We start from the raw sequence: 72,089 nt of genomic DNA, 5'->3' as shown, positions 1-72,089 counted from the left end.
CAACAAATGAATGCAAGTTTCACAGTCGCACAGTTTTCCCTGTGCTCTGTCAAAACATACGTTTTTAACGTTTTCAAGTTTTTCCGTGTGTAGACCGTCAAATCCTGCATGTGTCCAAGCAAATCTGAACATGTCCTGGAATTTTGGAGAGCGAAGCTGATCATGTCTGAGTGCATGAACTTTGATAATTGTCTGAAAATAAAAAATTAAAACTTTTCACTCGAGGAAGGATTGAACCAGGGACCTTCCATTCCATAGCTGCTCGCGGTAACCACGGGACCACGGTGCTCATCAGTGTACACGTACTTTGATGTGGCTTATCGTGCACACGGACTACTCAGTTTGTATATTTTGCTTATTTTTTTCATAGTTCCATACAACTTCTTCCTGTTTTCTCGATTGATCTGTGTTCAGTTTTTCATGGCCTATCCCTGTGCCAACTTATAACTAAATATGAGGGGGGTGCGATGGGGAGGTTCCCTTGTAATTGTTCCGCCAATAAAACGCAGTCTTTGGTTACTCTTCCCCACAACATTTTCTCTGAGTTCTTTCCAGTTTAAGCTGTTCGTAACTGTAATTCCTATGTTTTTCGTTGAATTTGCGGCCTTTAGGTTTGATTGATTTATCGTGTAACCGAAGTTTAACGGATTCCTTTTAGCACTCATGTCGATGAACCGACACTTTTCCTCATTATTTAGGGTCAATTCCCAATTTTCGCACCACACAGATATCTTTTCTTAAACAGTTTGCAATTTGTTTTGATCTTCTGCTGACTTTACTAGACGATAAACAACAGCGTCATCTGCAAACAACCTATGACGGCCGCTGATATTGTCTCCTAAATGATTTATATGGATCAGGAACAGCAGAGTTCCTACAACACTACCTGGGAAAACGCTAGAAATCACTTCTGTTTTAGTCGATGCCTTTCCGTCAGTCGCTACGGTCGCAGGTTTGAATCCTGCCTTGGGCATGGATGTGTGTGATGTCCTTAGGTTAGTTAGGTTTAATTAATTCTAAGTTCTAGGGGACTGATGACCTCAGATGTTAAGTCCCATAGTGCTCAGAGCCATTTGAACCATTTTTTTCCGTCAGTTACTACAAACTGTGACCTCTCTGATAGGAAATCACAAATCCACTCACGTAACTGAGACGATATTCCATAAGCACGTAATTTCACTACAAGCCGCTTGTGTAATGCAGTGTCGAAAGCCTTCCGGAAATCCAAAAAATTCGGAATCAATTTGAAATCCTTTGTTAATAGCACTCAATACTTCGTGTGAGTAAAGAGCTAGCTGTGTAGCTGCTCGGCCCCCTAGAACCGTATGTAGTTACCAAAACACGCGGACTGACAAAAAATAAGCCAAGTGCGAACAATACTCGCACACTGAGAGTTCCGTGCAAACGTAATTAATTGTATAGACCGTTCATCCATACTGGCAATCGATAATCTCAACGATTTTTGCCTGTTATCGATATCTGTACTGGAAAGATACTGATTCCGGGAATTCCAAGACCGTATCAAAATCTCTGCAGTAATTCTTCAGACTAGACCGGATATACAAGAAGAGGCTAGAGAGAGAGAGACAGAGAGACAGAGAGACAGAGAGAGAGAGAGAGAGAAGATTTGATAAAACGTTTACTAAAACGACTAAAACGCACATGCTATGTGTGCTTGCAGTGATGTTCGCCTACTATGCTTTTGGCGGATGATGAATGCAATGTATGTTCAAATGGCAAAATACATTTTTATGTGATATTACAGTTTCAGATTTTTATTTGCTTTCCTTGAACTGTGAAACCTTGCGTCTTGCCCTGTTTCACGATTCTAGGACAACGGAAAGTACCTTACAGGTTGAGATGATGAATTTTCGAGTGTTAAAATATGTGACATAAATGGCCGTATCTTTTGACTACATTGATTTTGAATCTCGATTGTTTTCGACCGCGAAGATACGAGGGTGGTTTGAAAAGTTCTCGGAACGGATTGGATAAAAAGTACTTACATTACTGAAAGTTTTTTTGTTTTTCAATGAAGTCTCCTTGTAGATTAATGCACTTGTTCCAGTGCCTTGATCCCATCTCGAAAATGAGTTTCCTACAGGCCTGCAAAATACACTGCTGGCCACCGTAAATGCAACACCAAGAAAGACAAGAGGTAGCACAACAAGATTTATTTTGTAGATAACATGTTGACCAAGTATCAACTTATTACGTTTACAGACGTCTGTGACATGTGGTTCCTGCCAGAATCAGTAGCCAGAGTAGCCGCCATTGTTGGGGATCACCGCTGCCACACGTCTCGGCATTGAGTCAAAGAGACGTTGGATGTGTTCCTGGGGTACAGCAGCCCAAGCAGCTTCCACACGTTGCCAAAGATCATCTGGTGTGGCAGCTGGGGATGTAATCTGGGTCACTCGTTGAGCAACCGTGGACCACATGTTTTCTATCGGCGAAAGATCCGGAGAGCGAGCCGGCCAGGGAAGCAATTCAATCTGGTTATTGACGAAGAACCTTTGGACAATGCGTGCCACGTGTGGTCGCGCATTATCCTGTTGAAATATGGCTGTGGCCGAGCCCTAAAGGTAAGGAAGGACAACTGGCTCCAGCACCTCGGATGTGTAGCGCCGGCTATTTAAAGTACCGGCAATGCGTACTAGAGGCGTGCGAGAGTAATATCCAATACCGCCCCATACCATAATACCCGGTGCAAGACCAGTGTGGCAGTGTATAATGCAGCTGTCCAGCATCCTTTCTCCACGGTGTCTCCACACTCGAATCCGACCATCGTGGTGCTGCAGACAGAAACGTGCCTCGTCAGTAAAGACAACGTCATTCCATTCTGCCGTCCACATCCGTCTGTTATCACACCATTGGCGACGGAGACTGTGGTTCTGCGTCAATGGTAGACGAAGCAATGGACGTCTTGCGGACAGACCACTCTGCTGTAAACGGCGTCGAATGGTACGCGCAGACACTGGATGATGCGTTACAGACGCAATGTGCTGTGCTACGGTTCGGGATGTCACTGAGTGATCCGTCACTGCCATGCGCACAATTTGCCTATCAGCACGTGCAGTGGTGCACCGAGGTGAATGCGATCGACCACGTCGGTCCGTCGTACCCTCCTGCATCCAACGGTCACATATCCGCATTACAGTTGTTTGGTTTCGTCCAACACGACTAGCGATTTCTCTGTATGATAATCCACAATCTCGGTAAGCCACTATCCTTCCTCTGTCGAACTCGGATACTTGATCAAAAGATGTTCGCTGTTGTCTACGAGGCATAACTGATCGTCTTGTGAAACAACCACAAGGTAAACACACGTGCCGAACATACACTCGTCGAAATCGCCAAGCCTTAAATAGCGCTATGAGTTGGCGCCACAGGCGCGCGTGATGTGCGTCTGCGCTGAAATTCTAATCAGTTGCATATCTCATCGCTGCAAACCCATGGTGTAAATTTCACTTGATTCGGATGCTTCCTTCAGGGTGTTGCATTTACGGTGTCCAGCAGTGTAGTTGTCAACTCCGGTTATCAATTTTCCGTTTAAAGTGAATCTTCGTCCGCCAAGAAAAATTTTAAGTTTTGGGAACAGATGGAAGTCTGACGGAGCCGTATCAGGTGAATAAGGCGGGTGTGTCAACAATTCATACCTTATTTCGTGTAATTTTGCCATGGCGACGGCATTGATGGAAGATGACTACCTTCCTTGCTAAACCTGGCCTTTTTTCGCGTACCTTTTGTCGGAATTTGTCCAGGAGCGTAGCATAGTGTTCTCCAGTAATTGTTTGCCCAGTTTTACGAACAGAATCTCCTTCGCATCCCAGAACACTGATACCATGACCTTTCCCGTCAAAATAGTTGTCTTTGTTTTCTTTGGTGGCGGAGAATCAACATGTTTCCACTGCTTTGACTGTTGTTTAGTCTCTGGGGTATAGTAGTGCACCCAAGTTTCATCTGTGGTCACAAACCGGCGCAAAAAATCTCATTCGTTTCTCCTAAAACGGGCCAACATTGTACCGATGTCCATTCCCGTGCGTTTTTGATCCAGCGTCAAGAGTCGTCGTACCCACCTTGCAGATAATTCTCTCATTTCCACACTACTAGCCATTAAAATTGCTACACCACGAAGATGACGTGCTACAGACGCGAAATTTAACCAACAGGATATGCAAATGATTAGCTTTTCAGAGCATTCACACAAGGTTGGCGCTGGTGGCGACACCTAACACGTGCTCACATGAGGAAAGTTTCCAACCGATTTCTTGTACACAAACAGCAGTTGACCGGGGGTGCCTGGTGAAACGTTGTTGTGATGCCTCGTGTAAGGAGGAGAAATGCTTACCATTACGTTTCCGACTTTGATAAAGGTAGGATTGTAGCCTTTAGCGATTGCGGTTTACCGTATCGCGACATTGCTGCTCGCGTTGGTCGAGATCCAATGACTGTTAGCAGAATATGGAATCGAGGGGTTCGGGAAGGTAATACGGAACGCCGTGGCGGATCCCAACGGCCTCGTATCACTAGCAGTCGAGATGAGAGGCATCTTATCCGCATGGCTGTAACGGATCGTGCAGCCACGTCTCGATCCCTGAGTGAACAGATGGGGACGTTTGCAAGACAACAACTGAAACGTCCCCTTAGAAAAATTATACATGACTGTGCTTAAACTGACACACAATATTTTTAGCGCAACGCAATCTGACTTTGAAAAATCCCTACAAAAGAATGGCCCTGACTAACATTAACCTATACCTTTCACAAATCACTTACCTCACCAAAAATCTTCGTTATTCGAACTACTGCAATACAGCGAGCGCCACTACTGCCAGCTAAATAAAAGATTCAAACTACTGAAGGCACTAACTACTGATAGGCATAGTTAGCAAATGAAAGATTTTAATAGAGAACAAACAATGTATTTACCTTAATAATCATAATATATATAGCAGTTCATGCCATCCAGTCTTACAAATTTCAAATCTCCGCCATCTCTCTCCCCACATCCACCACTGCTGGCGGCTCACCTCCAACTGCGCAACGCTACGCGCTCTTCACATCCAGCTGCCGCTGCCCAACACTGCAATGGCAGACAACAATGCAAACTAACCACAGACTGCACACAGCACAGCCAGTGATTTTCATACAGAGCGCTACGTAGCGTTACCAATAAGAAAACCTAAATAGCCTACTTACACAACCATCTGCACGAACAGTTCGACGACGTTTGCAGCAGCATGGACTATCAGCTCGGAGACCATGGCTACCTTGACGCTACATCACAGACAGGAGCGCCTGCGATGATTTCTCAGGATCTATACACCCAAATTGCGTGAAAATGTAATCACATGTCAGTTCTAGTATAATATATTTGTCCAACGAATAACCGTTTATCATCTGCATTTCTTCTTGGTGTAGCAATTTTAATGGCCAGTAGTGTAATTCTTCAGTTAAAATGAGATACACTCTTTCAGCTGACATCTGGCAAGCGTGAGCAATTTCACGCACTTTCAATCGGCGATCTTCCGCGACCATTTTGTGCACTTTTGCAATAATTTTTGGAGTAGTGACACATCTCGGCCGACCACTGCGCGGATCATCATCTAAGCTCTCCCGACCAAATTTAAATACATTTGTCCACTTGGCAGCAGTTGAATATGTAGGAGCAGAGTCCCCCAGTGTATTCTGGAAATCGAAATTAATGTCCTTTGCTTTCATACCTTTCTTTACGAAGTAATTAATCACTGCTCGAATGTCGATTTTTTCCATCTTCGCAAATCACTACGCGGGAACAGCAACAGAGCCACGTCACCGCCACAGCTCTCTTCCAAGAGCACTGACGTGGCACGTGTTTACAGGCAACAGTCCAATGAATATCACGTGAACAATTTGTTGCACTAGTGCTGACCTCTCGTGATGATTCCGACAATGTTCTACATTTACAAACATACTCCGCAATCCACCATACGGTGCGTGGCGGAGGGTACTTCGTACCACAACTGTGCCACTCCCAAACAGAACGAGGGAAAAATGACTGCCTATATGCCTCTGTACGAGCCCTAATCTCTCTTATCTTTGTGGTCTTTCCGCGAAGTATAAGTTGGGGGCAGTAAAATTATACTGCAGTCAGCCTCAAATGCTGGTTCTCTAAATTTCCTCAGTAGCGATTCACGAAAAGAACACCTCCTTTCCTCCAGAGACTCCAACCCGAGTTCCTGAAGCATTTCCGTAACACTCGCGTGATGATCAAACCTACCAGTAAGAAATCTAGCAGCCCACCTCTGAATTGCTTCTACGTTCTCCCTCAATTCGACCTGATAGGGATCCCAAACGCTCGAGCAGTACTCAAGAATAGGTCGTATTAGTGTTTTATAAGCGGTCTCCTTTACAGATAAACCACATCTTCCCAAAATTCTACCAATGAACCGAAGACGACTATCCGCCTTCCCCACAACTGCCATTACATGCTTGTCCCACTTCATATCGCCGTGCAATGTTACGCCCAAATATTTAATCGACGTGACTGTGTCAAGCGCTACACTACTAATGGAGTATTCAAACATTACGGCATTATTTTTCCTATTCATCTGCATCAATTTACATTTATCTATATTTAGAGTTAGCTGCCATTCTTTACACCAATCACTAATCCTGTCCAAGTCATCTTGTAGCCTCCTACAGTCACTCAACGACGACACCATCCCGTACACCACAGCATCATCAGCAAACAGTCGCACATTGCTATCAACCCTGTACAAAAGATCATTTCTGTAGATAGAAAACAACAGCGTACCTGGGGCATTCCAGATGATACCCTCATCTCCGATGAACATTCACCATCGAGGACAACTTACTGGGTTCTATTACTTAAGAAGTCTTCGAGCCACTCACATATTTGAGAACCAATCCCAATATGCTCGTACGTTAGGAGTCTGCAGTGGGGCACCGAGTCAAACGCTTTCCGGAAGTCAAGGAATATGGCATCCGTCTGATACCCTTCATCCATGTTTCGCAAGATATCATGTGAAAAAAGGGCGAGTTGCGTTTCACAGCAGCGATGGTTTCTAAAGCCGTGCTGATGCATGGACAGCAACTTCTCTGTCTCAAGGAAATTCATTATATTCGAACTGATAATATGTTCGAGAATCCTGCAACAAACCGATGTTAAGGATATTGGTCTGTAATTTTGAGGATCCGTCCTTCTACCCTTCTTATATACAGGTGTCACCTCCGCTTTTTTCCAGTCGCTCGGGGCTTAACGTTCGGCAAGAGATTCACGATAAATGCAAGCTAAGTAAGGAGCCAATGCCGTAGAGTACTCTCTGTAAAACCGAATTGGAATCCCATCAGGACCTGGCGATTTATTTATTTTCAACCCATTCAGTTGCTTCAGCTGTTCAAAACCACCCTCGCATCATAGACCTCAATATTTGACATAAATTTCAACTTGATATGTCCACCCATTTTTCAGAAAAAGGGTTTTTTAACATAGAGAGAGGGACAAACAGATGGGCAACAAAGTGATCCTATAAGATGCCGTTTCTAACAACAGAGGAGCGAAACCCAAAAAACTGAAGCGCCAAGAATCAGGGGAGGAAACGAAATCAAGGTTTATGGACTGAGAGGATATGTCATGGTATTTCAGTGGTCACAGAATGGTTCAAATGGCTCTGAGCACTATGGGACTTAACATCTGAGGTCATCAGTCCCCTATAACTTAGAACTACTTAAACCTAACTAACCTCAGGACATCACACACATCCATGCCCGAGGCAGGATTCGAACCTGCGACTGTAGCAGTCGCGCGGTTCCGGACTGAAGCGCCTAGAACTGCACGGCCACTGCAGCAGGCAGTGGTCACAGAATCAAACCAAATTTAAAAACGACTTGGAAATCTGAGCTCACTAATCAGTATGACAGAACTGCCCCTCTAGCCTGGATATGCATTCATGCTCCGATTCGAGTGGGAAGGCTGCCATAAAGCAGTGGTAACAACAGTTCTTGTCAGATCACCGAAGGTAAGCGGTGTCAGGCTCAGTTAGCACTTTAGCACTTGATGTGTCACCATCCGGGTCTGCCGAGTGTTGTAGGGGAGCAGGATGCATTCAGCACTTGTGAGGCCAGTTGAGGTAGCGGCACCAGTCACAGAAACTGACAACAACTGGGAGAGAAGTGTGCTGACCACATGCTTCGCTGTACCTGCTGTGACCTTCTCCACCAGACATCGTGGCGCGTAGAGTATCAGCAACCAAACTGACAGCCTGCACGCGCGGGTTGCCCGCCTCGCAGGCACACCGAAGCACTGCACAACCGGCAGGCAATATTGATGAACGGCCACAGCAACAACCACAACAACAACACCACAGCAAAGACACCAGCGGCCACCAGAGGCCACTACCGGCCCACATAAACATAAGGAAGAGGTCGCTGCAGATCCCGGAACTATTTTCACACGTCAAACCACGTCATAGAGAATAGTACCGAGGTACTCATCCGCCGAAGCGCTATAAAGACCGGCGCTTGGCCGCACATTGGCAGTTCATCGACCGCCAGCAGACGTGGATAGCTGCTGTCCTGGCAGCCTGGCTTGGATCTTCTCGCTGATCTCTGGATTAGGCTTGGAATATCGGAGAAGTCTCTGGCGGAGACTAGTAGGAAATTATTTGAATTGTTTTCTATCTTATTCTTGTATGTAGTTGTGATTCGAAGACGGATCACTGTTTTGTGTTGGTGTTATACTTGGAGAATTTGTTTTGGTTAATTGAACAGTTCAATACATTGTTTTCGGACTTTGATCATTAGTTTCTTCTGCTTATGCAGACATATCAGTACCCACATCCAGTGATGCGTAATGTCTGAGGGGGACACGGCGGTCGGTCGCTACCGTTGGGCCTCCAAGGCCTGTTCGGCTGGTGTTTGTTTGTTTTTGTTTTTATATCGTCTCTTGAGCCAAGCTGGCTCACAACTGTTGTAATTGGGCGTTGATATTCTCGATGCTGGAACCAGGTCTGAGGTGACGTCCTAGCTGGTAACCACACATGTTCCTGCAGATCTGGCGATCTTGTTGGTTGCGGTAGTACCTCAACATGATGCATGTAGTTCATAGAGACCTGTGTTATGAGTGCAAGACCATTGTCCTGTTGAAAATGGCAGTAGGAAACTGTCGCACGACAGGCAATACACGAGGATGCGAGATGTTTGTGACTAGGGCTCTTGACAAATTATTGATACATGGATATTTTTTTCAAAAATGTCTCTGTGTATGTCAGCGGTACTTTTTTCACCAATATATACCGGGTGATCAAAAAGTCAGTATAAATTTGAAAACTTAATAAACCACGGAATAATATAGATAGAGAGGTAAAAATTGACATACGTGCTTGGAATGACATGGGGTCATCGCCATACTGGCGTATTACCCGGCGTGATGGTATGGGGTGCCATTTGTTACACGTCTCGTTCACCTCTTGTTCGCATTGACAGAACAGTGGACGTTTCATTTCAGACGTGTCACGACCCGTGGCTCTACCCTTCATTCGAACCCTGCAGAACCCTACATTTCAGCAGGATAATGCACGACGGCATGTTGCAGGTCCTGTACGGATCTCTCACCAACTGAAAACGTTTGGTCAGTGGTGGCCGCCAGTCACTACTCTTGATGAACTGTGGTATCGTGTTGAAGCTGCATGGGCTGCTGTACCTGTACACGCCATCCAAGCTCTGTTTACTCAATGCCCAGGCGTGTCAAGGCCGTTATTACAACGAGACGTGGTTGTTCTGGGTACTGATTTCTCAAGAGCTATGCACCCAAATTGCGTGAAAATGTAATCACATGTCAGTTCTAGTATAATGTATTTGTCCAATGAATACCCGTTTTTCATCTGCATTTCTTCTTGGTGTAGCAATTTTAATGGCCAGTAATGTATATACGTAAGTCTACATGGAAACGACTGAATAATCACAAAGCCAGTAACAATTTCCTACTAGAAGCAACCAAAGTAAACTTCTAAGTTTCTCACAAGAGTACGTTGTACCACACATACACTTAATTCGAAGTCCTACTCCGATGACGAAGACGAAGTCTTCCGTGGAGACGTCCTTGAGATCGGTATTCGGCGTGAACTGACGTCTGGTGCTGTTTCTAGCCTTTAAATAGTATTGGCCAGCCAATCAGATGTTGGTGTAGTAATACTTCCTGCAGGCTATCTCGAACTCCCTCCGCAGGAAGTAGTATGCAGAATGTCTGTTTCCAAAACAGCCGATGTTTACCATTGCTTACGCCTTTGGGCATAGGCAACCCCGATCCTGTGTCATGTTTGATGTGTTGCTGGCCCGCAGGGGCTACCTTGCCAACGGCGTAACAACAGGGTGTTTCTGTAAGAGAGTGCAAAAGTCTAACAGGACACAGAGAATGTTCCACTGAACAATTTGGTATAGGGAACCTGGGGTGAGAGAAGCTAGCTGAAGGAGATACAGAAGTAAACTTGTCTAGTGTCCAGGAGATACAGCTTTGAGATGGGTGGGGACATCCACACTTATTTTAAAAAATATTTCACGTAAATACTCGGCTGAAGGCCATACACAAGGCATTGAACAACTCAGGGCTTAGGGCCTGGATAACAAGAATTTCAGATAGAGCAAATTTAAAAAGAAATGTGTTTTAAAAGAATCTTCTATTTTTAATTTAAGATGACCGAAGGCCTTATCCAAAAGTATTTCATGGAAAAGCTCGGCTGAAGGCCACACACTGGACGTTGAACAACTCAGGGCTTAAGGCCTGGATAACAACAATTTCAGATACAACAAACATTAAAAAATTTAGTTTTTAAGCAAATATTTAAATTTCAATTTAAGTCGGCTGAAGGCCTTGTTTTAAAATTAAAACAAACTAAATTAATAGACAGCTGAAGGCCTCGCACAGTACTTCAGACTAAAATGAAAATCACAGTGTGAAACCAAGAGAACAGTGGTGCTCAGAAGTGTTCCATGGGTCGGCCTGGGAGGTAGCTCTAAAGTAAGGTGAGGTGAGACAGGCAGCCAAGAGTAAGGTTAAATACTCAGATGGTAACCTTACCCAGGGACAGCTGAAGGACCGGCCAACAACCTAATCAATTCCCTTCTGCCCGACCAACGGCATGACAACAGAAAGTATCAGCCAAGGACGAAGATACCAGCAGCACTACGTCTTCAAAATTGGCATCTAAAAACAGCCAGGGGACAAAAACCACTGTAAGAAAAAAATATGAAAGAACAACAAAAAAGACTGTCGAATTACATGTCGTGCTGGACAGCATCAACACAGTGAGGAAAACTGTGCTAACGACCAGGGCAGGTAACTGGGGCCTTAAGGCAGAAAGTACCGCTGGTGCACTTCACTGATAAGTAACAACCAATCTAATACACTCCTGGAAATGGAAAAAAGAACACATTGACACCGGTGTGTCAGACCCACCATACTTGCTCCGGACACTGCGAGAGGGCTGTACAAGCAATGATCACACGCACGGCACAGCGGACACACCAGGAACCGCGGTGTTGGTCGTCGAATGGCGCTAGCTGCGCAGCATTTGTGCACCGCCGCCGTCAGTGTCAGCCAGTTTGCCGTGGCATACGGAGCTCCATCGCAGTCTTTAACACTGGTAGCATGCCGCGACAGCGTGGACGTGAACCGTATGTGCAGTTGACGGACTTTGAGCGAGGGCGTATAGTGGGCATGCGGGAGGCCGGGTGGACGTACCGCCGAATTGCTCAACACGTGGGGCGTGAGGTCTCCACAGTACATCGATGTTGTCGCCAGTGGTCGGCGGAAGGTGCACGTGCCCGTCGACCTGGGACCGGACCGCAGCGACGCACGGATGCACGCCAAGACCGTAGGATCCTACGCAGTGCCGTAGGGGACCGCACCGCCACTTCCCAGCAAATTAGGGACACTGTTGCTCCTGGGGTCTCGGCGAGGACCATTCGCAACCGTCTCCATGAAGCTGGGCTACGGTCCCGCACACCGTTAGGCCGTCTTCCGCTCACGCCCCAACATCGTGCAGCCCGCCTCCAGTGGTGTCGCGACAGGCGTGAATCGAGGGACGAATGGAGACGTGTCGTCTTCAGCGATGAGAGTCGCTTCTGCCTTGGTGCCAATGATGGTCGTATGCGTGTTTGGCGCCGTGCAGGTGAGCGCCACAATCAGGACTGCATACGACCGAGGCACACAGGGCCAACACCCGGCATCATGGTGTGGGGAGCGATCTCCTACACTGGCCGTACACCACTGGTGATCGTCGAGGGGACACTGAATAGCGCACGGTACATCCAAACCGTCATCGAACCCATCGTTCTACCATTCCTAGACCGGCAAGGGAACCTGCTGTTCCAACAGGACAATGCACGTCCGCATGTATACCGTGCCACCCAACGTGCTCTAGAAGGTGTAAGTCAACTACCCTGGCCAGCAAGATCTCCGGATCTGTCCCCCATTGAGCATGTTTGGGACTGGATGAAGCGTCGTCTCACGCGGTCTGCACGTCCAGCACGAACGCTGGTCCAACTGAGGCGCCAGGTGGAAATGGCATGGCAAGCCGTTCCACAGGAGTACATCCAGCATCTCTACGATCGTCTCCATGGGAGAATAGCAGCCTGCATTGCTGCGAAAGGTGGATATACACTGTACTAGTGCCGACATTGTGCATGCTCTGTTGCCTGTGTCTATGTGCCTGTGGTTCTGTCAGTGTGATCATGTGATGTATCTGACCCCAGGAATGTGTCAATAAAGTTTCCCCTTCCTGGGACAATGAATTCACGGTGTTCTTATTTCAATTTCCAGGAGTGTAGTTAAACACCATACAGGAAGACGGTTGAAAAATTTCGCCGACTCCAAGACACCATACATTGCTGCTAGTGGGAACGGCCCAGGAGACAACAACCGGCAATGAACGAAGAGGTGTCACAGCAGTTGAGGTTTCATAACAGGTTAACCGATCACTCAACTTCAGCGTCCAGGTGCGGTGTGTAGCTCTCGCAGCTGGCGCCTCACAATCAGACCGCGCTTGAATGCCACCATTGGTCCCGGCCTGACCTCGCGCCGCAGAGAGTTCCTCGCTGCTCTGTCCCAACTGACCAACTACCACACTTGCAGACAGCCTTAAAATAGCTGCTTAGTCAAACCACACAAGCTACACACAGTTCCGCGAAACACTTCCACAAACAACTCGAACAATACTAAAACCAGTGACTGAGGAACAACAGTATCTGCTGTTTAATTCACAGTCACCACTACCACCACTAGACTTAGAGAAAGCTTTTGACAACGTTAACTGGAATACTCTCTTTCAAATTCTGAAGGTGGCAGGGGTAAAATACAGGGAGCGAAAGGCTATTTACAATTTGTACAGAAACCAGATGGCAGTTATAAGAGTCGAGGGGCATGAAAGGGAAGCAGTGGTTGGCAAAGGAGTGAGACAGGGTTGTAGCCTCTCCCCAATGTTATTCAATCTGTATATTGAGCAAGCAGTAAAGGAAACAAAAGAAAAATTCGGAGTAGGTATTAAAATTCATGGAGAAGAAGTAAAAACTTTGAGGTTCGCCGATGACATTGTAATTCTGTCAGAGACAGCAAAGGACTTGGAAGAGCAGTTGAACGGAATTTACAGTGTCTTGAAAGGAGAATATAAGATGAACATCAACAAAAGCAAAACGAGGATAATGGAATGTAGTCAAATTAAATCGGGTGATGCTGAGGGGATTAGATTAGGAAATGAGACACTTAAAGTAGTAAAGGAGTTTCGCTATTTAGGGAGCAAAATAACTGATGATGGTCGAAGTAGAGAGGATATAAAATGTAGACTGGCAATGGCAAGGAAATCGTTTCTGAAGAAGAGAAATTTGTTAACATCGAGTGTAGATTTAAGTGTGAGGAAGTCGTTTCTGAAAGTATTTGTATGGAGTGTAGCCATGTATGGAAGTGAAACGTGGACGATAAATAATTTGGACAAGAAGAGAATAGAAGCTTTCGAAATGTGGTGCTACACAAGAATGCTGAGGATAAGGTGGATAGACCACGTAACTAATGAGGAGGTATTGAATAGGATTGGGGAGAAGTTTGTGGCACAACTTGACTAGAAGAAGGGATCGGTTGGTAGGACATGTTTTGAGGCATCAAGGGATCACAAATTTAGCATTGGAGGGCAGCGTGGAGGGTAAAAATCGTAGAGGGAGACCAAGAAATGAATACACTAGGCAGATCCTGTAGTGGACTGACAAGGCAGCCAGTCCACAGTGACGGGTAGCCGAAAGGGCACACGTACACACACGCCGACTGGCGCGAAGTCTGGAACAGGATTCGTAATGAATGTGATAAAGAAAAGAACGTAGCTACTAGAACACTTAACTTTTATATCGTCCTTTGGTATACAGCATTCTTGATGATACAAGTGAGACTATCTTGAGATATGGTTAATGGTACAAATGGCGCCTTGCTAGGTCGTAGCCATTAACTTAGCTGAAGGCTATTCTAACTGTCTCTCGGCAAATGAGAGAAAGGCTTTGATCAGTGTTGTCGCTAGCAATGTCGTCGTACAACTGGGGCGAGTGCTAGTACGTCTCTCGAGACCTGCCTTGTGGTGGTGCTCGGTCTGCGATCCTGACAGTGGCGACACGCGGGTCCGACATGTACTAATGGACCGCGGCCGATCTAAGCTACCACCTAGCAAGTGTGGTGTCTGGCGGTGACACCACAGATCCAGAAGGATGTAGGTTGCAGTAGGTACTGGGAGATGAAGAAGCTTGCACAGGATAGAGTAGCATGGAGAGCTGCATCAAACCAGTCTCAGGACTGAAGACCACAACAACAACAACAACTACTACCACCACATCACGGCATTGTGCTCTTTCTAACACTGGTCGGAAAAGTGTTGGGAGTATTCGACCATGGTGTGGGTGAAGGCCATTGAACCGCACATTATGGCACCGCACAGGGTGCAGAATCGAGCTCTGAAACTCGTCTTGCACCTCCTGGGGCTGGATCCACTTGTGCGGGACAGAATCTGGCAGACTGCTCGTGGCTCCTACAAAAAGTTGAGTCAGTCCCACAATCTTCTTATCATGGAACTCGGCCACCAGCCATACGAGGTGCATACAAGTTCTAAGGCCTCCGATTTTTTTTCTAATTAACTACTCACCCGAAATCTATGAAACTGGCGTTACTTCTCGACGTAATCGCCTTGCATGCGTACACATTTTTCACAACGCTGACGCCATGATTCCATGGCAGCGGCGAAGGCTTCTTTAGGAGTCTGTTTTGACCACTGGAAAATCGCTGAGGCAATAGCAGCACGGCTGGTGAATGTGCGGCCACGGAGAGTGTCTTTCATTGTTGGAAAAAGCCAAAAGTCACTAGGAGCCAGGTCAGGTGAGTAGGGAGCACGAGGAATCACTTCAAAGTTGTTATCACGAAGAAACTGTTGCGTAACGTTAGCTCGATGTGCGGGTGCGTTGTCTCGGTGAAACAGCACACGCGCAGCCCTTCCCGGACGTTTTTGTTGCAGTGCAGGAAGGAATTTGTTCTTCAAAACATTTTCGTAGGATGCACCTGTTACCGTAGTGCCCTTTGGAACGCAATGGGTAAGGATTACGCCCTCGCTGTCCCAGAACATGGACACCATCATTTTTTCAGCACTGGCGGTTACCCGAAATTTTTTTGGTGGCGGTGAATCTGTGTGCTTCCATTGAGCTGACTGGCGCTTTGTTTCTGGATTGAAAAATGGCATCCACGTCTCATCCATTGTCACAACCGACGAAAAGAAAGTCCCATTCGTGCTGTCGTTGCGCGTCAACATTGCTCGGCAACATGCCACACGGGCAGCCGTGTGGTCGTCCGTCAACATTCGTGGCACCCACCTGGATGACACTTTTCGCATTTTCAGGTCGTCATGCAGGATTGTGTGCACAGAACTCACAGAAATGCCAACTCTGGAGGCGATCTGTTCAACAGTCATTCGGCGATCCCCCAAAACAATTGTCTCCACTTTCTCGATGATGTCGTCAGACCGGCTCGTGCGAGCCCGAGGTTGTTTCGGTTTGTTCTCACACGGTGTTCTGCCTTCATTAAACTGTCGCACCCACGAACGCACTTTCGACACATCCATAACTCCATCACCACATGTCTCCTTCAACTGTCGATGAATTTCAATTGGTTTCACACCACGCAAATTCAGGAAACGAATGATTGCACTCTGTTGAAGTAAGGAAAACGTCGCCATTTTAAGTATTTAAAACAGTTCCAGAGGCCAGTCTTGCTGTGAGAATAATTTTCTCTACAACAGCATGAGAACAATCACCTCCACATTGATGATGATGATGAGATCCCATACTCCGAGGAGCATAGGGGGACGATGCGGGAGAGCCGCACCAACGTACTAGGCAAAGTCCAAGCGGAGGTGGTTTGCCATTACCTTCCTCTGACTGTAATGGGAATGAATGATGATGATGAAGACCTCCACATTAGCTAAGGCCAATTCGACAAGTCAGGTAATACTTAACGTTGCACCAAGTTCAGCAGGAATAACATTTTAATGTTAGCCTGCACACATGCCAAACAAGGAATGCTCCACAGTTATGGCGACTAGTGACTCGAAGAGCAGTCTGATGAAGAAAACAAGTAATGCTGTCTAAATATCGTGCATGAAAGACGCTACAGCGAAAAATTCGAAGCCTCAAGACGTCAATATTAATTCCTCAAAACAGAATGACACATCAGCCATATCTACCAGAGAACAGCACATGTGAAAACTGATTTATGCAATCATTAGTTGCTATCAAAGTATGTCATGCTTTTCCCTCCTTCCATTGTATATTTCTTATGACATACGAATACAGAACTATATGATGGGCCTTCAATAAGTAACACATCACAATTCTTTTCTGAAAGGAGGTTGGTTATATTCGAGACACCAGTGCACCATTTTATTCCCCACTCTTCAGGCTAAAACCCCTATTTTTCAACATCATATGGTCTTACGCCACCTTACAGGGACGGTCTATATGCCCACGTGGTACCACTCTACCAGTCGATGTCAGAGCCAATGTCTTGTTGCTCAATCACCTCCACATCATCCACATAGTGATTCCTGTGGAGTGCATCCTTCATTGGGCTAAACAGATGAAAGGTGCGATATCCGGACTGTAGGGTGGAAAGGACGGTCCAATGAAGCTTTATGATGATTTTTGACAAAAAAAACTGTCGTCATCAAACTTGTAAATGCGCAAACAATTCCTCACAGTTGGCCCTTTTTTGCTCTTTATGGTCTCCTGTTAGGTAGCAAGGAACCCAGCAGGCAGACAACTTTTAGTACCCCAACTGGTGGACAGATGTTCTCCACTACCAACACAGACGTTAAATGGTTCAAATGGCTCTGAGCACTATGGGACTCAACTGCTTAGGTCATTAGTCCCCTAGAACTTAGAACTAGTTAAACCTAACTAACCTAAGGACATCACAAACATCCATGCCCGAGGCGGGATTCGAACCTGCGACCGTAGCGGTCTTGCGGTTCCAGACTGCAGCGCCTTTAACCGCACGGCCACTTCGGCCGGCCACAGACGTTATAACGATATGTTTACGTAATGTGTATACATAAACATACAGTTATAAATGTCCCCGTTCGTAGTCTCTAATTATAACAATATGTTTACTTTTGTGCTGTAACATATAGCTATAATCAGCGGTGGAAACATATTTGCGAGCGCCGACCGTGTGCGGCTGTTTCTTGTTGGATCGTCTGATCAGTCGGAAGTTGCATTGCAGAGGAGAGTAAATGCCTATTCAAAATATAATTATTTTGGATAGCTCAACATGAATTTCCTAAGGGACCGTAGTTTATCATGCATTTACCAGTAGAGTATGGCGCGGAGAAAATATTTCGCCGCATACAATTTCCGTCCGAACTCGACGAAATAATTCGTGACTGTGAACTCTCTATTTGGCAGAAACATATAGAAAATTAAATAATTTCATGAAGAAGTGAGACATAGATTCTATAGTAAATGAATAGTCCATACACCAGTTCCATTTAACTCTAAATTTATGGCAAGTAATAGACAAACTTACACTGCAATGACGGATTTAACATGGATGCCGTTTTGACTGGCACTTCTCTTAATGAAAACAATTCCTTTGACGTTTTCACATACACGTCGCACAATAAATCTACTGCTAGGCACTTTTAGTATTACACATTTACTTTACACTAGAACAATATTAATTTTGACAATAATAATACGGCGGCAAGACATGCGCGTCCGACACAAGTTACAGGAGACAAGAGAAGAATGAGTAACTGTTCATCGAGAATATCTCGTACATCTAAACAAAATGTGTAAAAGTGTTCTTCTTCTGTCCGTTTTTCGCGCCGCGGTTTTCAAAGTCAATAACTCACTGCATCTCTGACGGCGCTTCGACAATAAACAAGTTACGTCACAGGTCGTTCACCTCTTACATTCTCGCAACATTATTTGCTAACTGTAGCTGTTGCCGAGCGAGTGCTCGATTAATGAATGATTTAAAATGATAAGACAATCACATAATGTTACAACGTCCAATTGAGCAGTGAAGTGAGTGTGATCCGTTGACCACCTCAAATGAGTGTGTGTGCATTCCAGCATTGCAGGACTCTCAGGTGTGTGCAACCAGCCGGTACGCAGGAGACTGGTCATCCCGCAAACGCCTATGAAACTCCATGGTAGCTGTCTGCTTGGAACACACCTCCTTTACTGACCCTTTGTTGCTCTACGTATGGCGCAGCCACATGTCAGAACTTCATGAAACTGTATAGATAATTCCACGATGTTGTTGTTGTTGTGGTCTTCAGTCCTGAGACTGGTTTGATGCAGCTCTCCATGCTACCCTATCCTGTGCAAGTTTCTTTATCTCCCAGTACCTACTGCAACCTACATCCTTCTGAATCTGCTTAGTGTATTCATCTCTTGGTCTCCCCCTACGATTTTTACGCTCCACGCTGCCCTCCAATACTAAATTCATGATCGCTTGATGCCTCAGAATATGCCCTAGCAACCGATCCCTTCTTCTAGTCAAGTTGGGCCAAAAATTTCTCGTCTCTCCAGTTCTATTCAAAACCTCCTCATTAGTTATGTGGTATACCCATCTAATCTTCAGCATTCTTCTGTCGCACCACATTTCGAAAGCTTCTTTTCTCTTCTTGTCTAAACTATTTATCGTCCACGTTTTACTTCTATACATGGCTACACTCCATACACATACTTTCAGAAAAGACTTCCTCACACTTAAATCTACACTCGATGTTAACAAATTTCTCTTCTTCAGAAGAGAAATTTGCCATTACCAGTCTACATTTTCTATCCTCTCCAACCATCATCAGTTATTTTGCTCCCCAAATAGCGAAACTCATTTACTACTTTAAGCGTCTCATTTCCTAAACTAATTCCCGCAGCATCACCCGATTTAATTCGACTACATTCCATTATCTTCGTTCTGCTTTTGTTGTTGTTCATCTTATAGCCTCCATTCCGTTCAGCTGCTCTTCCAGGTCCTTTACTGTCTCTGACAGAATTACAATGTCATCGGCGAACCTTAGAATTTTTATTTCTTCTCCATGAATTTTAATACCTACTCCGAATTTTTCTTTTGTTTCCTTTACCGGTACTGCTTGCTCAATATACAACAGATTGAATAACATCGGGGATAGGCTACAGCCCTGTCACACTCCCTTCCCAACCACTGCTTCTCTTTCATGCCCCTCCACTCTTACAACTGCCATGTGGTTTCTGTACAAATTGTAAATAACCTTTCGCTCCCTGTATTTTACCCCTGCCACCTTCAGAATTTGAAAGAGAGTATTCCAGTCAACATTGTCAAAAGCTTTCTCTAAGACTACAAATGCTAGAAACGTAGGTTTGCCTTTCCTTAATCTATTTTCTAAGATTATTCGTAGGGTCAGTATTGCCTCACGTGTTCCAACATTTCTACGGGATCCAAACTGATCGTCCCCGAGGTCGGCTTCTACCAGTTTTTCCATTCGTCTGTAAAGAATTCGTGTTAGTATTTTGCATCCGTGGCTTATTAAACTGATTGTCCGGTAATTTTCACATCTGTCAACACCTGCTTTTTTTGGGATTGGAATTATTATATTCTTTTTGAAGTCTGAGGGTATTTCACCTGTCTCATACATCTTAAAAAAGATAATATGTTAATAAATTTAATTAATAAGCAGTCTTATCCTAGTAATTAATGAATTATCTGGAATTGGTTACTTGTTTAAACTAGTTACCAAATGAAATTTTAGAGATTAGTAGAGATGGGTCGTTCGCGAACTAACTGGTCCAAAGGAACGGTTCACCAAGATGAATGGAAGGAGCGAGGAAAGAATTCTAAGGAACGGTCTTTCAAAGTTCACTTCGGTCGAAGCCTTCTACTTACAGTTCCCGGGAACGGGAAACGGTCGGTCTCGTTCCCGCAACGGCACGTCGGCCGTTCTCGTTCCAGACTCGTTCACGTTCCCGCCTGTCTCGGTCTCGGTCTCGGTCTCGGTCTCGTTCAGCCGGACTCGTCCTTCTTCGGGTGGCCACTCGTCGCAGTTCCACTGCCGACTGCTCATAGTTCAGTATCGAATTGTTCGTTTCGTTCGCTGCGCACGCCCATTCTAGATCTGTTTCAAGCCTTTTTTGAACTCTGGACTTCTGGTTCTTTTGGTGTGCTATTCAGCGTCCACGACCGGCAATTAAAAAGTATTTTATAATTACGCGAATTACATAAGAATTACGTGGCATGTAATACATATATGTTTCCAGGTAGTAAAAGAGCGTATCAACTTATTTCAGTATCTCGATAAATAGCAGAAGACATAAAAAGGCAATTTTTTTTGTTATTACACATGCAAACGAAGTCGGCACGGCACACACGAGTGGCCATTTTCAGTCTTTTTTTTAACCAAGTTAAAACAGCATGTTCGTTGTTGTTGAAGGCAGGCCGACTTACAACCGAATGAAGCCCGCGTTCTGCAGTCGAGTGTCTGGTGTCACATTTTATAAAGAGAATACGATAACTCCTACAACATTATTTCAGTGGTACAGGGTGGCGCACGAAAAATTGGCCCCATGTACTAGACTGCTGACTGTCGCCCACCAATCGTCATCTGTTGTTTCGAAATTGTTGTTTGCATTAGCTTATTTGTTTTTTCTAATGCCTAATAATTACGTACATATTTATCTATTCTGCTCGTAGTGGTCAGCAAACCGTGCGTAATTAGCGAGCAGTCTGTACTTGGGGCCGGTTTTTCGTGAGCCGCCTTGTATTATTTCACTGTGATCGGGTACATAACGCTACAGTTGTCTAAACGAGAGGTATTGCCAAGGGCACGACCAATTTCCTCCCCATTGTTGTTGTGGTCTTCAGTCCTGAGACTGGTTTGATGCAGCTCTCCATGCTACTCTATCCTGATGCCTCCACGATGCCTCCCCATACTTGATGCAATCTGAGCTTGTGCTCCGTCTCTTATGACCTCGATGTTGAAGGGACGTTAAACCTATTCTTCCTTCCATCCTTCCCCCATGGTTAATATGTGCAGTGGCATCGACCTGGGACTGGCGTATGTCAACCTTCCACCCCCCCCCACCCCGTCCCTTTCCTTGACCCAGAAGTTTGGCCGTTAAAGATGTTCGGCTTTCCTGGGGAGGTTAAATACGTACTTGTAATGGCAGGTGAATGTGACGAAAATTACTGTCTTAAATTACTGTCAACAAAGAGGATTATATACACTCCTGGAAATGGAAAAAAGAACACATTGACACCGGTGTGTCAGACCCACCATACTTTCTCCGGACACTGCGAGAGGGCTGTACAAGCAATGATCACACGCACGGCACAGCGGACACACCAGGAACCGCGGTGTTGGCCGTCGAATGGCGCTAGCTGCGCAGCATTTGTGCACCGCCGCCGTCAGTGTCAGCCAGTTTGCCGTGGCATACGGAGCTCCATCGCAGTCTTTAACACTGGTAGCATGCCGCGGCAGCGTGGACGTGAACCGTATGTGCAGTTCACGGACTTTGAGCGAGGGCGTATAGTGGGCATGCGGGAGGCCGGGTGGACGTACCGCCGAATTGCTCGACACGTGGGGCGCGAGGTCTCCACAGTACATCGATGTTGTCGCCAGTGGTCGGCGGAAGGTGCACGTGCCCGTCGACCTGGGACCGGACCGCAGCGACGCACGGATGCACGCCAAGACCGTAGGATCCTACGCAGTGCCGTAGGGGACCGCACCGCCACTTCCCAGCAAATTAGGGACACTGTTGCTCCTGGGGTATCGGCGAGGACCATTCGCAACCGTCTCCATGAAGCTGGGCTACGGTCCCGCACACCGTTAGGCCGTCTTCCGCTCACGCCCCAACATCGTGCAGCCCGCCTCCAGTGGTGTCGCGACAGGCGTGAATGGAGGGACGAATGGAGACGTGTCGTCTTCAGCGATGAGAGTCGCTTCTGCCTTGGTGCCAATGATGGTCGTATGCGTGTTTGGCGCCGTGCAGGTGAGCGCCACAATCAGGACTGCATACGACCGAGGCACACAGTGCCAACACCCGGCATCATGCTGTGGGGAGCGATCTCCTACACTGGCCGTACACCACTGGTGATCGTCGAGGGGACACTGAATAGTGCACGGTACATCCAAACCGTCATCGAACCCATCGTTCTACCATTCCTAGACCGGCAAGGGAACTTGCTGTTCCAACAGGACAATGCACGTCCGCATGTATCCCGTGCCATCCAACGTGCTCTAGAAGGTGTAAGTCAACTACCCTGGCCAGCAAGATCTCCGGATCTGTCCCCCATTGAGCATGTTTGGGACTGGATGAAGCGTCGTCTCACGCGGTCTGCACGTCCAGCACGAACGCTGGTCCAACTGAGGCGCCAGGTGGAAATGGCATGGCAAGCCGTTCCACAGGACTACATCCAGCATCTCTACGATCGTCTCCATGGGAGAATAGCAGCCTGCGTTGCTGCGAAAGGTGGATATACACTGTACTAGTGCCGACATTGTGCATGCTCTGTTGCCTGTGTCTATGTGCCTGTGGTTCTGTCAGTGTGATCATGTGATGTATCTGACCCCAGGAATGTGTCAATGAAGTTTCCCCTTCCTGGGACAATGAATTCACGGTGTTCTTATTTCAATTTCCAGGAGTGTATTTAGGTGTGGCCAAAAAGGAAATTCTCCAAAGAATTGCATAAAAAAATTACAATACTAGCAAATACAAAAGAATAGATGGACCGGAAGTTGTTTCCTAAATCAGTACAATGGCGAACTGGAACAACACTTGTAAGGTAACACATTGGTGTACATGTTTTCAGGCGAATTTCCGTCACAAGCTGCGTGTTTTTGTCCGCTCAATGTGCAGATAATTTCTTTACAGCATTCAAACGAAATGTAATTCAAGTAAATGTTTCAAGAGAACTACGTAGGAAAAGATGGGAGGGGGATATTATTTTCCAAATGACACTCAATGTTTACAACATGCAGTGGGCAGAGAAAGACGATCTGTATCAGACAGGAGTATTGCCATGTGTCTCGGGATAAGGCAGAGAGAACATGAACTGCTGGCGAGAGTGACATCTATGAGTGAGTGTCATAAAAGTTGAAACGAGTCAAGAGATTTTTAAATGTAAAGTGGCATGTTGCATTTTTAGAAAATACCTTGTGATTTTTAAAAAGCCTAATTATTGTTTGATTTTAAGTAAGTAACGATTATTTTAATAATTTACTGTCATGATTGTTGTTGTTGTTGTGGTCTTCAGTCCTGAGACTGGTTTGATGCAGCTCTCCATGCTACTCTATCCTGTGCAAGCTTTTTCATCTCCCAGTACCTACTGCAACACATACACTAAAGCTGCATGCCCTCGGGAAAAATTACGGCTGTAGTTTCCCCTTGCTTTCAGCCGTTCGCAGTACCAGCACAGCAAGGCCGTTTTGGTTATTGTTACAAGGCCACATCAGTCAATCATCCAGACTGTTGCCCTTGCAACTACTGAAAAGGCTGCTGCCCCTCTTCAGGAACCACACGTTTGTCTGGCCTCTCAACAGATACCCCTCCGTTGTGGTTGCACCTACGGTACGGCTATCTGTATCGCTGAGGCACGCAAGCCTCCCCACCAACTTCAAGGTCCATCGTTCATGGGGGGGACTTTCATGATATGAGGTTGAAATGTTCTATCTTGTTCTGGGATAATAATGAAAAACGATCTGTGACGTTATGGACATGTATTATAAAAGGGTTTTGTGTTGAGATTTTGAATCCTCTGTTATGCCAGTCCCGCCTGGATATCCCCACCCCCCAAATTCTGTAAGTACCTCCAGATCCTCGAGCGTCATGCACTCCGCCTCGCCTTCCATATACGCCTCCAGTCCCCCACGTGGATCCTCTATGACGTCATTCCTTTCCCCCATCTGCTCCTATTCCTCGAACATATCCGCATACTCTACACCTCCTGCCGCCTTGATCCCCCTCAACCCCTGGTTGCTCCTCTCCAACCCCTGCCCCCTGCCGTGCCTTCACTGTTGTGTCCCCCCACCCTCCATCTCTACACCCTTCATCTCCTTCCCAGAGGTGGCTTCCATCAACTCCCCCTCCCGGATGATGCCCTCTCTCCCTCCATTTATCCCTCCTATCAACTCTGGTCCTCACTCCCCCTCCTTTCCTCTGTCCTTTCCCCGCACTCTCTCTTCTCCCCCCTTCCATTCTGTTTTCTCCCCACCTAACCTCTCTCTGTCTTCCCTCTCCCCCCCCCCAAGTCCTTTTGCATTCCCCTCCTCTGCGTTTCTCCATTCCCTGTCGCTTCTGCCCAGCCTCCCCCCCCCCTCTTATGGGTCCTCGTCCTCCATCGGCTCCTTCCCCCTCCACCCTCCCCCCTTTTCTTTCCCATCATCTGACCCGTTTCCGCTGTCTGCCTCCCCCAGCTGTGGTGTGTGATATTTGTGCCAACTTTTTAGTGCAGTGTTCAACTGAGTGTTCAGTGTTGTGCGTTTCTCCAAAGTGTTGCGAAAAGAAATCGTGCTTGCGCCAGGTGTGAATTTTATATCTCTTGCAAACAGAAACCAGACTGTCGCCGTGTTGTTTAATTGTCTGTCTATTATTTTACCTGTCTGCTCCCTGTGTATTTTATTAACATCATCAACGCTTTTTTTTATGTTTTAAGTTCCACAATTTTCCGCCGTTTTACCATTTAAGTCACCAATTTTATCTCCTGCTTTTATTATTTATCATCTTCACCTTTTTGAAACAAAGTCTGTAGGCTGCAGAGCAGCGTACTAAGCTGCTGCTAGCCCGCCCCCTTCAGGGGAGAGTCGAAACTCAATAAAGTAAAAAAAAAATTATAATTGTAATTATTCTTTGATTTCAAGTTGTTGTTGTTGTGGTCTTCAGTCCTGAGACTGGTTTGATGCAGCTCTCCATGCTGCCCTATCCTGTGCAAGCTTCTTCATCTCCCAGTACTTACTGCAACCTACATCCTTCTGAATCTGCTTAGTGTATTCATCTCTTGGTCTCCCTCTATGATTTTTACCCTCCATGCTGCCCTCCAATGCTAAATTTGTGATCCCTTGATGCCTCAGAACATGTCCTACCAACCGGTCCCTTCTTCTTGTCAAGTTGTGCCAAAAACTCCTCTTTTCCCCTGTTCTATTCAATACCTCCTTATTAGTTATGTGAACTACACAAGTAAGTAACAATTATTTTAATAATTAATTATCGTAATATGAGATTGAAATGTTCTTTCTTGTTCTGGAATAATAATGGAAAACGGTCTGTGAGCTAATGGTCATGAAAAGGGTTTTGTGTTGTAATTTTGAAGAGGAAATAGCACTGAGTTTGATAAATGTTTCTAGAGATAGTAAATAAAAAGTGAATGAACAGTAATTAAGCGGATGTCAAAATATAATGTAGGTAAGATTTCTATCTTTTCCTTTATTCAGACTGCAGCTAACTGCCGTTTATTTAAAAATTCACTTACAGCTTTAAATGATGGAAGTAATTAATTGCAAACCAGACTGATGGAAGTAATTAAATGCAAACGACATTGATGGAAGTAATTAGTTGCAATTCGGACACACTGTGCACATACTTGTGGACCAATTTCGACTTTATTCTCAGAAAGCAGCGTGATTTTGCACCTATTCACCAAATAGGCAAAGTAAAAATCCAATTCATGGCCGTTTGTTTGAAGTTTTGACTTGTATTGTGGCAGTGACGATCAGTCGATGGTAGTTCTGAGCACCCGGCGTATGTCACGGAAAATGACAGACAACTTTCAACAATGTAGATATACAGGGTGGTCCACTGATCGTGACTGGGCCAAATATCTCACGAAATAAGCGTCAAACGAAATTACTGTAAAGAACGAAACTTGTCTAGCTTGAAGGGGGAAACCAGATGGAGCTATGGTTGGCCCGCTAGATGGCACTGCCATAGGTCAAACGGATATCAACTGCGGTTTTTTTTAATAGGAACCCCCATTTTTATTACTAATTCGTGTAGTATGCAAAGAAATATGAATGTTTTTGTTGGACCATTTTTTTCGCTTTGTGATAGATGCCACTAATAGTCACAAACATATGGCTCACAATTTTAGACAAACAGTTGGTAACAGGTAGGTTTTTTAAATTAAAATACAGAACGTAGGTACGTTTGAACTTTTATTTCGGTTGTTCCAATGTGTTACATGTACCTTTGTGAACTTATCATTTCTGAGAACGCATGCCGTTACAGCGTGATTACCTTTAAATACCACATTAATGCAATAAATGCTCAAAATGATGTCCGTCAACCTTAATGCATTTGGCAATACGTGTAACGACATTCCTCTCAACAGCGAGTATTTCGCCTTGCGTTATGTTCGCACATGTATTGACAATGCGCTGACGCATGTTGTCAGGCGCTGTCGGTGGATCACGACAGCAAATATCCTTCAACTTTCCCCACAGAAAGAAATCCGGTGACGTCAGATCCGGTGAACGTGCGGGCCATGGTATGGTGCTTTGATGACCAATCCACCTGTCATGAAATATGCTATTCCATACCGCTTCAAGCGAACGCGAACTATGTGCCGGACATCCATCAGGTTGGAAGTACATCGCCATTCTGTCATGCAGTGAAACATCTTGTAGTAACATCGGTAGAATATTACGTAGGAAATCAGCATACATTGCACCATTTAAATTGCCGTCGATAAAATGGGGGCCAATTATCCTTCATCCCATAATGCCGCCCCATGCATTAACCCACCAAGGTCGCTGATGTTCCACTTGTCGCAGCCATCGTGGATTTTCCGTTGCCCAACAGTGCATATTATGTCGATTTACGTTACCACCGTTGGTGAATGACGCTTCGACGCTAAATAGAACGCGTGCAAAATATCTGTCATCGTCCCGTAATTTCTCTTGTGCCCAGTGGCAGACCTGTACACGACATTCAAAGTCGTCGCCATGCAATTCCTGGTGCTTAAAAATATGGTACGGGTGCAATCGATGTTGACGTAGTATTCTCGACACTGACATTTTTTGAGATTCCCGATTCTCGCGCAATTTGTCTGCTACTGATGTGCGGATTAGCCGCGACAGCAGCTAAAACACCTACTTGGACATCATTATTTGTTGCAGGTCATGGTTGGCATTTCATGTGTGGCTGAACACTTCCTGTTTCCTTAAATAACGTAACTATCCGGCGAACGGTCCGCACAGTTGGATGATGTCGTCCAGGATACCGCCGATCTGCATACATAGCACACGCCCGTTGGGCATTTTGATCACAATAGCCATACATCAATACGATATCGACCTTTTCCGCAAATGGTAAACGGTCCATTAACACGGGTAATGTATCACGAAGCACTGGTAGAATCTTACATGATACCAGGTACTTATACGTTTGTGACTATTACAGCGCCATCTATCACAAAGCGAAAACAGTGGCCCAACTAAAACATTCATATTTCTTTACGTACTACACGAGTATGTAATAAAAAATGGGGGTCCCTATTTTAAAATACGCAGTTGATATCCGTTTGACCTATGGCAGCGCCGTCTAGTGAGTCAACCATAGCACCATCTTGGTTTCCCCCTTAAAGGTAGACGAGTTTTGTTCATTGTAGTTTTTTCGTTTGATGCTTATTTCGTCAGTGGACCAACCTGTATATTTTTTCTGCAATCTGCGGCCTACACTTGTTACACAAGTAAATCACCCCAAAAATTTTAAAAGCATAAGAGTAATTATAGTGAAACACAGCACTTAACTTCATTGCTCATTATCATACCAATAGCAAACTCGCCTTATTTGCTGTTGGATACAGGTTTAAACCCAGTACCATGGCGATCGAATACTAAATAATTTACTACGCCTTCTCTAAGACTTGGTTCTCCTGATGGATAAAATCCGATAAACATGCTCTTTCTGTGATCTAACACACAAGTGAGTTATGGATTATTTATTTAGTGCCATAGCGCAAATCCGTATGACATTACCCTTTTAAATGAAGGAATAAACTGTATACCCAGGTGTGTTGAAACTATGTCTAAGCCATGAGCAACCTTTAGAGGCAGTGACCACCATATCATAATTATTCAACAGGATTTTAAAACTTGTCAGCTGTCATGTAGTAATAACTCTGTAACTGGTATGAGATCAGCAAAATATGCAACATTTTAGAACCATGTTGTAAATTTATATTATGTATTCTTCTACAAATAAGTGTCACCAGCTACAACACCCTTCAGTGTGTATATTATGCAGTTGTACACTCTTACCCCCGGTATGGGATTATTTTCTGGGAAAATTCTGGAGATGCCATCAAAACATTCAAAATTCAAAAAAAAAATTATAAGAATAATGGAAGGGGCAGATAATTGCAAATCATGTAGAACATTGTTTCAAAAAAGGATGATCCTGCCACTTCCTTTCATATATATATATATATATATATATATATATATATATATATATATATATATATATGTGTGTGTGTGTGTGTGTGTGTGTGTGTGTGTGTGTGTGTGTGATGAGTGGTCTTTTTGTATGTAAGTTTTTCTTTAAACTATATATATACACTAACTATATATATATACACTTTAAAATAATTATAATGTATTTAAAGAAAAACTTACCTACAAAAAGACCACTCATCACTCAAAATTACACAATACACAGCTATGATACAAGACAAAAATTTGATGTACATGTTCAAAGCGCCAACACAAAGTTATTTCAAAATGGCCTTATCCATCCTAGTATCAAACTATACAATGCCTTACCAGATACCATTAAACACATACAAAACATTGGTCACTTCAAATCCAAACTGAAGTTGTACTTGGTTGATCACTGCTTCTACACTGTAAATGAATACCTACAAAACTAAATTTTTCTGTGTTAACCCAATGTAGTCTCATTCAGAAGAACATTTGTATTTTATCTCTCTGTATATAGCGTAACAACATTTATTTAAGTATTCATCATTAATTGATATATTAATGTGTGTTATTATGTACGAAGGTATATTATATGTAAAACTGTCAATATTAACATAAAACTCCAAATATCTCTTGCATATTGTGCAGCTGTAGATGAAAATGGATCAATAAATCAAATCAAAAATCACAAGTATGTTCATTCAGACATGTCATGTAAATTGTTACTTCAATTAATATGTTTCACAAAGGTTCAAATACTTGAAATGCATACTGTTTAGAATTATTTCCCAATGTAAATTACGTTTGAGAGACATTTCGGTTCTACAAAGAAAGAAGAAGCTTCTCTTCTGTACATTACTTCTGCCACCTTTACATACCACCTCCTCGTTTTTCTTTAAATATGGCCGTTTTCAGCAACACCAGCTTGACCTCTCATAAAATTACTTTCTATTGCATGGGTGCAATTTATTATTTCTATAACAAAAGTCTGTTTTTACATAGACACATTTTTAAGATATCTCTTTTTAATGTCAAATAAAGCCTACAAATTCCTTCTGGAAAAATGTATTGGATTTTTTAGGAAGACACTTTATTATAGCTTAAACCCCCCGCCCCTCCTGATCAAACTCTCACAAGCTTATTTACATTAAGTGGAATCCAGAATAATAAAAGTTCTTATATGTATAATTATAGTACATGTTTCATAATGTCACTGTCTTTTTAATATTTGTCATAGTATGTCTTGAGCCAATTCAGATGACTATTCACTCTCGTGAAAAGAACCGGGTAACTGGAACACGGTTTCACTCCTCTTGATGGGCCTAAACTTACTATTCCCTGAATGAACCACTGCTTTGTTGTGGCTGTTACCTCCTGCTCGAACAACAAGCCACCACCGCCATCACCTGCACAAAGTGCAGTACCTGTAAAGAACACCATTTTTTTAAGAAAACGACAGAGAGTGGTAATTTCCTTGAACTGCAGATTCATATTCATTTTATTTATGAAACAATGTTTAAATACTCACCATTTCTAAATCCTGCACAAAATTTGTCAGAAGCAAATAAAGGTCTTACAGACTGGGGAAGTAGTTCGTAACACTGGCTGAACTCGATAAATGGCAATTTGGTCATTATCAGTACATCACTTGGTTCTGGACTTTCATTGTAATCCCAGTGGGCAATCTTAAAATGACAGATGACAGAGATTTTATTATATTTGTATCACCCTTTCAAGAATGACTTATTTCTTGAATAACTAACAAAAGATAAGAAAGCTTTCACATAAATTACGTGCAGTATCAGACAAGTCACCCAAACTTAGACAAAAACTTAAAAATATGCATCAACAATTCAGACAATTAGTTTACCCAGACAAAACTGAAGTGAACACCTACAAACATATTAGACTTGAATGCTCAGTGGAGTTCCAGTTGCTACGCATCTCAACAGCAATGACTTTGACTGTGGGGGTGTTGTCCAGTCATTCTGTTAAGCAATATACTGTACATCTAAGATTAAGAAGAAGAGAAGAAATATTGATGTTCCACATCCGATCAATGATGACATTTTTAGGAACTGAGCCAGATCTCGGATTGACATATGATGAGACAGAAAAGGGGTTCTGCGACTTTCATAGGAACCATCAGGGCATTTCTCATCAAAGTAGTCCACAGAAAACCTAAATCGAAAAGGTGTGTGTGTGTGTGTGTGTGTGTGTGTGTGTGTGTGTGTGTGTGTCATGCGATGCATATGTTTGTTTCTCTAGAACACTCAGAAGCAAGTTTATTGGTGCCCGTGCTAAAATAGACAGACAATTGTGGTTAAGGCATTAAAAGCAAAAATGCCTCAAATAAAATGTCATTTTAAGATTAGAACCATTTTCTTCCATTTACATTCACCAGCCAGTCACATCTAGTCATGAAGAATGTAAAATCTATAACTTTTTCAGTGCTAAACACATTAAAACCTTCTCCATAATAGGTTAGGGACGCAAGTCCTACATCTTACAAAAAGATAATTTTTACCACATTTTCGCCCGCATCTCGTGGTCGTGCGGTAGCGTTCTCGCTTCCCACGCCCGGGTTCCCAGGTTCGATTCCCGGCAGGGTCAGGGATTTTCTCTGCCTCTTGATGGCTGGGTGTTGTGTGCTGTCCTTAGGTTAGTTAGGTTTAAGTAGTTCTACGTTTTAGGGGACTGATGACCATAGATGTTAAGTCCCATAGTGCTCAGAGCCATTTGAACCATTTTACCACATTTTCCCTATTTTCAGCTGAAGCAGAGTTCAGATCAACTAGTAAACTGACCTCTGCGAACTGTGCCCTGTCTCAGGTACCTCGTTATGTCTCAGTGACCAGGATGTTATTTTCATTCTTATTTTATCTTTTTGTGTGTCAGTCCTGTCCCAAGTGTTATTTCTTCAGCAATTTCAAATGACAAACTTCCCTTCTATGTTAAATGCTTAATGTACGAGCACCATTTTAAAGAAATTAAATAAGGAAAGTCAGGTATTGATGCAGTGATCAGTATACAAACATGAAGATGAAACATCACACACGACAAAAATAATAATGTTCCAAAAGATGAGTACATTATCAACAAAACTGAACAAATGTTCGAATTTCTAGAAAAAAGTGTGTTGCATATACATACTCATACACTGGTGAGTTTGGGTGCATGCCTGAGGACACTTTTAGTTTAAAGTTTAGTAATTGTGCAGTTTTAAGTGTAGTACCATCAAAGAAACATTTCTATGCAAACTAATGGAAAGGAAATAAAGCATGTTAAAAACAAAGACTGAAATCAATAGAAACATATACTCACAGAGCCAAAACTCCCAGAAGACAGTTGTTCTCTCTGATATTTACTTTCAAGATCTAGACCAGCTGGTCTCACAAAATCTGAGATTCTTATTTCATTTTTCAGAACTATTATAGCTATATCATCTGCATAATTTCGTGAAGGTCCTCTATACATATCATGAATCACAATTGACTCCACCTGCAAATTGAACACATATTACGGAATTGTATCGAAGAGGAATGCAATTGAGGAAGCTAACAAATCACGAGACGGGTTTGATGTCAAGTACGTACTTCTAAGCAGTTCAAATGTATAGTACCACCGATAGATAAATATAAAAGTGATAGGGGCACACTTCCCAGCTTTCAGAACTAGCAGTTTCTCCCTTGAAGAGAAGCATAGGTTGTGCACAGTTAAAAAGGAGGGGAAAATCATTCACATGTATCGAGGACAAGGGCCAACAAAAGTGAAAGGGGAGGTGTTGGAGAGAGTAGGTCAGACATGCTACGTTGCTAAGCACTCTGTCAGCTTCAGTCCAGATATGATAAGGACAGATTGACAAGTAATGATAGATTTGGAGAAAGAGAGAGAATAGTGTGACTGAGAATTAAGTCAGAAAAAAATTCATCTTCCTCTTCCCCTTAATCTATCTTTACTTCTCACTCTTTCCTTATCACTCTGCTGACAGGGTGATTGTGTGCCTACCGTATTGAACCTACTCCCTCCAGCACGTCCCCCTTCACCTTTATGGACTCCACACACGGCTCCTGCTTATTGGGAGGCTTGCCCTTCATTTTTCATCCTGCGAAACATATCCACCTCTCGTAACTGATAAGGAACTATTAGTTCTAATGTTAAGTAATGTGTCGCTTTTACTTTTACATCAGCGCTGTTCTGAAAGAAAGTCTCCTCATTATTTCTACATGAATACTTTGTACTAAAAACATACACCATGGCACCGTGAACTATACATCTTGCACTATTTTTCAACATAGTTTCCACTGACATTGAGACATTTGTCTTATCTTGCAATCAGTTTGAAGAAACCGCTTTGGTAAAACTCGGTGCCCAGCGATGCAAGTAATTGTCGCAATGCCCCATCTCAGCATTGGTTTGGAAGGACATCCTGAAAGTCGGCTTTCAATACAGGAAACAACTGAAAGTCCAATTGGGCAACATCAGGACTGCAGACCGGCAAGAAATCTGATTCTGTGTGAGCCTTGCTCTGTGTGGTTTTGCATTGTCATTCAAGAGTCCAACACCTTCACTAAAGGGCTCATCTCTTTCGTTGAATGGCGGACCTGAGTTTGGTGAGGACTGCAGTAGCACCTTTTGTGCCCTAGAACACTGGGGCCATAACTTATCCTGGGTAGGTTTTTTCCTCACTGGTGAACTGGAATGCTTCCACATCGTTGAAGCATCCTTGGATTCAGGGGTAAAGTGGTGCGCCTATGTGTCTCCATGTCTGTGATGATTCTGAATATGAACTTATTTCCCTCTCACGTGTACTGTGCACCAGGTGATGGAGGCTGGCTCCGATTCTTGCACTCTTGGTGATCTGGGATCAGCTTTCTCAGTACACATCTTTCAGACACTTTTTGGTAACCCAACACATCGTGGAGCATATGGTGGGCTTGAGCACAGCCAACAGGCAGCGTGGATGCTTCGCCTGACACTGTTATGTGCATGTCCACTGAAACCATGTCCTTCTACATCTACATCTACGTCTACATGATTACTCTGCAATTCACATTTAAGTGCTTGGCAGAGGGTTCATCGACCCACAATCATACCATCTCTCTACCATTCCACTCCCGAACAGCGCGCGGGAAAAACGAACACCTAAACCTTTCTGTTCGAGCTCTGATTTCTCTTATTTTATTTTGATGATCATTCCTACCTACGTAGGTTGAGCTCAACAAAATATTTTCGCATTCAGAAGAGAATGTTGCTGACTGAAATTTCGTAAATAGATCTCACCATGACGAAAAACGTCTTTGCTTTAATGGCTTCCATCCAATCTCGCGTATCATGTCTGCCACACTCTCTCCCCTATTACGTGATAATACAAAACGAGCTGCCCTTTTTTGCACCCGTTCGATGTCCTCCGTCAATCGCACCTGGTAAGGATCCCACACCGCGCAGCAATATTCTAACAGAGGACGAACGAGTGTAGTGTAAGCTGTCTCTTTAGTGGACTAGTTGCATCTTCTAAGTGTCTGGCCAATGAAACGCAACCTTTGGCTCGCCTTCCCCACAATATTATCTATGTGGTCTTTCGAACTGAAGTTGTTCGTAATTTTTACACCCAGGTACTTAGTTGAATTGACAACCTTGAGAATTGTACTATTTATCGAGTAATCGAATTCCAACGGATTTCTTTTCGAACTCGTGTGGATCACTTCACACTTTTCGTTATTTAGCGTCAACTGCCACCTGCCACACCATACAGCAATCTTTTCTAAATCGCTTTGCAACTGATACAGGTCTTCGGATGACCTTACCAGATGGTAAATTAAAGCATCATCTGCGAACAACCTAAGAGAACTGCTCAGATTGTCACCCAGGTCATTTATATAGATCAGGAACAGCAGAGGTCCCAGGACGCTTCCCTGGGGAACATATGATATCACTTCAGTTTTACTCGATGATTTGCCGTCTATTACTATGAACTGCGACCTTCCTGACAGGAAATCACGAATCCAGTCGCACAACTGAGACGATACCCCATAGGCCCGCAGCTTGATTAGAAGTCGCTTGTGAGGAACGGTGTCAAAAGCTTTCCGGAAATCTAGTAATACGGAATCAACTTGAGATCCCCTGTCGATAGCGGCCGTTACTTCGTACGGATAAAGAGCTAGCTACGTTGCACAAGAACGATGTTTTCTGAAACCATGCTGATTAGGTATCAATAGATCGTTCCCTTCTAGGTGATTCATAATGTTTGAATGCAGTATATGCTCCAAAACCCTACTGCAAACTGACGTCAATGATGTAGGTCTGTAGTTCGATGGATTACTCCTACTACCCTTCTTAAACACTGGTGCGACCTGCACAATTTTCCAATCTGTTGGTACAGATCTGTCGGTGAGCGATCGGTTGCATATGATTGCTAAGTAGGGAGCTATTTTATCAGCGTAATCTTTTCATTTGTGGATGTGGAGGGATGTCCACTTCAACTTTCAACCTCCATGCTCTGCCTTCCTTCTCTCAACGTGCAACACCAGCAACCAGCATCAGCAACCAACTACTTCACCATATACGGACTATAGACATTCACAGATGATGGATACACTAGTTCGCCATTACGATTCATACCAGATAACATTCACACTTCCATTGGTGATCAAATTGTCAGTACACTTGTGTCTGTCATCCTGATGGGGCATGCCAGTCTGCTACTACACTCTCTTCTCCAATTTTCTGGGCATGCATCATTACTCCTCCTCCTCTGACCCCCCCTCCCCCCTCTGTCATTGAACCAGAAACAGCTGTGGGTTCACTATATGGCATGTATTTGTGTCACTTGATGTACCATCTCTTTAAAATACACTCCTGGAAATTGAAATAAGAACACCGTGAATTCATTGTCCCAGGAAGGGGAAACTTTATTGACACATTCCTGGGGTCAGATACATCACATGATCACACTGACAGAACCACAGGCACATAGACACAGGCAACAGAGCATGCACAATGTCGGCACTAGTACAGTGTATATCCACCTTTCGCAGCAATGCAGGCTGCTATTCTCCCATGGAGATGATCGTAGAGATGCTGGATGTAGTCCTGTGGAACGGCTTGCCATGCCATTTCCACCTGGCGCCTCAGTTGGACCAGCGTTCGTGCTGGACGTGCAGACCGCATGAGACGACGCTTCATCCAGTCCCAAACATGCTCAATGGGGGACAGATCCGGAGATCTTGCTGGCCAGGGTAGTTGACCTACACCTTCTAGAGCACGTTGGGTGGCACGGGATACATGCGGACGTGCATTGTCCTGTTGGAACAGCAAGTTCCCTTGCCGGTCTAGGAATGGTAGAACGATGGGTTCGATGACGGTTTGGATGTACCGTGCACTATTCAGTGTCCCCTCGACGATCACCAGTGGTGTACGGCCAGTGCAGGAGATCGCTCCCCACACCATGATGCCGGGTGTTGGCCCTGTGTGCCTCGGTCGTATGCAGTCCTGATTGTGGCGCTCACCTGCACGGCGCCAAACACGCATACGACCATCATTGGCACCAAGGCAGAAGCGACTCTCATCGCTGAAGACGACACGTCTCCATTCGTCCCTCCATTCACGCCTGTCGCGACACCACTGGAGGCGGGCTGCACGATGTTGGGGCGTGAGCGGAAGACGGCCTAACGGTGTGCGGGACCGTAGCCCAGCTTCATGGAGACGGTTGCGAATGGTCCTCGCCGATACCCCAGGAGCAACAGTGTCCCTAATTTGCTGGGAAGTGGCGGTGCGGTCCCCTACGGCACTGCGTAGGATCCTACGGTCTTGGCGTGCATCCGTGCGTCGCTGCGGTCCGGTCCCAGGTCGACGGGCACGTGCACCTTCCGCCGACCACTGGCGACAACATCGATGTACTGTGGAGACCTCACGCCCCACGTGTTGAGCGATACGGCGGTACGTCCACCCGGCCTCCCGCATGCCCACTATACGCCCTCGCTCAAAGTCCGTCAACTGCACATACGGTTCACGTCCACGCTGTCGCGGCATGCTACCAGTGTTAAAGACTGCGATGGAGCTCCGTATGCCACGGCAAACTGGCTGACACTGACGGCGGCGGTGCACAAATGCTGCGCAGCTAGCGCCATTCGACGGCCAACACCGCGGTTCCTGGTGTGTCCGCTGTGCCGTGCGTGTGATCATTGCTTGTACAGCCCTCTCGCAGTGTCCGGAGCAAGTATGGTGGGTCTGACACACCGGTGTCAATGTGTTCTTTTTTCCATTTCCAGGAGTGTATATTGATGAAACTTACTTTCAGGACATGTCTCATATTTGTCTTTCAACAGTGCTATACATTACAATGGTTTGAAAGTAAGCATTAGTGATCAATTCTTCCTTGTATTTTTTCACATATTGCTTACTTATAACATAATTAAAAATTGATTATTGTAAGATAACACATTGAATTAGCATTTATATACACTTTCCACTGTAACTGATGGAACATATGGACATAAGTTCCAAAATTAGAGATTTATGTGCTGTGCAGCATATTTTCTGGTGTTTCACAAAACTTGATTTTGATGTAACATTATTCCAAATTGACCTAACAATTTCGAAACATTTTATATCATATAATATTTGTTAAACAATATAAATGGAACACTAGCAAATACCTCATGTGTGTTGCAGTGATTCAAAGAAATAAACTGTGCGTGTTTAAATTCTGTAGATTGAATTACTTTTGAAAATATAATATTTTTTTGGTTTTATTATTGTAAATTTGAGTCTTATGGCCAAAGGTAACATCAGTTAACATGTTTAGCTTAGACAGTTTGAGTATGAATAGAATGCAAAAGCCATTTAACCTAGCTGTTCTTATGATCTTCCTTGATATCTCCTGGGAGTCTAAATACACTTGGACTGGATGAGGAAGAGTTCTAGTGATGCAGAAGTGTCAAGCTAAGCAGTGTATCGTTAGCTTTGAAGTCCCAGGTATTTGACTACCATCCTCGAAGGGAAGTGGTATGGGTCTAATGCTATGTCAGTGTTCATAGCAAATCTGCTTTGTCCCTTTAAAACTTTTTCTTCTTCTTCTTCTTCTGCACTTCAACGCTCAGGTTCTTGTGTCTGTTCTGTCTTTACGTTTCACTGATATCTCATTCTGGGTCTTCCTGCATCCTTTCTTTCTTCCTTTTGAATGGTGCAAGGTGGCCAGATGTGGGATTCTCTCTGCATTCATTCCTTGTAGGTGATGTTCCCATAACATTTTATTTTCTTCATCTCTTTATTAATATTGATATTATAAACATCTAGTTCATTCCTACTATCTTCATTTCATATACATTTTTCCCTGGTCGCACCTCTCAGTTTCCTAACACTGCTGCATTGGCATGTAAAAATTAAATTTTGTGGTCTTCATGCCAATGCATCATACTTCTAGTCTTTGAGGTACTTGCCAGTTCACTCTACTATTTTAAGAAATATGCAATAACTTGTCTGTCGAGATATGAAGTTGGTAACATTAGTTACCAAAACTGGTTATAGAGAATAAAGGTTATTATTATCTATCTTGACAAAGAAGTTTATTTTCTCTAATATATTGTCATCGATCACCCCTTGCAGCTCAAAATGAGTAAACTGAAAAAGTGAAACAGGAGAGGTAACAAAACAGATCCTTGTGGCTACCCCATATAAATAGTTCAAGGTCCTATCATATGTCTTCCATATACATGTAGTAGCAACTGATCAGAGACAGAACATAACATGTTGTGTAAATATGTGGAGTATGTCAACATAAAAGTTTTCTGGGTTTGGTACCGCATCATAATGCAAAAACTACTGCTGCTATAGAAAAGCCAACGTTTCGGCCACGATTGCAGCGGCCTTCTTCTGGCTTGAAACGTTAGCTTTTCTATAGCAGCAGTAGTTTTTACATTATGACGCGGTACCAAACCCAGAAAACTTATGTCGACTGACTCTGGCCGCGGAAGCCTACGCAATTATATGTGGAGTATGCATTACTCCTTCAGTTTTGTGGATAGCAGTGTTGCCGTTGTTGTCATTGTCATCTTCAATTGGAAGACTGATTTGATGCACCTCTCCATGCTAGTCTATTTTGTGCAAGTCTCTTCACCTCTGAATCATTACTGCAGCCTGCATGTATTTGAACTTCTAGTCTAGATAACAGGTTCAATTAGGTAAGAAGGAGAGTCCACAAATTTCTACATGTATGCCATAACCAGTTATAGCCATTCAATTGGATATTGTAGAGTTGATTAGTGGTGGTTAAGTTGATTGCTACATTTCATCCACTTTCCCACGTAGTCCCAGGCATCTTTTGTGGAATTGAAACCAGCCGATTTAGTGGTGTGTGTGTTTCCACAGCTTAGTGGTCAGCACAGCAGAATGATGTCACATGACAGGCCAGAGTTCAGTTCCCAGCTCGGTCAAACTTGTCTGGAGATTGTCAAATAGGTGAATATATCACAGTAAACTGGAACTGCTAATATTTACAGAATCAATACACTGCTAGTAGGAAACATTGTTGTGCACTTTTAATAAATTTATCATACACAAAACACCTAATCATGACTGTTGTGAACAAGTGCTGTCAGAACTGAAATCTAACAGACATTTTTACTTAAGCTGGTCTAACAGTCTCTTTTAAGATATTCACTTATAGAGTCAAAGAGTTGCTTATCAAGAAATCTTTCAAACTCTGTTTAAACTGTGCTTTATCTGAAACCAAGTTTCTAATGGTCACTGGCAATTTATTGAAAATGCGTGTTCCTGAATATTGGGCCCCATTTTGGACCAAGTTAAGAGATTTTACGTCTTTAAGTAGTTTGTTCTTATTCCTAGTACTGATATTATGTATTGATCTACTGGTTGGAAATAGAGATGTGTTACTTGAGCAGGTTTCTACACGATGATCTCGAATCTATACCCCAACTTACTACACACTTTTGCATGATAAAACTTTTGCTCAATTTGACAAGTTACCCCAGAATATAATCCTGTATGACATAATACAATGAAAGTAATCAAACTGTGCAAGTTTTTTTTATTTTTATGTCTCCTGTATCTGACATAATTCTCACTGCAGATACAGACTTTTTTGGCGCTTCAGCAATTCTGTGGTATGCGCTTCACAACTAAAGTAATTATCGAGTTGTAATCCCAGAAATTTAACACTGTCAACCTCTTCAATCTACATGTCTTCATAAGTTATACACATGCTGGAAGGAAATCTCGTACAGGTTCTGAACTGCATATAGTGGGTCTTTTCAAAGTTTAATGACAGTGAACTAGCTTCAAACCATTTATTAATTGGAGCAGGAACATATGTGAGACGCATTGTTAACAAGGCTGCTATCATCTTCGCCTACGAGAATGTTAAAAAATGCAAAGACTGTACAAATCTGAGTAGGACTTCCGCTCTGAGTGTTCCATACAAATTTAATTATGTACATCCTGTAGATAGTTTTATCCATCCTGGGAATTGCGAAACTTGTCCATTTTTGCCTCTTATAAACATTGATACTAGCAAACTAACGGTCCCAGGAATCCCAAGACATTCAACAATGTTTAATTTAAAGCCTGGATTTTTTAAATTTCACATTTTCTGTCGCTATTTTTCATTTATTTTATTTTGAAGTTATGTTAACATGCTACGCTAATTGGCAATTGCAGATGCTTTGACTTCATCTGCTCTCATCCCTGTCCAGTTACCGGTAAGACTTGACAGAAGTCTCCAGAGAAGAAAATGGTACAGCCAGCGATAGGCCTATTATTGTTACGCAGATATCAAATTGCTGTGTGGAATGCTTCAGTGGATATTTTACGTGATGTTGGAAACTCATTCCAAACAATGGAATTGCAATCCTGCATCAGTTACCTGTATTACTTCACTTTGAAACATTACAGATGCTGTACGTGTCATAGGCATAGACTGTCAGAGACAGTTTGCATCTAAAATGAGCGCTGGTGTGGCATGGTAGTCTGACAGCCTTGCACCTATCACCACTAGATGGCAAAAGTCATAATTTTCACTGTGGCAGGGGACTTCACTCCATCATAGCCAGCCAATTATTACGAAATATTTGTATATGTTATATATACAAATGTTTCTCATGAATCACTGTACCCTTCAGTGAAAAGGATATAAAAATCCCTACAATAATTCCTGAGACTTTAGACAGATTATGAATGCAACGTAAGTTTGTAATGGCAAAATATTATTTTTTATGTTGTATAATTTCAGATAAAAAATTTTGGATTTTTTCCTGTACTTTTCCTGTGAAACCTTGCTTCTTGCCGAATTTCATGGTTCTAGACTAACGGAAGTACCCCATAGGTTTTCATGAGAACGTTTGCGACTATCAAAATATGTGACATTAATTCCCATATCTTTTGATTGCATTGCCTTAGAAGCTCAATTTTGACACCACCAAGGGACTGTAGACCTTAATACATGATAAATTTCAACAGTATTTGTCTAGATATCCCTGAGAGAAATGGTTTTTAGCAGTCAGGCAGACATAGACAGACAAACAGTGATCCTATAAGGGTTCTGTTATTACCGATTGAGGTATAGAACCTGAAAAACAACATCTCATTGTGATCACAAAATTTTTTATATACATTCATCTCAGAAATTGCATCATCCAACATTTTTTAACTAAGCAGTATGTGACGCCTGTGATAACATTCCGCTTCAAAATATACTTTCTATACTCAAGACAAATGTATACTGAACTTCTACTCACTTCAAGTTGTTGTTCTTTTGGATCCTTTATATCCCAGCCTCTGTGGTATTTGCCTGCTGCAATCATGTAATCCTTAGGATTATTTGATTTTCCAAGACAGTGAGCAGCTGTAAAAACAATATTCTTTAGCTGGACGACTTTTGTGAGATAACCTAACATTGAAAACCTACAATCTGCTACTATTTTATTATTATTATTATCAAAATTACTATCATTGTTACAAGAAACTAGTGCTGATGCTGTTGTAATTCTGACAGACAGCAACAACTTGGAAGAGAAGTTGAAAGAACGGACATTGTCTTGAAAGGAGATTATTAGAGGACATCAACAAAAATAAAACAAGGGTAATGGAATGTAGTCAAATTAAATCTGGTAATGCTCAGGGAATTAGATTAGGAAATGAGATGCTGAAAGTTGAAGATGAGTTTTCTATTCGGCAGAAAAAATAACTGATAATGGCAAAAACAGATAGAATACACATTGTAGACTGTCAGCAGAAAGAAAAGCATTGTTCAATGGAGTACAAGGTTTTAATCACTTCCTTCGGTACGCTAACCTCCTTTCACGTTTCAATAGTGAACTGATCGCTCTGGGCTTCGGATCACCATTTATACTAGGCATTACGTATGGCGATTACAGCGCCATCTGTTAGCAGCTTCTGTAACTATTATTTCAAACTGCTGTATGAACTTCTTACAGCTTTCACAATAAACATACCGTTTACTGCATTCCTCTATCGATCTTTGTTTTCGAGATATTTAATGTTGAAATCAGGGAGTCCTTTTCTGGACACCCTGTATGTGTTCATTGCAATTAAACTTTCGCTACTTCCGCCAATGTACATGGAAAGCTATTTACTGTACAGGTAGCCAACTTTATGGGAATACTGTCCAGACTTTGTGTTGGAGGATTTGCATTGTTAGTAGTGTCAGGGACATGTCTTCACCTAGAAGCTGGTACTGGTATGGCAACGTTGAGTTGAAACAATTGCAGACATTCAGCATGGAGCTTTACTCATAAAGCTATTTATTTTTTATCAAAACAGCACCAGTACTGATGTTCTTTGTGAGCATTTAATGTGTGAAAGGTATAACGAAAGGCCCTCTATCCACATCAAGCTGGAGAACACGATTCAGAAGTTTGAATTGGTTGGTTGGTTGTTTGGGGGAAGAGACCAAACAGCGAGGTTATCGGTCTCATAGGGTTAGGGAAGGATGGGAAAGGAAGTCGGCCGTGCCCTTTCAAAGGAACCATCCCGGCATTTGCCTGGAGCGATTTAGGAAAATCACGGAAAACCTAAATCAGGATAGCCGGACGCGGGATTGAACCGTCGTCCTTCCGAATGCGAGTCCAGTGTCCTAACCACTGCGCCACCTCGCTCGGTGTGAAGTTTGAATTAACTGGCGAGAAGCCGACAGCGAATTGTGCCACAAATTGTTGAAGAAGTTATTGTTGCCATGGCTAAAAATGCCATCTCCTGGCAGTGCATGAGCTGAACTACCAATGGTCTACCGTTCAAAAAGTGTTGCAATCATGAAAAGGAATCCATACAAACTTCTCTTTACTAACCAACTGCCGGCCGCTGTGGTCTAGCGGTTCTAGGCGCTCAGTCCGGAGCCGCGCGACTGCTACGGTCGCAGGTTCGAATCCTGCCTCGGGCATGGACGTGTGTGATGTCCTTAGGTGAGTTAGGTTTAAGTAGTTCTAAGTTCTAGGGGACTGATGACCATAGATGTTAAGTCCCATAGTGCTCAGAGCCATTTGAACCATTTTGAACTAACCAACTTTTTTCATTTGATGCAAACATTTGAGTAGACTTTGCTCTTGTTAAAGTTAAGGACATGTGGCCGTGGAACATTTTCTGCAGTGATGAAGCCCACTTTACGCTCACTGGGGCAGTGGGCACTCTCACCTGCCACGTTTGGGAATCGTCACCACCAACAAAAACATTCATGATGTTCCCCTGGATAGTGAACACATTATTGCAACTGGAGCCCCAAAGATGAAGGACAGGCAGCGTGAATAGCACACAAGTGTGTCACTGTGCTGCACAGAGAAACTTATTGTTGAAAATGGCTCTGACCACTATGGGACTTAACATCTGTAGTCCTCATTCCCCTAGAAATTATAACTACTTAAACCTAACTAACCTAACGGCATCACACACATCAATGCCCGAGGCAGGATTCGAACCTGTGACCATAGCGGTCACGCGGTTCCAGACGCTCCTAGAACCGCATGGCCACAACGGCCGACACTTATTGTTGAAATTTATATAACTTACATTTCAAGAAGAGTCATGTCTGACAACATGCTACTTTCTCTTACATGAAGTTATTGTGTACTTGGTCCAAAGACTAGTTTTATGCAGCTCTTTCCATGCTGCTCCATGATGTAGAAACCTCTTTGTCACCAAATGACTACTTCAAACTATATCAGTCTGAATCTGCTCTTACTGTATTCACCTCTTAGTGTCCCTCCACAATTTTTACTTCCAAAACTTCCCTCCAATACTAAACCAATGATTCCTTGATGTCTTAGAATGTATCCTATAACCAATCCCTTCTCTTAGTCAAGATATGCCGTAAATTTTTCTCCCCAGTTCTGTTCAGTACCTCCTCATTAGTTATGCAATCTACCTATCTACGAGGTGCGTCCATAAAGTAAGGTCACCAAGAAACTGGAACCATGAAAAACGGTTTTGGCTCTCCCCCCCCCCCCCCCCCTTCAAATCCCCATTAATCTCAGACTGCTGCAACACACAGTCTTGACTGGGCAGCTGTTTGCGATGGCTCTCCCCTAGTTTCTCTTGTAGGTGCCATTTACTTGCAGTGATCTAGTTTTTTGAGTGCCGAGGGCACTACCCCCATTAACATGCGTTGTCAGTTATGCATAGTCTATGGGCCAAAGTGAATGGACATTGAAAACATGTGGAAGTGAGAGAGTTCAAGAACAAACATACAGACATCCAGAGTGGACAGAATTCTGGTTAGGTTTCGGTTTCGGCTGAAACAAATCCAAAAGTGGAGACAGAAATGTATGACTATTGCCGTAAAATGATTCATGTGAAAGGATGCTTGAAGTCCATCAGACTACGATTGACAAGATATTGGTTGAACATTTGCATTATCACAACATGTGTGTGAGGTCGATCCACAAAATGGTGACCAAATGCCATAAATGGCAACGTGATGAAGTGGCCTGCAGATTCCTGGAGTGCTATGCAGAAGAGCGCAAGGAGTTTTGGGTTCATTTGTCATGGGTAATGAAACCTGGGTACACTACACTACACGACACCTGAAATTAATGAAAAGCCTTGTCAGTGGTGGCATTCGAATTTGCCAAAGCCGTGAAAGTTCAAACAAATATTGTCTGCTGGCAAAGTGGTGGCGATAATGTTCTGGGAAGAATAAGGCGTATTGTTGTGATAGTTTATAACTACCAGCAGAACAATAAATGCTGCCCACTACTGTGAGACTTTCAAACAACCCATGTCATTCCTAATTGGAGGAGGGGAATGCTGGCAAAGGGAGTGTGTTTTCATTACAACAACTCTCATTGCCATATTGCCTATGCAACAGTCAATCTCTTCGCCCAGTTCTGATTGGGCATCCTCACCCCTACAGCCCAGACATAGTAGTACCTATGTTTCCTGAGTTGAAGTTACACCTCGGTGGAATGCATTTGCAGACAGATGATGATTTGGAAAACGAAGTTGAGTGTTACCTGCACAATATGGCAAGAGAGTTCTGTGACAGGGGTGTATGAAAAGGGCCACACCACATGCTAGAAAAATGGCCCTGACAAGGGAACCTCCCCATCGCACCCCCCTCAGATTTAGTTATACGTTGGCACAGGGATAGGCCATGAAAAACTGAACACAGATCAATCGAGAAAACAGGAAGAAGTTGTATGGAACTATGAAAAAAATAAGCAAAATATACAAACTGAGTAGTCCGTGTCCTAGATAAGCCATATCAAGGTACATGTTGACTGATGAGCACCGTGGTCCCGTGGCTACCGCGAGCAGCTACGGAACGGAAGGTCCCTAGTTCAATCCTCCCTCGAGTCAAAAGTTTTAATTTTTTATTTTCAGACAATTATCAAAGTTCATGCACTCAGACATGATCAACTTCGCTCTCCAAAATTCCAGGACATGTTCAGATTTGCTTGGACACATGCAGGATTTGACGGTCTACACACGGAAAAACTTGAAAACGTTAAAAACGTATGTTTTGACAGAGCACAGGGAAAACTGTGCGACTGTGAAACTTGCATTCATTTGTTGCAGTTTATGTGACAAACTCTTATGTCTTCATCATTTTTTGGGAGTGATTATCACATCCACAAGAAAACCTAAATCGGGCAAGGTAGAAGAAACTTTTTACGCATTCGCCAAGTGTGCAAGTTAGGTGGGTCGACAACATATTCCTGTAATGTGAAGCACATGCCGTCACCAGTGTCGTATAGAATATTTGAGACGTGTTTTCCTGTAGAGGAATCGGTTGACCTATGAATTTGCGATCAAATGTTTTCGGTTCCTATTGGAGAGGCACGTCCTTTCGTCTACTAATCGCACGGTTTTGCAGTGCGCTCGCAAAACACAGACACTAAACTTATTACAGTGAACAGAGACGTCAATGAATGAACGGTCAGATCGTAACTTTGCGAAAGTAAAGTAAGTAAAATTTTTACTCGAGGGAGGACTCGAACCAAGGACCTCTCGCTCCGCAGTTACTCGCTCTAACCACGGGACCACGGCGCTCATCAGCTTACACGCTCCTTGATGTTGCATATGTTACCCTTGGACTACTCAGTTTGTATAATTTGCTTATTTTTTCATAGTTACACACAACTTCTTCCTGTTTTCTCGATTTATCTGTGTTCAGTTTTTCAAGGCCTATCCACTGTGTCAAATTATAACTAAATCTGAGGGGGGTGCGATGGGGAGGTTCCCTTGTGAGCACTATGCGACTCAACTTCTGAGATCATCCGTCGCCTAGAACTTAGAACTAATTAAACCTAACTAACCTAAGGAAATCACACACATCCATGCCCGAGGCAGGATTCGAACCTGTGACCGTAGCGGTCGCTCGGCTCCAGACTGTAGCGCCTAGAACCGCACGGCCATTCCGGCTGGCCTCTGGTGCTAGAGTACCACAGGTTAGGAGAGAGTCCTACGGCAACAAGGCGAGGTTTTCAAGCACGATTTAATGTTCCAAAAGGACCCGATGCGAAAACCATTCGCACGCTCTTCGCAAAATTTCAACGAACAGGCAGCGTAACTGATGATCTAGTGGGGCATGTTGGCCGCAAGCAAACCGCAGTTACGCCTGAAAATATCGCCACAGTTTCTCGAATTATTCAGCGAAATCCAATGTCATCCGTCCGTTGAATTGCATCTGAGACTGGTTTGAAGCGTTCCAGCTCGCAGAAAATACTGAGAAAGAGCCTACACATGTTTCCATTCAAAATTCAAACGCACCAGGCCATACCCGTACGAGCTGTGCAACAAAGGGTTGCCTTTGCTAATCAGATGCTCACAATGATTGATATTGAAGGATTTGATGTTGGCTGCATCTGGTTTACAGATGAAGCACACTTCCACCTGAATGGGTAAGTGAATAAGCAGAACTGGCGATTTTGGGGTTCCGAAAAGCCATATTGGTATGAAGCGAAATCCCTGTATTCTCCTAAAGCTACTGTGTGGGCTGCAGTATGCAGCAGAGGCATTATTGACCCTTTTTTCATTCGAGAAACGGTCACTGGTGCACGTTACGTTGCAATTTTGGAACAATTTGTCGCCACACAGCAAGCGTCAGAGGATCGACCAGGCATTGAATGGTTTATGCAAAATGGAGCCCATCCACATCGGACCGAACAAGTGTTTCGCTTTCTTGAGGAATACTTCGGTAATCGAGTTATTGCTTTGGAATATCCCAAATTTACTGGTGCAGGCATGGATTGGCCTCCATATTCGCCGGATTTGACTCCCTGTGACATTTTTTGTGGGGCACAGTGAAAGACATGGTCTACCCGAAGCATCCCGCCACGCTGGACGAGCTTGAATCGGCGATCTCTGTGGCAGGTGAATCCATTTCGGTTGAGACACTACGAAATGTGATGGCGAATTTCATTCTTCGTTTGCGCCACCTCTGTAGTGCCAATGGTGAACATTTTGAAAACATTGTGATGTGATTGTTTGCAAAGATTGTTTTCATACGATTAATTCACTTATGTATGCTGATATGAGCTGTACAGCGTACAGCGCCATCTGTTAGCAGCTTTTGTAACTATTATTTCAAACTGCTGTATAATCTTCTTACAGCTTTCACAATAAACATACCGTTTACTGCATTCCTCTATCGGTCTTAGTTTTCGAGATATTTAATTTTGAAATCAGGGAGCCCTTTTCTGGACACCCTGTATAACAGAGTGTCATGGATCACATAATCAATATTTGGTATTTGTAGCTCAGCTGCAAGAAAGCTAAGCAATATGTTTTAGAGCTTGTTTATGTGCCTGTCTACTGCTCCGCTCTTCAACTACATTGTGGGTGATTGTCTGTGCTCTTTATTGTTGCTTCTACTCTTTGTAGCTTTGTGCAGACTGGGAGTTTACGAAGGTATGTCAAGACAATCAGGTAAGTTTGTTGGAACAAGAGAGGGATACTACAACAAGATGAGAGGCAAATACACTATAAGATGCAATAAACAGTAAGATTTACAAATCTAAGGTATTCAGAGGGGTAAAGAGAGAGTGAACAAATTATAGACTTACTGCCTTTAGAGAAGCTTGGGTGATACTATGTAATGCAATCCATAATACATTACCCTGAAGTAACACACACTGTAGCAAATATTTAACTTGTAAATAACTCACCAGTTAGAACCAACTTTCTTTTTATAATGGTTCCACTACATAGTTGTAAATATCCATCATTTTCATGTAAATATATTCCAACATGCCATGGAAATTCTTCAGCCAGTGAGGGCTTCCCATCAAGGAGATATGATTCGTCTGTTGGAATTGGTTTTACACACTCTGCAACATTTTTATAATCACACATTTGATTTTACTTTCTGCATTATTTTAGTATCTACATGTATGATGATAAAGATCAAGTTGACAAATTTATATTGGTAGCATAAAGTTTACAATTGTTATTTGCCAGACAAGTTCAAGCGATGTAGGCAAAATAAAGTGAATCTTCAGGAAGCATAATTTTACATCTACCTCCACATTCATATTATGGAAATCATTTTGAAGTGCAGGGAAGAGGATATTTTACAGTATGCTCATGATTCAGTAAAACAGTATGCTACATGAGCAGAGAACAAATAATTAACAAGTTGGTTAGTATGGGCATTTACTTAATATTATTACAGGCTGGGTAACAGTTTTTTACTTTCATACATTAAAAGTTATACATATGTTTCATAAATATAAATCTTGTCTTCCTCAGGTTTAGTAAACAATACTATTACAGAATACTCTATCATTTATCTGTACTGATCTTCTGTGAAATGGGGATCTAATACTAATTGTTTTTTAACTCACTTTAAATTGGAGAAGAGATAATAGTGTTGGCTATTATTTGCGCCCCTTGCCACAAGTAAGATAACATCTACTGATTTCCAGAAACACTGTCTTGGTTTCTAGCAACATTATCTGTCATCGTTCATTTCACCATGAGGAACATGAAGTCTATCACTTGTATTACTATCTTTCATTGACTATCCCATTATGTTATTGTTGCATGTTTCCATGTTTATGCATTCTCTTTTTATTAGCTCCTTTCATTATCCACTGAAGTGATAAAAGTCATGGGATAGTGATATGTATATATACAGGGCTATTACAAATGATTGAAGCGATTTCATAAATTCACTGTAGCTCCATTCATTGACATATGGCCACGACACACTACAGATACGTACAAAAACTCATAAAGTTTTGTTCGGCTGAAGCCGCACTTCAGGTTTCTGCCGCCAGAGCGCTCGAGAGCGCAGAGAGACAAAATGGCGACAGGAGCCGAGAAAGCGTATGTCGTGCTTGAAATGCACTCACATCAGTCATAACAGTGCAACGACACTTCAGGACGAAGTTCAACAAAGATCCACCAACTAGTAACTCCATTCGGCGATGGTATGCGCAGTTGAAAGCTTCTGGATGCTTCTGTAAGGGGAAATCAACGAGTCGGCCTGCAGTGAGCGAAGAAACGGTTGAACGCGTGCGGGCAAGTTTCACGCGTAGCCCGCGGAAGTCGACGAATAAAGCAAGCAGGGAGCTAAACGTACCACAGCCGACGGGTTGGAAAATCTTACGGAAAAGGCTAAAGCAGAAGCCTTACCGTTTACAATTGCTACAAGCCCTGACACCCGATGACAAAGTCAAACGCTTTGAATTTTCGGCGCAGTTGCAACAGCTCATGGAAGAGGATGCGTTCAGTGCGAAACTTGTTTTCAGTGATGAAGCAACATTTTTTCTTAATGATGAAGTGAACAGACACAATGTGCGAATCTGGGTGGTAGAGAATCCTCACGCATTCGTGCAGCAAATTTGCAATCCACCAAAAGTTAACGTGTTTTGTGCAATCTCACGGTTTAAAGTTTACGGCCCTTTTTCTTCTGCGAAAAAAACGTTACAGGACACGTGTATCTGGACATGCTGGAAAATTGGCTCATGCCACAACTGGAGACCGACAGCGCCGACTTCATCTTTCAACAGGATGGTGCTCCACCGCACTTCCATCACGATGTTCGGCATTTCTTAAACAGGAGATTGGAAAACCGATGGATCGGTCGTGGTGGAAATCGTGATCAGCAATTCATGTCATGGCCTCCACGCTCTCCCGACTTAACCCCATGCGATTTCTTTCTGTGGGGTTATGTGAAAGATTCAGTGTTTAAAACTCCTCTACCAAGAAACATGCCAGAACTGCGAGCTCGCATCAACGATGCTTTCGAACTCATTGATGGGGACATGCTGCGCTGAGTGTGGGAGGAACTTGATTATCGGCTTGATGTCTGCCGAATCACTAAAGGGGCACATATCGAACATTTGTGAATGCCTAAAAAAACTTTTTGAGTTTTTGTATGTGTGTGCAAAGCATTGTGAAAATATCTCAAATAATAAAGTTATTGTAGAGCTGTGAAATCGCTTCAATCATTTGTAATAACCCTGTACATAGTGATGACAGTGGTATCTCGTACAGAAGTTATAAAAGGACAGTGTGTTGGCAGAGTTGTCATTTTTTTATTCTCAGGTCGCTATGTCCAAAAGGTTTCTGACGTGATTATACCCACACAGCAGGAATCAAGCGACTTTAACGCGGAATGGTAGTTGGGACTAGGTGCATGGGGCAATCTCTTTTGGAAATTGTTAGGAAATTAAATATTCTGAGGCCCATAGTGTCAAGAATGTGCTGATAATACCAAATTTCAGGCACTGCCTCTCACCACGGACAACACAGTGGCTGACAGCCTTCACTTAACGACCGTGAGCAGTGGCGTATGGGTAGAGCTGTCAGTGCTAACAGACAAGCAACACTGCTTGAAACAAACACTATAATCGATGTGGGACGTATGACGAACATATCCAATAGGATGGTGCATCAAAATTTGGCGTTAATTAGCTGTGGCAGCAGATGACTGATGTGAGTGCCTATGCTAACAGCACGACATCACCTGCAGCTGCTCTCCTGGGCTCGTGGCCATGTCTGTTGGATCCTGGATGACTGGAAACCTGTGGCCACAGCAGACGAGTCTCGGATTTCAGTTGATAAGAGCTGATGGTAGGGTTTGAGTGTGGCACAGGCCTCACAAAGCCACGGACCCATCTCGTGAACAAGGCACTGTGCAAGCTGGTGGTGGCTCCATAATGGTTAGATGCAATTGACTGGTTCCTCTGGATATTTCTTTACTTGGAGACCATTTGCAGGCATTCATCAATGTCATGTATCCAAACAACAATGGAATTTTTAGGGATGAAGATGATGCATCACGTCACCACGCCACAATTGTTCATGACTGGTTTGAAGAACACAGTGGACAATTTGAGCAAATGATTTGGCCTCCCAGATCACCAGTCACGAATCCCATCGAATATTTATGGGCCACAATAAAGAAGTCCTGCACCAGCAACACTTCTGCAATTACGGATGGCTATAGAGCCATCACCACTCAGTGTTTCTGCAGTAGGCTTCCAGCAAATTGTGGGGTCCATGCAGCCTCGAGTTGCTGCACTATGTCAGGCGAAAGGGGCTCTGACATGACATTAGGAGGTATCACATGTCAGCTCAGTGTATATTGAACTATCGTATTTATTCACTGGCATGTCCGTTTTGATGCTGCTGTTCACCTTCCACGTTTTCAAAGCAAGGAAGCGGGAGTTTATGTTTAACATATTGTACAAAAAAGAAAATACACTCAAGATGAATTTAAAATTGCTGGCTCTTACTTACCTTCAGGATACTAAGCTGTAGTGTGTTGGTACTACTCCATCTGTTATACTTTCTGCTCCCAAGAATAATTAATTTTTTTTTTTTGCTATTTCATTCTACAGGGTGTTTCAAAAATGACCGGTATATTTGAAACAGCAATAAAAACTAAACGAGCAGCGATAGAAATACACCGTTTGTTGCAATATGCTTGGGACAACAGTACATTTTCAGGCGGACAAACTTTCGAAATTACAGTAGTTACAATTTTCAACAACAGATGGCGCTGCAAGTGATGTGAAAGATATAGAAGACAACGCAGTCTGTGGGTGCGCCATTCTGTACGTCGTCTTTCTGCTGTAAGCGTGTGCTGTTCACAACGTGCAAGTGTGCTGTAGACAACATGGTTTATTCCTTAGAACAGAGGATTTTTCTGGTGATGGAATTCCACCGCCTAGAACACAGTGTTGTTGCAACAAGACGAAGTTTTCAACGGAGGTTTAATGTAACCAAAGGACCGAAAAACGATACAATAAAGGATCTGTTTGAAAAATTTCAACGGACTGGGAACGTGACAGATGAACGTGCTGGAAAGGTAGGGCGACCGCGTACGGCAACCACAGAGGGCAACGCGCAGCTAGTGCAGCAGGTGATCCGACAGCGGCCTCGGGTTTACGTTCGCCGTGTTGCAGCTGCGGTCCAAATGACGCCAACGTCCACGTATCGTCTCATGCGCCAGAGTTTACACCTCTATCCATACAAAATTCAAACGCGGCAACCCTTTAGCGCCGCTACCATTGCTGCACGAGAGACATTCGCTAACGATATAGTGATGACGGCGATATGCATGTGGGCAGCATTTGGTTTCCTGACGAAGCTTATTTTTACCTGGACGGCTTCGTCAATAAACAGAACTGGCGCATATGGGGAACCGAAAAGCCCCATGTTGCATCCCATCGTCCCTGCATCCTCAAAAAGTACTGGTCTGGGCCGCCATTTCTTCCAAAGGAATCATTGGACCATTTTTCAGATCCGAAACGATTACTGCATCACGCTATCTGGACATTCTTCGTGAATTTGTGGCGGTACAAACTGCCTTAGAAGACACTGCGAACACCTCGTGGTTTATGCAAGATGGTGCCCGGCCACATCGCACGGCCGACGTCTTTAATTTCCTGAATGAATATTTCGATGATCGTGTGATTGCTTTGGGCTATCCGAAACATACAGGAGGCGGCGTGGATTGGCCTCCCTATTCGCCAGACATGAACCCCTGTGACATCTTTCTGTGGGGACACTTGAAAGACCAGGTGTACCGCCAGAATCCAGAAACAATTGAACAGCTGAAGCAGTACATCTCATCAGCATGTGAAGCCATTCCGCCAGACACGTTGTCAAAGGTTTCGGGTAATTTCATTCAGAGACTACACCATATTATTGCTACGCATGGTGGATATGTGGAAAATATCGTACTATAGAGTTTCCCAGACCGCAGCGCCATCTGTTGTTGAAAATTGTAACTACTGTAATTTCGAAAGTTTGTCTGCCTGAAAATGTACTGTTGTCCCAAGCATATTGCAACAAACGGTGTATTTCTATCGCTGCTCGTTTAGTTTTTATTGCCGTTTCAAATATACCGGTCATTTTTGAAACACCCTGTATATGTAATGCAGCTGCACACTTAATAGATAATATGTACAGTAATATAAAATTGTTCTTTATGAAAAATTCCATTTAAAGTCACAGTTTAATTTGTAACACCACAGCTCTTATGCTGTATGGATTTATTTGTTTAATTTTTTTTGCTTCATTTTTTTTTCTCATTTAATATTACATCGTTAAGAACCTGTAAATGTTTTTGATTGAATAGATAATACAAAATTGTATACTCTTTTCTATGTTAAAACTTTGATGTTGTAGTTTGATTCTATGCATAGTAGTGTATCTGTACTGTAAATACTTTGTCCCATTTGGAGGGAACAAAACTTACTGTATATAATTGCAATTCTGTGTGAATAATTTTTTGTAGAAGTGTCAATATGTGCAAATGTTCTGTTTTATATAATGTGTTTGTTTGCTGTTATGTAAATTGCTGACCTTCACTTAGGGCTCTTAGTTATTCTGTATGTAAAAGGTGTAGGGGTTCGCCTCGGGAACGGAACAGCGCAACGCGCGCAAAATGTGGTTGGCATAGGTGGAAAAGGTGGAACTGATAGTCAGTCGGGGACGAGCCAGTAGTCTGAGATGAGCTACGAGTCCGTGCGCTGCCGTGTAAAAGTTGCATAGTGCTGGTTTCGAGAGAGGCTTTTCTGTTATTTTCCAATGCCTCGGATGGATGGATAAATAGCTGGGCTATTCTGGAATTTGCATCTATCTTCGCCACCAAGAAATGACAGTCCAGCAATTCTGTCTGCAATTCCACCTACCAATATGCAGTTGCCACCACATTGCGCAATCATTGCAACGTTATATTGTAAGGATGTACAGTGAAGGATCAGCTTAATGGATGTGTTATTGTGCTGAAATATAAGGTAATTTATATCTGAATTTATGTACCAACCTTGACTTTTTTCCTCATCATAACACCTCTCAGGGTCCTCTCCGTTTGAACTAAAGTGATTACCGAGTGTCCGTACTGAAAGCACGTTAAAATTCCAGTTTTCTAATTAATGGCTCTTGAACATAGTAAAGTGAAAGTTAAAGTGGCAAGAAAGTGAGTTAGAGTTAATGATGCTTGCTGAAAATAACATTCTTAGTAAAAATGCTTATTAATGTGTTGTTGCCAACTTCAAATTAAAATCTCTCAAGACTGAGGCTTATAGAGTTTTGCTAAGTAAATGATCACATTACTGCCTGTTGTTGATCTCGGAAAGTGGGTCAGTATCTTACATTAGTGTTAATTTTATGTCTCACGGTAGTAAAAAATAGAAAACTGCATAGTAGGAAATTATATGTTCATGATTACTGAGTGCTTGTCTCTCTTGTGTGCATATTAACAGTATAAAAACCACTTAGTTTGTGTAAGCTCTGAAAGTGATAGTGTTTTTCTGTACCTGTTATAATTTTGCAAATAGTTAGTGCTGCTTTAGTTGTTAGCTTCAATCTTAAAACATATGTGTGTCAGAGTTCATTGCACTCGCGTGTGGCCAAGTCTAGGTTGTGTTTGTCCGTTATAGTTACTTATACCTACTTTCTTAAACGAGAATGTTAATCATTCTCTTGCCTAGTTAGGCTGGCGGCCGTTTTCTTTATCCGTTGAACAGTGCAGATAGGCAAAATTTTGTTTGGTACTGTTCAAATATTTACGTAATTCTAACTTTCATTTCCGGTAAGCCATTTCCGTTAGGTACAACACGGTCAACTTAACAAAAATCCTCCCAGAGGGTAACACTGCTCTGTTGCTTTATACCATAATTGCTATAACAAAATAGTTTTATTTCAAAACCTGTTTCCAGCTTTAAGGTTATGGTACAATAGTAGCAGACGGGTAGTGTTATACGTGGCTTTTCCGTGACAGGACTATTTTGTTCTGTTGGGGACATACTACGTAATAAACCAAACTTGGTACTTCATAGTATAAGCTACGTAAATACGCTGTTGTAGTGTTATAAATTGTTCATATTTACGTTGTATTATATGTATTGTATTGTATGTTAACCAGTGGCCTAGAAACTATGGAGAGGCTCCGTCCCTGCCGCAGCCGCAGTGGTCCACAACCCCACGACGACTACCGCAGTCCACTTCACCCCTCCAACACCCCACACCGAACCACTCTTTCGGGGTTATTCACATTTACTTTCCTTGTTAATTATGCAATTGACTTTACTAGAAGCCTATATAATTAAATGACTGACTGACGTTATGACATCATTTAATCAGGAAACATTTTGCAGGAGTGGGAGCATAGGAGGTATTGCTACCACTCATTCAAAAGCAGACTTCCCAACTTTTTGAGAACATATTTTGAATTATCTGAAACTAATCAACTCATGAAATGATTAACATTAATAAAAGTTCAGAACCTCACAATTTCAACTGCCTATTTTGCTTTAACACCTACAAGATTCTGAAGTATGACCATGTATTTTTGTTGCTATATTTTTTTCTGCATGAAACAACACCTCTCACTAATTAATTCAATCACAGCCAGAGATTTTGTATAATTTGGGGTCATAACAAATTTATTCCAAGATGGATTTCATACATGTAAACAGGGGGTTTCTGACTCTCTCTCTCTTTCCAAGCATTAATCTCGACTGGTGGGGTCTGCTGGTCAGTCGGATGTGGCATGTTAATTTGAAGGGGTGGCCGGATGACCTTCGTGTCGCCACCCCGTGCCCCCCGGGAAGGGATTAGTGTACTCCAACTGTCTGCGCCTAGTGTAATCCATGGAATAGTGTGCAGATGTCTGCGATCCGTGTAACTGAGGCAGAACGTGGGGACCAGTCCGGAAGTCACCTAGCGGGATGTGGAAAACCGCCTAAAAACCACAACCACGCTGGCCGGCACACGAACCCTCGTCATTAATCCGCCGGGCAAATTCGATCCGGGGCCGGCGCACCTACACGAGTCCAGCAAGCAGTGCGTTAGCGGTTTCAGCTACACTGGTGGGTAGGGGATTTCTGACTAAGGATGAATAATAATGTTCCATATATTTTATGTTTTGCTACCATGAAACCTTTTTTTATAAACCAGATAGTAGTAAAACTGTAGAGCACATGCAGTATAGTAAAATCTACCCTAGCCAATTTTCAAAACATTATGTAGTTTCAGAAGTCACATAATCTTATGCCTGTCTTTAAATAGTCAACGTCCCACAAAGTCACCTGTCACTAACCAATGAGCAACCAGGTAAGATCTCTATGTAGGGCCATTACAGTCCCATCGAGTAAGTACGTAAGAACTATGTAGTTTAAAGTGAAACTTCGTGCTCCAACAACATGGTGCCTTGCACGAGGTTCACTGGAGCCATGGATGCCCACATGAATGTTCCCCAGAGCATAATGGAGCTGCCGCCAGCTTGTCTCTGTCCTGCAGAACGGAAGTCAAGTAGCTGTTCCACTGGAGGACGACGGATTCGCACACTCCCGTCTGCTTGATGAAGAAGGTGTTGGGATTCATCAGATGAAGAAAAGCTCTGCCACTGCGCCAACGTCCAGTGCCGATGGTCACGTGTTATCATTGGCATTTTTTTCTTCTTTTTTTTCTCCTTTATTGAGTTTCGATTCCCCCCGAAGGGGGCAGGCTGGCAGCAGCTTAGTACGTTGCTCTTCAGCCTACAGAATTTGTTTTAAAAAATGAAAATAATAAATAATAAAAGCTGGCGGTAAAATCGGTGACATAAATGGTCAAATGGCGGAAAATTGTGGAACTTAAAACATAAAACAAAGGGTTGATGATGCTAATACACTTCTGGAAATTGAAATAAGAACACCGTGAATTCATTGTCCCAGGAAGGGGAAACTTTATTGACACATTCCTGGGGTCAGATACATCACATGATCACACTGACAGAACCACAGGCACATAGACACAGGCAACAGAGCATGCACAATGTCGGCACTAGTACAGTGTATATCCACCTTTCGCAGCAATGCAGGCTGCTATTCTCCCATGGAGACGATCGTAGAGATGCTGGATGTAGTCCTGTGGAACGGCTTGCCATGCCATTTCCACCTGGCGCCTCAGTTGGACCAGCGTTAGTGCTGGACGTGCAGACCGCGTGAGACGACGCTTCATCCAGTCCCAAACATGCTCAATGGGGGACAGATCCGGAGATCTTGCTGGCCAGGGTAGTTGACTTACACCTTCTAGAGCACGTTGGGTGGCACGGGATACATGCGGACGTGCATTGTCCTGTTGGAACAGCAAGTTCCCTTGCCGGTCTAGGAATGGTAGAACGATGGGTTCGATGACGGTTTGGATGTACCGTGCACTATTCAGTGTCCCCTCGACGATCACCAGTGGTGTACGGCCAGTGTAGGAGATCGCTCCCCACACCATGATGCCGGGTGTTGGCCCTGTGTGCCTCGGTCGTATGCAGTCCTGATTGTGGCGCTCACCTGCACGGCGCCAAACACGCATACGACTATCATTGGCACCAAGGCAGAAGCGACTCTCATCGCTGAAGACGACACGTCTCCATTCGTCCCTCCATTCACGCCTGTCGCGACACCACTGGAGGCAGGCTGCACGATGTTGGGGCGTGAGCGGAAGACGGCCTAACGGTGTGCGGGACCGTAGCCCAGCTTCATGGAGACGGTTGCGAATGGTCCTCGCCGATACCCCAGGAGCAACAGTGTCCTTAATTTGCTGGGAAGTGGCGGTGCGGTCCCCTACGGCACTGCGTAGGATCCTACGGTCTTGGCGTGCATCCGTGCGTCGCTACGGTCCGGTCCCAGGTCGACGGACACGTGCACCTTCCGCCGACCACTGGCGACAACATCGATGTACTGTGGAGACCTCACGCCCCACGTGTTGAGCAATTCGGCGGTACGTCCACCCGGCCTCCCGCATGCCCACTATACGCCCTCGCTCAAAGTCCGTCAACTGCACATACGGTTCACGTCCACGCTGTCGCGGCATGCTACCAGTGTTAAAGACTGCGATGGAGCTCCGTATGCCACGGCAAACTGGCTGACACTGACGGCGGCGGTGCACAAATGCTGCGCAGCTAGCGCCATTCGACGGCCAACACCGCGGTTCCTGGTGTGTCCGCTGTGCCGTGCGTGTGATCATTGCTTGTACAGCCCTCTCGCAGTGTCTGGAGCAAGTATGGTGGGTCTGACACACCGGTGTCAATGTGTTCTTTTTTCCATTTCCAGGAGTGTAAAATACACAAGAAGCAGAAAAATAATAGACAGACAATTAAAAAACACGGCGACAGTCTGGTTTCTGTTTGCAAAGGATATGAAATTCACACTCAGCGACAGCATGATTTCTGTTTGCAAAACTTTGGATAGACGCACAACACTGAACACTCAGTTGAACACTGCACTAAAAAGTTGGCACAAATATGACACACCACAGCTGAGGGAGGGCAGACGGGGGGAACTGGGACAGACAATGGGAAGGAAAAGGGGGGAAGGAGAGGAAAAAACGATGTGGAGGGCAGGGGGGAAGGAGTCGATAGGGGATGAGGACCCATAACAAAGGGGGGGGGCGCAGATGTGACAGGGAGTGGGGAAACGCAGAGGAGGGGAATGCAAAAGGACTCAGGGGGGGGGGGAGAGAAGGGAGGCAGAGAGAGGTTAGGTGGGGAGAAAACAGGATGGAACGGAGGGGGAGAGGGAGCCCGAGGAAAGGACAGAGGAATGGAGGGGGAGATGAGAATCAGAGTTGATAAATGGAGGGAGAGAGGGCATCATCCGGGAGGGCGAGTTGACGGAAGCCACCTTGGGAAAGGAGATGAAGGGTGTAGAGGTGGAGGGTAGGGGGGACACAACAGTGAAGGTGGGGCAGAGAACGAGGGTTGGAGAGGAGAGGAGCAACCAGGGGGTGAGGGGGATCAAGGTGGCGGGAGGTGTAGAGTATGCGGATATATTCGAGGAACAGGAGCAGATGGGGGAAAGGAATGAGGTCATAGAGGATCCGCATGGGGGACGGGATGATTGCGTCGTCAGCTGCGGAATCCCACGATTAGGTGTGGTTTCACCTTGGTTTCGCCACGTGTAGAAGACACTCAGCACAGCACTGCTCGGACAGCCGACGAGTCATGCGGTTTACGAATTGCTCGTGCAGAGCCTACGGGCCATCACGATCTGAACTCGGCCAAACTCAGATGTAACGCGTACCTTGCCCTTTCTACACCTGGACAGTACGCCCATTGGTACCACATGCACCGTGCGTGTGACTGCCTGACTAGCAGTCGTTGCTCACCAGGTGATGCTGCTATCGCCTGGACGGGTTTATATCGATAGTAGGTCGGTTGTCATAATGATCTGGCTGATCAGGGTACTTACATTTATGTTCAACAGATGGCACTCAATTAGGCAGTCTATGTAAAAACACATACGTATTCAAATTCAACGTTGTGTCCAAATTTCGAAGCAATCGCCGAAGAACTTTTGCAGATTTAAGATTTTGAATAACGAGCCTTTATAATTTTCTTTGTATAGGTGAAAGTGAACATTGAAGAGTTCAGCACATTAGAAACTATCAACAAAGTAATTGCGCAACTGTTGTGTAAAATTCTTATGGGTGACTGTGAGCATCACATCTACTGTACATCTATAGTCTGCAAACTACCGTGAAGTGCATGGCAGAGGGTACGGCCCACTGTACCACTTACTAGGGTTTCTTCTTGTTCCATTCATTTACGGAGTGCGAGAAGAATGATTGTTTGAACGCCTCTGTGTGTGCAGTAATTATTCTAATCTTATCCACATGATCCCTAGGTGAGCGAGATGTAGGAGGTTGTAGTATATTCCTTGAGTAATCATTTTTAAGCCGACTCCTGAAACTTTGTTACTAGACAGTCTCGTGTTACAGAATGAAATTTTCACTTTGCAGCGGAGTGTGCGTTGATATGAAACTTCCCGGCAGATTAAAACTGTGTGCCGGACCGACATTCGAAAACGGGACCTTTGTCTTTCGCGGGCAAGTGCTCTATCAACTGAGCTACCCAAGCAAGACTCACGACCCGTCATCACAGTTTCAATTCTGCCATAAGTTTGTAGAGCACTTTCCCGCGAAAGGCAAAGGTCCCGATTTCCAGTCTTGGTCCGGCACACAGTTTTAATCTGCCAGGAAGTTTCAGTCTCGCAGTCTGCAAGAGTCTGCCAGTTCACTTCCTTCAGCATTTCTGTAGCACTCTCCCACGGATTAAACAATCTGGTGACCATTCGTGCTGCCCTTCTCTGTATACATTCAATATCCCCTGTTAGTCCTATATGCAACGGGTCCCACACACGTGAGCAATATTCTAGAATTGGTCGTACTGAAGATTTGTAAGCAATTATCTTTTGTAGTGTGATTGCACTTCCCTGGTATTCAGCCAATAAACGGAGGTCTACCACCTGTTTTACCCACAACTGAGTCTATGTGATCATTCCATTTCATATTCCTACAGAGTGCTACATCCAGGTATTTGTATGAGTTAGCCGATTCCAACTGTGACTTATTATCCGCCCCTGGTAGCTGAGTGATCGCCGACAAGGTAGCTCAGCGTGTTCGGTCAGAGGGTTAGCTGACACCTCTGTAATAAAAAAACTGAGTTAATCGATCAACAACGAATTTAAATGGATGTCTTACGACGTCCGCCCCGAGCAGATGCAACGAACAAAAGCGAACAAAATGAGATAAAAAAAAAGTGGACAGCGTGACGGGATGTCATACCTAATACCCCGGGTTCGATTCCCGGCTGGGTCGGAGGTTTTCTCCGCTCAGGGACTGGGTGTTATGTTGTCCTAATCATCATCATTTCATCCACATCGACGCGCAAGTCGCCGAAGTGGCGTCAACTCTTAAAGACTTGCACCAGGCGAACGGTCTACCCGACGGTAGGCCCTAGCCACATGGCATTTTTGCAGTGGCTTGTTGACTTTTTCGTTTGGTGAAAACGCAAAATTTTACATTCCGAACACGTAGAGCAAGTTGTAATCCTTTCACCATGTTGTAATCTTATCAGGATCTCACTGAATATTTAGGCAGCTTCCTTCAGATAGGACTTCAGCATAGATAACTGCATCATCTGCAAAAAGCCTGATTTTACTCGTAATACTGTAGTTTTCAGAGAATACATTTAGCTAAGTTTCACAGGATGTCGTATCACGCCCTCTACTAACAAAACTGTAGTAATTTTCACAATCAATCGTTGGATGATTTATGTCTCCACCGATAATTAAAGTATGATTGGTGAACTTAGATACAAGCGAACTGAGGTTTTCTCTAAAGTTTTCGGTTAAATCAGGAGACGAGCCTGATGGGCGATAAAAGGATACAACTATTTTATGTCCACCGCTAGTCTTGCCCAAACATCTCACATGCACTGATGAATATCGCTTGCAGCGGCAATCATTATACCAGGGCGCTGTCACATACGAGGGCTGTTCAAAAAGTACGGTAACTTTTCAAATTGTGCGGCCAACGTACAATCTATTATCGACCTCTTTTTGTTATGTTGGCACACATGTCCCGAACATATGTTTACAGTTTCAAGTGTACAGCATACTTCGTTTGTTTTTGGCAGATAGGAAGGTTGGACGTGTTTTAGTGTGCTCGGCGATTTTCGATTGTTATAAAAAATGGAGCAAAGAAATTGCATCAAATTTTGTATGAAAAATGGACTCAAGTGCTCTAAAACACTTGAAATGTTGACAGTGGCATACGGTGAGTCTGCTCCAAGTAAAAAAATATTTACAACTGGTACAAGCTCTTCAAAGGTGGCCGAGAAAATGCCGATGACGAATCTCGCTCTGGACGCCCCATCTCATCAACAACAGCTGATAACGTCGAAGCTGTGAAGAAAATTGTTTTGGAAAATCGTCGAATTACCGCAAGAGAATTTGCTGAGGATGTTGGAATACCGGTCGGCTCGTGTCACACTGTTTTTTCTGATGTTTTGAGCACGAGACATGTGTCAGCGAAGTTCGTTCCAAAGCTTCTCAATTTTGATCAGAAGAACCGTCGCATGAGCATCGCTCAGGACCTCTTGAATGACGTCAATGATGATCCTGATTTGCTCAAAAGGGTCATACTGGTGACGAAACATGGGCTTATGGTTATCACGTCGAAACCAAAGCCGAATCGTTGCAATGGAAGCATCCGTGAGAGCCAAGACCGAATAAAGCACACCAAGTTCGATCAAATGTCAAAGTTTTGCTCACTGTTTTTTTTTCAATTATCGTGGTGAAGTCAGTTTTTGCTTCAAGGTCGTACGGTCAATAAGGAGTATTATATCGAACGCCATGCGCCTCCTGCGAGAATTAGTATGGAAAAAACGTTCGGAATTGTGGGAAAACAATTCGTGGCTTTTGCACCATGACAATGCACCTGCTCATTCGTCATTGCTTGTGGGAAATTGTTTGGCCAAAAACAACACGGCACGTATGCCCCAGCCACCATATTCACCGGATTTGGCCCCTGCGACTTTTTCCTGTTCCCAAAACTGAAGAGACTTACCAAAGGACTAAGATTTTCAACGATTGATAAAATAAAAACTGCATCGCTGCAAGTACTGAAGACTGTACCAGAATGTGCTTATGAGAAATGCTTCGAGGATTGGAAGAAGCGTTGGCACAAGTGTATTGTATCTGAGGAAGACTACTTTGAAGGGACGACGTAAATATTAATGAATAAATAAATATTTTTTCATAAAAATACGAGGCGTGTTTTTTAAGTAAGTACCGTTTTTTAAATTAAAAAAAAAGTCGTGCTAAGATATCTCAATAATTTTATTTTTCATGAAAACCTGTACCTTAATCTCCACACTGACGCCATTACAGTCTGATTCCTCCTTGTTTACGTTGTGTACTGAGTGTTTAAGATGCCTCCGATAATCATGAGTCCCACCGACTGTGAGGTACGGGCTGTTATAAGATTTCTCAGTCCTAAAGGCCTAAAAGCGATCGATACTCATCGTGAGATCTGTGCAGTTTACGGAGAAAACATTATGAGTGAAGCCGGCCGGTGTGGCCGTGTGGTTCTAGGCGCTTCAGTCTGCAACCGCGTGACCGCTACGGTCGCAGGTTCGAATCCTGCCTCGGGCATGGATGTGTGTGATGCCCTTAGGTTAGTTAGGTTTAAGTAGTTCTCAGTTCTAGGGGACTGATGACCACAGATGTTAAGTCCCATACTGCTCAGAGCCATTTGAACCATTTGAACAATTATGAGTGATGGAAGGGTGAGAAAGTGGATGAGAGCATTTAAAGATGGCCGAACAAATGTGCACGATGGACAACGGAGTGGGCGTCCTTCGGTCGTTAATGAAAGTTTGGTGCAAGAAGTGGACAATAAGGTGAGAGAAAACAGACACTTTACGATTTCCTCCTTGCGCGATGACTTTCATAACGTTTCTCGTAGGTTTTTGTATGGCACTGTGACGGAGCACTTGAATTACCGAAAATTGTGCGCACGTTGGGTACCGAAAATGTTGACGGATGTACACAAAACCAAACGTTTAGACAGTGCATTGACTTTCCTTGAGCGGCACCACAACGACGGTGATGATTTCTTAAGCGAAATTACTACGGACGATGAAACATGGGTGGCCTATGTCACATCAGAATCAAAGCAACAGCCCATGGAGATTCACCCAGAAAAGTGAAGTTTAAGCAAACAATTTCTGCCCCGAAAATCATGTGCACAGTTTTTTGGGACAGAAAAGGAGTATTGCTTGTGGAATTTCTGCCTCGTAATGAGACAATCAATGCAGCAGCTTACTGTAAGACATTGCACAATCTGCGCCGTTCAATTCAGAACAAAAGACGTATCAAGTTGAGCAAGGGCTATCGTTTTGCTGCAAGACAATGTCCGTCCGCATGTGGCGAATCAGACCAAACCTCTCATCACATCTTTTCGACGGGAAACTCTAGATCATCCTCCTTACAGCCCCAATCTTGCACCCAGTGACTACCATCTGTTGCTGCACTTGAAGAAACACCTGGGCGGTCAGCGTCTTCGAGACGATGACGAAGTCAAAACAGTGGTGATGCAGTGGTTAACAAGTCAGGCGGCAGACTTCTATGAGAAGGGTATTCAGAAACTGGTACAACGTTGTGACAAGTGCCTCAATATTGACGGAAATTATGTAGAAAAGTAGATTAAGGTACAGGCTTTCATGTAAAAATAAAATTATTGAGATATCTTAGCACGACTTTGCCGGCCGAAGTGGCCGTGCGGTTAAAGGCGCTGCAGTCTGGAACCGCAAGACCGCTACGGTCGCAGGTTCGAATCCTGCCTCGGGCATGGATGTTTGTGATGTCCTTAGGTTAGTTAGGTTTAACTAGTTCTAAGTTCTAGGGGACTAATGACCTCAGCAGTTGAGTCCCATAGTGCTCAGAGCCATTTGAACCATTTTTTTTAGCACGACTTTTTCTTTTATTTCAAAACGGTACTTACTTAAAAAAACACGCCTCGTATAAGGTCACCTTAGTTTTTGAGCACACCTCCTACGCGACAGACCGTTAATACAATGCGGCAACTGTGGCGGATAGGTCGCGTCGTAAATAGCAGTTTGCAGCTGAACTGCCCGAACAGCAGCCGGTACTTACGAGCGGTGAGCAGCAGCAAGAGCGTCCAGAACTGCCGTCGGCGGAGGTCCATAGCGAACTGCGGGGCTTCACCAGCAGCCTGCACGTATAAGCGAGGCCACTGGCCTGTATTGGTCGCTGGGGATACCGGGAAGTACCGCAAGATTCAGGAAGGCCAGCAAGCTGAAACGCGTTGCGGTTCTGCGAACGGAGAAGGAACTCACCAAGGACGCCAACAAGCTGTTAGCCAATACAGCGTAGAGCTCATCGTGTGCGTCCGCAAGGCGGGGGCAGAGACGGAGGAAGGGGGTGGGGGCAAGAGGGGCACTCGCCCCCTCCTGGAATCTACAGACTTGTTATTCATTACGGAATTCTCTCAAATTCGTAGCAGTCACTATCTGTGACACCATCGCACTGCAGATTTAACACTGCCCACCGCAACAGGAAGTACACTACTGGCCATTAAAATTGCTACACCAAGAAAAAATGGTTCAAATGGCTCTGAGCACTATGGGACTCAACTGCTGAGGTCATTAGTCCCCTAGAACTTACAACTAGTTAAACCTAACTAACCTAAGGACATCACACACATCCATGCCCGAGGCAGGATTCGAACCTGCGACCGTAGCGGTCTCGCGGTTCCAGACTGCAGCGCCTTTAACCGCACGGCCACTTCGGCCGGCTTCTACACCAAGAAGAAATGCAGATCATAAACAGGTATTCATTGGACAAATATATTATACCAGAGCTGACATGTGATTACATTTTCCCGCAATTTTTGTGCATAGATTCTGAGAAATCAGCACCCAGAAGAACCACCTCCGGCCGTAATAACGACCTTGATACGCCTGGGCGTTAGACAGAGCTTGGATGGCAACCTGCGGTCGTGCATTATCCTGCTGAAATGTAGAGTTTCGCAGGGATCGAATGAAGGGTAGAGCCACGGGTCGCACATCTGAAATGTAACGTCCACTGTTCAAAGTGGCGTCAATGCGAACAAGAGGTGACCGAGACGTGTAACCAATGGCACCCCATACCATCACGCCTGGTGATACGCCAGTATGGCGATGATGAATACACGCTTCCAATGTGCGTTCACCGCGATCTCGCCAAACACGGATGCGACCATCGTGATGCTGTAAATAGAACCTGGATTCATTCGAAAAAATTACGTTTTGCCATTAGTGCACCCAGGTTCGTCGTTGAGTACACCATCGCAGGCGCTCCTGTCTGTGATGCAGCGTCAAGGGTAACCGCAGCCACGGTCTCCGAGCTGATAGTCCATGCTGCTGCAAACGTCGTCGAACTGTTAGTGCAGATGGTTGTTGCCTCGCAAACGTCCCCATCTGTTGACTCAGGGATCGAGACGTGGCTGCACGATCTGTTACAGCCGTGCGGATAAGATGCCTGTCATCTCGACTGCTAGTGATACGAGGCCGTTGGGATCCAGCACGGCGTTCCGTATTACCCTCCTGAACCTAGCGATTCCATATTCATTCGTTGGATCTCGACCAATGCGAGCAGCAATGTCGCGATACGATAAACCGCAATCGCGATAGGCTACAATCCGACCTTTATCGAAGTCGTAAACGTGATGGTATGCATTTCTCCTCCTTGCATGAGGCATCTGAACAACATTTCACCAGGCAATGCCGGTCAACTGCTGTTTGTGTATGAGAAATCGGGAGGAAACTTTCCTCAGGTCAGCACGTTGTAGGTGTCGCCACCAGCGCCAACCTTGTGTGAATGCTCTGAAAAGCTAATCATTTGCATATCACAGCATCCTCTTCCTGTCGGTTAAATTTCGCGTCTGTAGCACGTCATCTTCGTGGTGTAGCAATTTCAATGGCCAGTAGTGTACGTCAGATGTACAGGGTATAGGCAAAGTAATGTGAACACCTGTACTTACTTGGGAATGGTTTATTAATTAGTGGTTGGACCCCCTTTGCCCGTAATAGAGCTGCGATTCTTCTTAGAGCATTCCCATGTAACGATTTTATAGTCTCCAGTGGAATGTTTTGCCACTCTTCGATCAGAACCTCTTCTAACTCCTGTAGTGACGAGGGAGGAGGAAATCTGCTTCGAAGTCTGGGCTCCAATACGGCCCACAAGGGTTAGATAATGTTCAAGTCTGGGGGCTGTGCTAGGCAGGAAAGACGCTGCAGTTCAGTTGCATGTTCCTCATACCACGATTGTACTGCCCTGGGTGTGTGGATGGGTGAATTATCGTCCTGAAATATGGCATCATTGTTGGGGAACAACATTTGAATCATAGGGTGCACCTGATCTCCTAAAATGTTCACATAATTGTTGGCTGTAACGCGGCCTTTGATAGTAATTATGGTACCCTCAGAGTACCATGATGTGGCTGTCCACACCATCACTCTTCCACCTCCACGCTTCACCGATGGAGTCAAGCAATCAGGATTGTCGGCTTCTTTTGGTGTTCTCTAGATGTTGGAAATGACGGAAACGTTGACTCGTCGGACCATATGACGTGTTTCTACTGACCAGCCATCCAGGATATATGCTCCTGACACCATGCTTTTCGCTTCTTTGCGTTGGTTGTCGTCTCTAACATTTCGGTATAGCAGCTCGTCCACCAATATTCTTCGCGCTATGGGGTTCTCGGCGTACAGTGTCGATAGATACGGGGTCTCGAAGATAGCTACTGACAAGGGAACCTCGCCATCGCACCCCCCTCAGATTTAGTTATAAGTTGGCACAGGGATAGGCCATGAAAAACTGAACACAGATCAATCGAGAAAACAGGAAGAAGTTGTATGGAACTATGAAAAAAAATAAGCAAAATATACAAACTGAGTAGTCCGTGTCCAAGATACGCCACATCAAGGTACGTGTACACTGATGAGCACCGTGGTCCCGTGGTTACCGCGAGCAGCTACGAACGTCAGGTCCCTGGTTCAACCCTCCCTCGACTGAAAAGTTTTAATTTTTTATTTTCAGACAATTATCAAAGTTCATGCACTCAGACATGATCAACTTCGCTCTCCAAAATTCCAGGACATGTTCAGATTTGCTTGGACACATGCAGGATTTGACGGTCTACAGACGGAAAAACTTGAAAACGTTAAAAACGTATGTTTTGACAGGGCACAGGGAAAACTGTGCGACTGTCAAACTTACATTCATTTGTTGCCGTTTATGTGACAAACTCTTATGTTTTCATCACATTTTTGGGAGTGATTATCACATCCACAAGAAAACCTAAATCGGGCGAGGTAGAAGAAACTTTTTACCCATTCGCCAAGTGTGCAAGTTAGGTGGGTCGACAACATATTCCTGTAATGTGAAGCACATGTCGTCATCAGTGTCGTATAGAATATTTGAGACGTGTTTTCCTGTGGAGGAATCGGTTGACCTATGAATTTGCGATCAAATGTTTTCGGTTCCTATTGGAGAGGCACGTCCTTTCGTCTACTAATCGCACGGTTTTGCGGTGCGGTCGCAAAACACAGACACTAAACTTATTACAGTGAACAGAGACGTCAATGAATGAACGGTCAGATCGTAACTTTGCGAAAATAAAGTAAGTAAAATTGTTACTCGAGGGAGGACTCGAACCAACCACCTATCCTTCCGCAGTCACTCACGCTAACCACGGGACCACGGGGCTCCTCAGCTTACACAGTCCTTGATGTTGCATATCCTACACGTGGACTACTCGCTTTGTATAATTTGCTTATTTTTTCATAGGTCCACACAACTTCTTCCTGTTTTCTCGATTGATCTGTGTTCAGTTTTTCAAGGCCTATCCACTGTGTCAATTTATAACTAAATCTGAGGGGGGTGCGATGGGGAGGTTCCCTTGTGAGTTCTGCAGTCACTTTAGCCTCCGTGGTTTTGTGTTGTTTTGACAATTCGTGTTAGCCAACGACGATCTCTGTCATTTAGTTTTGATTTGCGCCAATTATTACGTTTACGCGAAGACGTCTTTCCATGTTTTGTGTAGGCTGTCATTGCTGTTGAAACAGTTGCTCTTGAAACATCCAATATGTTGGCTATCTTGGTTCCTGATGCTCCAGCTAATCGGGCCCCCACAGTCTGCCCCCTCTGGAACTCTGTTAGGTCTGGCATTGCACGTCGACCTCGGCCTCTGAATGCAAATACGAAGTGTGAACTACTCGTAAACAGAATGAGATTTTCACTCTGCAGCGGAGTGTGCGCTGATATGAAACGTCCTGGCAGATTAAAACTGTGCGCCCGACCGAGACTCGAACTCGGGACCTTTGCCTTTCGCGGGCAAGTGCTCTACCATCTGAGCCGGCCGCAGTGGCCAAGCGGTTCTAGGCAATTAAGTCCGGAACCGCGCGACTGCTACGGTCGCAGGTTCGAATCCTGCCTCGGGCATGGATGTGTGTGATGTCCTTAGGTTAGTTAGGTTTAAGTAGTTCTAAGTTCTAGGGGACTGATGACCTCAGATGTTAAGTCCCATAGTGCTCAGAGCCATCTACCACTTGAGCTACCGAAGCACGACTAACGCCCGGTACTCACAGCTTTACTTCTGCCAGTACCTTGTCTCCTACCTTCCAAACTTTACAGAAGCTCTCCTGCGAACCATGCAGAACTAGCACTCCTGAAAGAAAGGATATTGCGGAGACATGGCTTAGCCACAGCCTGGGGGATGTTTCCAGAATGAGATTTTCACTCTGCAGCGGAGTGTGCGCTGATATGAAACTTCCTGGCAGATTAAAACTGAGTGCCCGACCGAGACTCGAACTCGGGACCTTTACCTTTCCGTTGCAGAGTGAAAATCTCATTCTGGAAACATCCCCCAGGCTGTGGCTAAGCCATGTCTCCGCAATATCCTTTCTTTCAGGAGTGCTAGTTCTGCATGGTTTGCAGGAGAGCTTCTGTAAAGTTTGGAAGGTAGGAGACAAGGTACTCGCAGAAGTAAAGCTGTGAGTACCGGGCGTTAGTCGTGCTTCAGTAGCTCAGTTGGTAGAGCACTTGCCCGCGAAAGGCAGAGGTCCCGAGTTCGAGTCTCGGTTGGGCACACAGTTTTAATCTGCCAGGAAGTTTCATACTCGTAAACAACCTGCACTGATGCCTAGCCCGTACTGAATATGCACAGTCCAGTGCGACATGTGCCTTACCTTCTCTGTCGACCATCAGACAGAACCATCTCATTACTACCACTGTCCACATTATTTTGCCCATCCCCTGTAGAAATCACTACTGTAACATTTCTGTCACTAAATGTAACTGGGTTTTCTCTTTTGATGCTAGTCAATTGTCAGGATGAGCATTCTAAAGCATTATGTCAGGGTGAAAATACTAAATTAATTAATTTTTCTCTCTTAACAACATGTGGGCAGGGTGGGTTCTTCCTTGGCTCAGGTATGAGGTCGAATGAAACATCATTTTTACATAAGATAACTTTTATTGAAGATTTGTACAACTGTTTCTTACTCGATGTTCTGGCTCGGAGAGCGACAGCTGTGTCGTTTGCGAAGTCTTCTGCTGCGGCAGCGGCGGCGGCGGCGGCGTCTGATTACGCGTGGCAGTGTGTATCTCGTGTCGCCGTCTCGCCCAGCTGACTGGAGACGCGCAGCGCGAAGTGGCCCGTTTAATTATTGAGAGCGAAGTCGTGCATCGGATGGTGATACCTTGGATATGGCGTCCCAGTGTTTCTCTTCTCTAAACGGCCGCGTGTGTTGTGCATCGGCCAGCGGAGCGGCGCGGTGGGGGAAGGCCAGTGTCCCGGACTCGAACAACGGACTCCCGCTTGCCAGTCTTCGGCTGTCAGATCTTCATCCCAACTCACAGGTGACTGCTGATGTGAGGCCGTCTCCTTCCCGTCCTCACGAGTCACCCGGGTGCGTAAAAACCAGACATCAAATACCTTTTAACTTCTGTCTTCTGGCGCCGCGGTTGCTCCTTGCTATTCCATTACAGCGGCGGACTTGGTGCGTCTGTGCATGATGCAGTCTCTTCTTGCATGTCGGTCTTCAGCACCGAAACTGACTGAAAACTACTGCTACGCTTCTTCACTTCTTCGTCTTCTTCGTCTCTCGTCTCCGTCTCAGGCTCACTGCGTCTCGCGTATTTATTCACTTCAGTATACTGGAGGTGAACGACTTCACGGTCATTGCCTCTTCTGTCACGTTGAAAAGCTTCGCGAAGAATCTTCTTAACGACGGTCATTGGCTCTTGGAATGTAGGCGAGGGCCTTTGCTCACATGTGACAACTGAGAAACACGTGAGCCGGTTGGGCGATGCCCTGACGGCTGAATCGACAGTGCCCGCTTATGTGGAACTTGCTGACTTCACGGTCATTGTCTCTTCTGCTCTGCTGTTCTGCCCGCTGTTTGCCAGTATGTAGCTCTCTAAACTAAACCAAGTTTTCATTTATATTCTAATTTCCAGTTCACTTTGATTTCACTAACACTACACTGCTAGACTTGTCTTAGCTGTAACTCTGTTCATCTATACCTCACCCCACCGTACAGCGAATGGCGAAGGATACCATATACCACTCCTAGTCATTTCCTTTCCTCTTCCACTCGCAAACACGGGGAAGGGCAAGCGACTGTCTAAAAACATCCATACCACCTCTACAAGCTGTTTCCGTAAGAGTGTGCATAAATGTAACAGGGCATAGAGAATGCAGGATGGATGTGAAACATTAAGGAACAACGCCGAAATAACGCCTTCAATCTTTTTCTGTAGTTTCCTCGGTCAGCTCTTACCCTGCTCAGAAAGGAGC

The 72,089-nt window shown here is 44.2% G+C and overlaps 1 protein-coding gene across 1 annotated transcript; it reads right to left on the bottom strand.

Annotated features, from left to right (window-relative positions):
• Positions 1–29,917: 29,917 nt before the first annotated feature.
• On the bottom strand, positions 29,918–65,536 carry LOC126215091 (clotting factor C-like). The gene is made up of 6 exons (XM_049941737.1): positions 65,381–65,536; positions 48,611–48,772; positions 41,729–41,835; positions 32,301–32,477; positions 30,505–30,661; positions 29,918–30,400 (listed from the first exon to the last, which is right to left on the bottom strand). The coding sequence occupies exons 1-6, from the start codon at positions 65,430–65,432 to the stop codon at positions 30,198–30,200; spliced, it is 858 nt and encodes a 285-aa protein (XP_049797694.1). The 5' UTR covers positions 65,433–65,536; the 3' UTR covers positions 29,918–30,197.
• Between the last annotated feature and the right edge of the window lie 6,553 nt (positions 65,537–72,089).

The sequence above is a fragment of the Schistocerca nitens genome, chromosome 12, assembly GCF_023898315.1.
Source record: "Schistocerca nitens isolate TAMUIC-IGC-003100 chromosome 12, iqSchNite1.1, whole genome shotgun sequence".
Lineage (NCBI taxonomy): Eukaryota > Metazoa > Arthropoda > Insecta > Orthoptera > Acrididae > Schistocerca > Schistocerca nitens.
This window is presented reverse-complemented; position numbering and strand designations above follow the sequence as displayed.

Coding starts and splice junctions, on each gene's coding strand:
- LOC126215091 (XM_049941737.1), bottom strand. CDS start 65,432: ATGGACCTCCGCCGACGGCAGTTCTGGACGCTCTTGCTGCTGCTCACC. Junction 30,662..32,300: donor CTTCTGGGAGTTTTGGCTCT/GTGAGTATATGT, acceptor TGTCATTTTAAG/ATTGCCCACTGGGATTACAA. Junction 30,401..30,504: donor TTGTGCAGGATTTAGAAATG/GTGAGTATTTAA, acceptor TGTTCTTTACAG/GTACTGCACTTTGTGCAGGT.